General features: G+C 39.9%; 1 pseudogene; it reads right to left on the bottom strand.

Annotated features, from left to right (window-relative positions):
• Positions 1–39413: 39413 nt before the first annotated feature.
• LOC148017264 (casein kinase 1-like protein HD16 pseudogene) lies at positions 39414–40095 on the bottom strand (annotated as a pseudogene).
• Between the last annotated feature and the right edge of the window lie 31994 nt (positions 40096–72089).

The following is a 72089-nucleotide window of genomic DNA, read 5'->3' as shown; positions in this document are numbered from 1 at the left end:
TCCTGGACCAATGCAATTTTTAGAAGTATGTAGAGAAGGTTGGAAAGGCTATCAATTATAGCAAGTGCGTAGAATTTCCAAGGAGCTTCAATACTGAAAGAAACTGTGCCATGGTGACAGTAAGAAGGGGAGAAGAAGCTCATTAAGTAGAGGTGGAGTTGAGCCATGCGATGGTGGAGAAGGCCCTAGGTCTGTTAGCCACTAGCACGACTGATAAACACCCAAGGAGGGATGTGCATAATACACTGGGGGTGAGTCATCACCAATCCAAGAACAAGAGGGAGACCAAGTCCACAAGGAATAATAGGACAACATTGAGAGAGTTACTAATAAAAAGGAGAATGACCAACCATCTCAACAGCAAGAGAGCAAGAGGACAATCCATGAGCAGCAAGGCTAAAAAATTGTCAAGACACACTGAAAGTAAATATCACACTCTTAAAATCCCCATAAGAAGAACTCCATCTACCTCCAAACAAAATAGAGAATTACAAAGGGTAGAGGAGGAATCAAAGAGATTAGAAGAAGAGTACAAGCAAATGCCAGAAGAGGAGGAAGAACAACTAAGGAAAAAAGGGAGGAGACGATTACTTTAATGAAGAGGGAATCAAAGATTTAGCCTATAAGTTGGCACGTCATTGCAACATGGACTCCATGCCCTGACACCTAAGCCTAACAATGGCTTAGGAGTATAGGAGCAATGTGCTCCCTTAATCTCAACTAGCTGGAACCTCACATGAACTCTCCTTGCAAGGGGCTTGGGGAGCCAAAACAACAAATACAACTGCCTCAACAAGAGACACTGGAGACGGTCCACGAAGAAGAGTGTGACTCTAAATCACATCAACAAAAGAAAGAACCAATGTAGGAACCAAGTCCCCCTCTCTGGCCACAACAAGTACAGCTAGAAGAGAAAAGGGCTCCATGCCAATCCATGCATTCCTTGGTAAATCTCTTAGTCCCCCTCAGAATGTAACTACTATAGAGCATCAAGATGATGTCTAGCGTGCCCCCTCCCAATGCATCTCCAAAAAAAAAAAGGACTCAAGAAAAGAAAGAGGAAAGAAACAATAAGATTTTCCATGTATATTAAAGTGCCACACACACTACACCTAGAGGTCCTCAAGTTAGGCATCCCCCATGGCCTTGGTCATCCGGCTCCATGCCTAATCCCCTAGCTCTTCTATGCCCCCACTTCACACTTAGGGCACATCAAGGATAGGATACACCTAGGAATTTTGTACTCTCCTATTGTTAGATTTGTCTCCCTAAGTGACACCCACAGCACCTCCCCTGTACACAAACTAGGTCCTCAAGTGTGGGACAACACCACAGGCTTCCTTGAGGTACCCAACTCCTACTTTTACTAGCACGGACACCATGCAACACTACATAGTGAGGTAGATGCACCCTCAGGTAGTGCACTTCCTTTTTCTTTTTTCAGGTATACTCAACAATAGTGATCAACCACCACCAAAATTGAAGGCCCCCACTACCCGATCAAATCTAATCTTGGCCTCCGTAGTCTAATCTCGGCATCAATGAGCTCAATTGTGCTACATCATGTTTTCAAAAGTATAAATAATGTCTCAAGAAGCCTTCGAGGGTACTCCTCCTCAATGTTGACAATTTTTTTCACCCCATTGAACCATCGCTTCATCCACACATTGTTACAAAGAACTTGACCAATGATCTTCTAACTACGTACTATCTAAGTATACAGGTGCACTCACATAATATCTGCACCACAATAAAAACATAGTTTAGGTCCTCAATTGTAGGAAAATACTCTCATCTTGCTTAGAGTTCAACCTGTCTCCAAAACTAACCAAACTACATCTTGTGCACGATAAGAAGACTAGCACTACCCCCAAGGAGAGACCACATATGAGAGGTTTCCAATTGTAGGTATTGAAGACTCCAATGAAAGTTTTGTCATCTCTTCATCAACACTCAACTCTGAATTCTTATCCTTTATTATCTTGCAAGCCCACCAAAGAATCGCCCGCAGAACCCCTAGAACATCAATACTTGTGCCAGCCATGAGTGCAACTCCCAACAAAAATCAACCCTATCATAACCTTCAACAACCCTATCACTAGCCAATTAGGCCAACAACATGCTCCCAATGACCTTCATCTACACCATCACCAAAACTCCTCCACAACAAACTATAGCAGTCCCTTTAACCACGTCTTTGGTGCATGCCAAAGCCTCCTACCTATAATGGAGAGTGCCATGGGACTGGTACTCGTCTAGGAGGAGGGTAATGTACACCCTCAGACAAACAAGATGGAAAATCTAGATTTATCTAAAAATTAAGACAAGGTTAAGGTAAAGTGAAATGAAAGACGAAGGCGCGCCAAGAAGAATCTAGAAATACAAGAAGGGCAAAATAGTCCTAAATCAAGGAGAAAGGTGCACAAGAAAAAGCACAAGTCAATACTTTTATAAAAAAGCACAAGGCATGTCATGATTTATTTTAAGAGCGTCAGTGAAAAATTGCAAAGGTAGATGGGCGGTGGGAAAGAAGCTAGGAAGATAGGAGGACAATGGGAAAAAGGACCTAGGCCACGGCCAGCCATGTAAAAAAGGGGATAAGGGGATGACCGCCCAAAAGGAATTTAGGGTTTTGTATATAAAGTTGAAAAGTGAATGAAAAGCTCATTCTTGTGTGTAGCCAAAAGTAGCTCTCCTCTTCTTCTTCTTTTTCCTTTCTTGCTTCCTTGAGCTAGTGCTTGAGAGAGGGAGTGTGAGAGTGTGAGGGAGTGAGTGTGTGAGGGTGAGGGACCGTGGTGGAGAAGCTCTCCACCTTCTCTTCTCTTCTCTTCTCGCAGAAATGGAGCTTGGAGCGTGGAGCTTGAGGATGGAGCTTGCTTGAAGCTTGCACTTGGATCGTGGAGCTACGAGAGTGCTCGGGAGAGGAGGAAAATCGATTGGGCATGGAGGTAAGCTCACTACACTCGTAGGGATGGATAGCGCATCGGCTATGTGAGAGATAGCCATTAGTGCTCGGCTTGGAACACTTGAAACAATAAGCAGTTTGTGGTCATGTGTGCCATCTCCAAGGACATGCTCAGAAATTGGTTGGAGGTGTTCATCGATGACTTGTGTGTCTACACAAATTGAGAAGAACACTTATGAAAGCTATGAATAGTCTTTGAATGATGGAGGCAATACAGTCTCTCACTGAACCCCTTAAAGTGCCAGTTTTGGGTGAAGCACAGTTGTATTTTAGGACACGTTTTGTCAAGTAATGGGATAGCTATAGACTTGTCGAACGTTAGGGTAATTGTAGACCTTTCCCCTCCGACCATGTTGAGGGTTGATATGATTGTATTTTTGGTTTTTTAAATTGGATTTTTGGGTGATTTTTGTATAATTTCAATGATGATTGATTTATTTGAAAGTGTTTTAGAAAGTTTGGGATAAGGTTTAATAGGTTTGAGAAGCTCATAATTTTTTTCAGTGGAGATATGATCTGATAAAATGTTCTATTGTGTCTAATAGGTTTTGATTTCTTTCTCTATGAGAGATTGCAATGATGGTTGATGGAGTTTAAGAGTTTTTGGAAGCTTATTGGATGATTCTTGATGGTTTTGAATGGTTTTCATGGAGCTAACTACTTTCTGATGACCTTGTATAGTGTGGTACTATAGACCCTCTATAGAGTCTCTGTCTCTGTTTTGTTCAATGGAAATGTTTGTGCTTGCTACAGATTTTAGAGCACTGTTTGGCTTTGTTTAACCAATGAATTAAAAAGATAAATGAATATCTATACTTCAGGTTGAAGGCCTAAAGGGAGAGGCAGCTTTAGTTACCCCCGACTGCCTGCCTAACCCTAACCAAGGGGGTTGTTGACCGCGCCAGGAAAGTGGACCGAACCCACTACGAGAGGTCACTCCGTTGAGTGCTACTTGGAGCAGGAGGACGCTTGGGTGCCAGGGGAGCTCTGGCCGTAAATCCCTCGCCTTCTGGGTCCTGCACAAGAGGCTAACGTGACTCGGGATTGGATCTCGAGGCCCGCATACTAGTCTACAAGCGGAAACTTGAAATAGTGATCCCTCTGGATTGCTGGATAGCCTTCGGGCAGATTGTGGATAAGCCTACGAGTTGGACTCTTTGTATTTCAAAGATAAATATGATAACCTGTTAATAAGGAACTTGTCTGATATTGGTTTTCTATGTCAAGTGATAAAATTACGTGAAGTAACCAGTGCCTAACGGGTTAATTAAAGAAGCTAGTTGTTACATGTCCAACTAATGTGTTAGGTAATTAAATAACTAAAACAACCCGAGGAAAGTGTGGAGGATGGGCCATAGGTCCGTCCTACGGATGGGTGGTCCCGGTTGGCCAGGAACTTTTCTCAAATCCCGATGGACAGCAGGAGGATCGTCAAAGAATATGAACAACAAAAGCGTTGACCTAGAGTTATGATTAAACCCGATTTACGTTGTTTTAGGGGAACGGAATAGGACTATGCCTTATGGCAGAGAGGTTGAGCTTGCCTCCCTCTCGTTTCCCATTCTCTTTGAACCAAGTGCAGCGTGAATTTGCTTCAAATCTAGTGTTTCTGCGTAAAGTAGTTTGCTTGGGTCCGACGCTAGTTGCTGTTAGGAAATGACCAATTCACGAAAACCCTAATTGAGGTCGATCCTAAGTGGGAACAGCCGGAATACTTCTACTACGTGGCAGACGCGGAAAGCCCTAGATCGCAAACCCCGTAGCATTCCAAGGGAGTGCCAGGTGGAGCTTTCTAGACTTCCTTTCCGATGGACGGCTAAGACATGTCCTGGATGACACTAGTGGACACGTTATACTAACCATGGTTTACCAAAAGGTATTATTTCTGATCGTGATTCTAGATTCTGCAATAATTTTTGGATTACCCTGTTTGCTTAGATCTTTTGCGTGCTTACACCATTTCAAAACCATATAGATGGGATACATATCTACATTTACTTCAGTTTACATATAATAACACACCACATACAGCTACAAAGAAAGCACCATTTGAAGTTATTTATGGATATTGATTGCCTACACCTGTTGCATCATTGTCAAACAAAATTCAAACTGCTGATGATATTACTAACATGCATGCTACTATTTTTGATGAATTTAAAGATATGATTGCCAAAGCTCAACAATCATACACAAAACAAGCAAATAAGAAAATACAGGCTATGACATTTAAAGTTGATGATTATGTTTGGTTACGAATTGAAAAACACAGATTACAAAGTGTAGATAAGCACCCTGTTGTCAAATTAGCACCTAGATTTTATGGACCATTCAAGATCATACACAAAATCAATGACAATGCATTTAAACTAGAATTACCACAACATTGGAAAATCCACAACACCTTCCATATCAGTTTATTACGATCTTTTAGAGGCCAATTACATGTACACCCTGTCTATGAAAACCCTCCTTTGCTAGATGATGAAACGGAAATCCTTGAGCCTGAAACTATTATTGATACTAACTTTATGACCACTAGAACTGGCCGTAGATATTCTAGATATTTGGTCAAGTTTAAAAATCATCCTGTTGAAGAGGCCCAATGGATGCACGCTAGAGACCTAAGTGCTTTCCCTACACTGCTAGCTCCACATTGAGCTAATAGCAATTGAGGACAATTGCTATCCCACCCCGAGGGTATGATGCCAGAGGCAACATTCCATGGTGGATTCCGTGAGGTTTTACGGTGGATTGCGTAAAATTTTATTATTACCGGGGCTCATACACAAAGTGGATTCTTTGTGCGAAAAGTCGATGGGGACGCCTATCCTTTTCAGCCATTTTGTTAATTTAATGTGTAAGTGGGTGATTCCATAGCGGGTGATTCCGTAAAATACATATTTAAATTAATAAACATTTATGAGTTTAGAGTGCGCACTCGTAATAAATTAAGGTTAGGATTGATTTCTAACCAATTTATTTTTATAGCTGAAGATTGCTAGGTATTCACTTTTGTCGGTTTAATTGTATTTTTTTTTAAAACAATTGTGAATGCTTCAGTTGATGTATAGAGCGAGCAGTGGTGGTAGTGGGAAGCATTGGAGGATAGCGTGTATTCAAATTATCATCAATTTTTTATGGGCGCGTATCTTAGGCATGGCGTCCATATTTTGTCACGCTTATTTACTAAAGCACTTGATATTGATTTATTATTTTTGTATGCACATGGACGCACGATTTAAATATTTGTATTGGATATTGTATTTGGGTACCGGTTGACTTCTTGGGCGCCCAATCGCTTTAATTCTTTAGTGGCACAAAAGCAAACACAAAAGCTAAAGCGTGCTATACGAATGAAAGAACAGAGAATATTGCAAGACCTCCCTAAAAGATTTGCGAAATTCAAGAAAGGGGATAGGGTAGTGATCCTGTTGGGTGCTAAACGTTAAGGGAAAACGAGTGAACCGATCGAGGGACCATCCAAGGTCAAGGAGGTGAACCTAGCCCAAGAAGGGGAGACACCCCAACAAATCTTCATTGCCGATGACTTGACTGAGGAAGAGGAAACGAGTCTTTTCGCTCTCTTATGAGAGTACATAGACGTATTCGCTTGGTCCTTAGAAGAGCTTAAGAGGGTAGATCCGAGTGTAGTAACTCATAACATACCCATGACGCTAGATGCTATGCCGATCAAGCAACAACCATACCCTATGAATCCAAAACATGCTCATGCAGGAAAGGAAGAGATTGACAAGCTGATGAGAGCACGATTCATTTACGAAATTGAGCACACGGACTGGGTATTTCCCATAGTCATAATCATGAAGAAGAATGGAAAAATCAGAGTGTGCATCAATTACAAGAATGTGAATGCTGCTACTAAGAGGAACAACTATCCATTGCCATACACCGAGCACATGCTTGAAAGAGTGGCTGGCAAGGAAGCCTACATTTTTTTGAACGGCTTCTTGGGATACAATCAGGTGTAAGTGCATCTTGCCGATAGGCATAAGACTGCCTTCTCCATTGAGTGGGGTGTCTTTGCTTACATAGTCATACTCTTCGGTTGACTAATGCCCCCGCCACCTTCCAACGCCTCATGTGCACTATATTTAAAGGCATGCTTCGCAAAGAGTTGAAGTCTTCATAGATGACTTGTGTGTTCACTCGACTTGGAGAGAACACTTAGACAAACTTCGAGCAGTCTTTGAGCAGGGTCGCGTATATCGTCTCTCCTTGAACCCCTTAAAGTGCAATTTTTGGGTGAAGCGTGGATGCATCCTTAGGCATGTGGTATTAAAGAACGACATTTCCACTAACTTCTTGAAAGTCAAGGTTATTGTTAATATTCTGCCCCCAATCAAGTATAAGGGAGTTCAATGCTTCTTAGGCCATACAGGACACTATCCATGGTTTCTGTTGAATTACGCGTTGATTGTCAGACCTTTATACAAGCTATTGATTGTCTTTGAATGGACTGAAGCATGCCAACGAGCATATGAAGAGTTGAAGAAGGCTCTAACCACAGCACCAATTCTATGAGCCCCAGATTGGACCATTACCTTCCACGTGTATATCAATGCCTCAAAATTTGCTGTGGGGGCAATGTTGTTCCAACTCACTGAGACGGAAATGAATTACTCGACGATAGAGAGAGAGGGCTTGGCCATGGTGTTTGCTATGAATAAATTCCAGCATTATCTATTGGCTACAACCTTTACCTTCTTTGGACCATCAAGCCTTGCTATATCTAGTAAATAAACCTTGCACTACAGGACGCATAGCTCAGGTGTTCAACTTCTCCGTGGTTGTACGGAAAGGAAAATAGCACTACATGGCTGACCATATGTCATGCATCCCCACGAGAGAGGTGATTGGAGAAGGCATTGTTGATGATTTTCCAGATGCCCATCTCTTTAACCTTTCCAGCGAGAGATATTTATTTAAGGCTGATCTAATGCCATATTGGGTAGATGACATAGTCCAAGTGCTTGAGCACGGACTGCCTGAGCGACCGATAGGAAAGGCAAGACTTAGGCGACTCATCCTCAAGATCCAACCCTATGAGTTGATAGCAAGCCAGCTATATTGACTAGGGCAAGATGGACTGCTACGTAGATGCATGTGCGACCATGAGATGCACGATGTGCTCTTAGAGGTGCATAGTGGAATCACTAGTGGTCACTTTAGTGGAGACACGACAGCCCGCAAGGTGCTGAAGTCTCAACTATGGTGGCCAATGTTGTTTCATGATGCAGAACAATTTGTTAAGCATTGTGACGAGTGTCAGTGGGGACAAAGGTCCGGATTCGCAAGGATCAAATGGAGTTAATCCCAATCATTGCATGATAACCCTTCAAAAAATGGAGAATCGACTTCATAGGACCCACTAGCTCATAGCTGCATAGTATTCACAGGCCAAATACATCATTGTGGCCACAGACTACCTAACAAAATGGGCAAAAGCGAGAGTGACACGAAAGAACGATGCTAGAACGATTGCCAAGTTCTTGTGGGAGTAGGTGATCTCACGATTTGGCTGCCCCATCAAACTAGTCAGTGACCAGGGCACCCACTTCATCAATGAAGTGATAGCGCATCTTCTATCCACCTTTCTAATTATCCATCAAAAATCCTCTCCATACTACCCCAAGAAAACGGTCAGGCGAAATCCATGAATAAGATTCTTGTAAACGTCTTGACCAAAGTAGTATTTCCTTCACGCAGCGAGACTAGGATAACAAGCTGATGGTAGCCTTGTGGGCTTACCATACAGCTTATAAAACGGTTGTTGGCCAAACTCCCTTTAGGTTGACCTATGAAACTAAAGCGATTCTTCCTGCAGAGTTCTTTGTTCCTAGCCTGAGAATAGCACTTCAGAAACGATGGGAAAGAAAGGAGGCATGGATGCAATGCCTAGTTGAGCTCAAATGCCTCTCAGAAACTCGTCTTCTAGCCACTCACGCACTCATATATGAGAAGGCATGACGTAAGCGCTGGTTTGACAAGCAAGTCAAACAATGCGATTTTGAACAGGGAGACTTAGTACTCATGTACTCAGTTAAGGGGCATAAGAAGAAAATGAAGTTTAGAGGTCTTGGACCTTTCAAAGTTCGTGCAATCAGCCGAACTGGAAACGTTGAGCTCGAGACTCTAGACGGCAAGGGCATAGGCTTCTTCAATGGCAGTCATGTCAAGAAGTACTACCCTCCAACCCATCCTGTGCATGAGCCACCAATGTTAGAACCCCCTGTCAAAGTACAAGTAGCCACGATCACTGAAATGGATGATGAGGATGAGGAAGCCGTAGAATCTGCATACCACCTACATACCTACACATCACGGTCACTGCCAAGCGAACATGCACTTTCAATGCGCTGATCGACGAGGAAGAAGACTTCAATGTCATAACTTATGATCATTGGACCCAATTGGGCAAACCACTACTACAGCCCACCAATGCCAAATTAAGCCCATATGGGGCCCGCTCATATGCACTTATCGGCAAGTGCAGGGCCACCATTTCTATCAAGTCTGAGACTGTACTAATGATATTCTACGTGTTGCCAAATGCTGAAGACGCAAGCACAGAATCGTTGCTAGGGCGAATCTTCAAGAAGCAAACTCACTGCAATGTTGATTACGAATCGCAGCGTATCCACCTCGCCATAGGCAACGTTCTATTGTTACAGCCTTTAGTAAGGGCTGCGTGACCTCATCAAAGTCCACAAGGCCAGCGGCAGAAATGTTAGCAGCCAAGTCTAAGGAGGGGGTAGTGCTCGGCCCACCACCCACCAAATCACTAGAATCACCGCTCACAACAACAAAGACTAAGGTCCAACAGCCTAGGCTTCAATGGAGGCCCAAGCAATCGCAACCGCCACCTAGGAATCGACGCTCACATCCTCATAACACCAAAAACTCTAAATCTAGGAGGCCAAGGCATAGTTACAGAAATTGACACATGATCAAGCCAAGATGGATCCCTAAAGCCCTCTTGCAAGCGCAAGGCTACTATGAGGGAAATGTCTAGATATGGATCCCTAAGGCCCGCACGGTCGGAGGTACTACTCGCATGCCGCCCTCAAGTTTGATCACACTAAGCCCCATAAAACCTCAAATACAGAAGGTGCAGCATTTTCAAGACCCATATCCATCAAGCTCATCCGCATATACGCCCAAGAAAGTCGAACAAGCCTATCAGCCCAAACGACAAACACTGTCACATGAATCGATACCCGATAGAGCCGCTCAGACTTCCCTGATCCATATCGAAGGCAGCAATCCATCAGACGTCATTGCTACTACCCTAGCCCTAATTCAATAGGTCCAACCAAAATCTCAAGAACACCCACAACTGCAACTATTTGTTGTCAAAGGCTCTAGTTCTATCAAACCCCAACTGCCAACAGGCCTTCGACCCCCTTATGAGCAAAAATCATTCTTAACACTGGCTGCCAATCTGGCTGAGGACACAGAGGAGGATGTGGTTGATTGCATTAGATGACTCGATGCCACTTTCATGTCGTTAGCTCTAAGCTATGATCACTTGGATTTAGGCCTACTGCAAGAACCCTTTGCAAATGAAGTTTGAACAATGCCTTGTTCTTGGGAGACGTTTGAATTTGCATTCGCAAAAGCCTCTAACTCTGCTCTGCTGAATTGCTCACCAATGAGATATCCAAAGAGCAGGCCATTAAACAGTGCCTCATCACGTCCCATGATAAAGGAACCACTTCTGCCATTACTGACCAAGAAATCGCAGAATTATCAAAACTTGCTGATACTGAATCCCCGTCCTTAAGGCACTGGTACACTCTTCGATTGCAATGGGAAGTTAAAGGAGGATGCCAAATAATGCAACGCTGAGCAACGCCGTGCAATCAAAATAGTAGAGTACGACCCCACTTACGTCATGCCAACCTCATATAGAGTGTTAACCACTCTTCGTGGCTGACCCATGGAAGAGCACATCAAAGGACACCCCTGTCTAGATCGCCTACTAACTAAGGAAGAGTTACATATTGCTAGCCGTGTTGATTCCGGTGACTTCCTAACAGATGTTCTCACATACATCACACACGTAGGCATTTGACCTTTTGATCTAGACCACGAAGCTCAGTTAGAGTACAATCCCAATTTCTATACTTGGCTCCTACGTAGGTAAATCCTAGACCACATTGAAGAATCCCCTTGACCTCCTAACTTTCAATCCTAGGAAGGATTCTTCTCAAGCTGGAAGGGTAGTGGGGTAAGGTGAATTAAACCAAAACCAAGGAAAATCAAGAAAATGCATAAACACATAAAAAACGAGTGAGGTAGGAAAAATGGCACGAGAACTTTGAAATAAAGGAGGAAAAAATTCAGATCTGAAGGAAAGAATCTACATTGGATTTTAATGCTTTCATTCAATAAACACATAGAGTCTTTCTTTTCCAGCAAATTATTATTTTGAAAGAGCACTAATGCAAACTTGGGTTCATGATAGGAACGAAAGATGTCGCAACAAGACCGTGCCCACCAACTCCCCTTCACAGAGGAGGAAAGGGCGCAATATCGCATCACCCTAGAAAACCGCATCTACAACTAGCTTAAATTTCGAACCATCCATAACATAGAGGGTGTGGTAGTCAAGGAGGAAACAACCAAGAGAGCTATCAAGCAGTGCAACCTCACAAAGTACCTTGAGAAGTTTGCACAAGAGCCTGACCACACGAAGTGTGTGGAGTTCCTCAGGACGTACAACTCAGACCAGGAGTGCAGCACTATGATGGTGAGAAGGGGAGAAAAGGCCAAGCAGGTGTAGGTACACTTAAACCTAGCCTTGGTGGAGAAGGTGTTGGGGTTGGAGCCGAAGCTAGAGAAAAAGCATAAGAGAGATGTTTATGCCATGCTTAAGATGAAGAGGAAAGAAGTGCTGACCAATGACGGCATCAGCATATCCAGGACATTCCTGATGCGGAAGCCTGTCTACAAGCAAAGCTAGTGCATGCGCTCTTCTCTAGCCAGCGCTGCAACTCCTTGATGCATCGAATCAGTGTGCCAGTGCTAAAGAATACGACGTCAATTGGAATGGCTATGTACGTAGACCATTGACCAGGCAGCAAAAGCGCTAGCTTTGAGTAGTAAACCAGTAGGTGGGGATTCCCCAGCATCCAAGACCACAGAAAGAAAGAAGGCCTCATCCAAAGCCTCATTCATTGGCTATGGAAGAATTTTGACTGCCTCATTTATGAGGTGGTAAAACAAGCTCAAGATGCAGAGGAAGGAGAAGGAGAAACACCCGAGAGATCGCCCCCTCACCAGGACAAAGAGGTATCTAGTGACAGAACTGAGAGTGAAGAAGAAGGGGAAGAACAGAAGGAACAGATGAGTAAGAAGACAGCAAAGAAACTTGTTAAAAAGACGACACAAAAGAAGAAGCAGGACGAAGGTCGGAAAAAAGAGAAAAGGATTTAGAGAGGGCAAAGAGGGAATCCCTCAAGGAGGCCGAAGAGAGGGAGAAGAAAAAATTGGAAGTAGATAGATTGGAAGAAGAGTCTAGGAAAACAGAGAAAGAGAGGGAGAGAAGAGCTGCTGAAGAATAGGAGGAGCTAAAAAGGAAGGAGGAGGAAGACTTGGCCGAAGCTACACGCCGGTCAATCGAACAACAAAGAAGGGTAGATGACCTAGGGGCTATGAATCCGCCCAGAGAGGAGGGCCTGATTCTAGCATGCAGGTGCCAAAAATCGTACCGTCAGCCGTCATTGAGGGCAAAGGCAATGCTCCCATCCACCCTATTCCGACCCTCTTGGTGCCTCCCACCGAAGCAACAACTCTCACCTTGAGCATCCCCACCAGTGCAAATGTCTCAAACTTCGTGGCATGGATGCAGTACTTTATTAACAAAGAACTGGCCCAAGGGAAGAGCACTGAGGCCACAGCCACAAGGCAAAAAAGGCCGGCCACAAATGTTGAGTCAAGGCAGGATCCAAAGCGCCAGAAAGTGGAGGCCTTGACCACTCCCATCCACACAAAAATGACACCACCACCTAAGTGCAATGAGTATGTCGCGGAGCTGCTCTCACAATTAGAGAAGGATAAGGAGGAAAGGAAGATAGTTGTGGCTGAGTTGGCGGCAGAAAAAGAGTCGGCGGTGGTTGCATTTCAGCTTGAAAAGACCCGAGTAATAGCCATGCAACAAAGGGAGATCTCTGATCTCAAATAGGAGCTGAAGGCTAAGGATGATGGGGAAGAGGGCTGGAGGCAGCAGCTGGAGGATGAAACATAGGAACTCGTGAAGATGCAAAGAGAATACAAGCTCTTGATCGTGCAACATGAAGAGTTGATTGCAAAAATCGATCAGATCGAAAAGCTTATGGCTGATTTTACTGCCAGGGACGAGAAAAGAAAGAAAGAGTTAGAGCAGTAGCAAAAAGAGATCGAAACCATGACCGACAAGCTGGACCAAGGAAAGAAAGAAAAAGAAACTATGAGCAAAGAGCTAAAGGACCAGGAGCAAAAACTGGTGTCCCTAGTCCAAAGCAATAGCTTTGCAAGGGCGAGGTTCTAATAACCTTAGCTTAGCACATAGTCCATTAGGGGGAGCAAGCTCTAGTTCTTTCCCCCCTCTAATAAGTCCCTCCACTTCGAGTGGACCTCTAGTTCTAGTTATTCAAACCGCTTTAGTAGTAGTGAATCCAGTTGTTACCATGGTGGCACAACCTATTGCAATACCTACTGGAACGATGAATTTGGCAGCTCTAGGTTTCCCCTGACCCATCTTCAATGTGTTAGTGGAGGAGGATGCGGAACTACACATTAATGAGTTTCAAAAGTTAATGTTCAATTGTCACATCCAGGATAAAGGACATCTAATGATGTTCTTTAATATGACTCTCAAAGGAAGAATTGACATATGGTATCACCGCCTAGAGGTGGGAACCATAACCACCATTGATCTATTTTTTGAAGCTTTTTGAAGAGAGTTTGCCCTTGAAAGGGGTGGTAAATATTGGCTGCGTGTATTAAATGTGACACGTCAAGAACCACATGAGGATATCCAAGCATATGCCAAGAAGTTAAAAGAGGTCTTTCCCAAATTGCAAGCCTCTATCCCTATCCCAACTGCAATATTTCTTGCATGGTCTAGATTTCAATATCCAGGTGCACTTGAGTAGTGTCACTTTGCCGAATGTAGACACTACTATTAAACGAGCATAAGAAGTAGAATCTCAACTACAAGTGGCTTATGCCATTCTGTGAAATAATTTGGCATTGCAAAATGGCAATGGAAAATGGCAATGGAAATCAAGGGATAGCTATGACTAACTTAATATGGGTTTGGTTCTATGAAATAATTTGGCATTGGAAAATGGCAATGGAAATCAAGGGATAGCTACGACTAACCTGAATATGAGAGGAAGCATGGTTCAAAGTGTGCGTTTGTTGCCAGCTCCTCCTAGTGTGGAGGCCAAAGTATCGAACCCTAACGTTGTTCCTATGAGTCAGCAACAGCCCTCAATGCCAATCTACATGATGGCTAGGAGCTTGCAGAGAAGACCCAATCCTATCATATTCCAAGTACCGAACAAGTGAGAGCTCCATGAGATCTTAGAGCACCTGACCGACAAGTTAGTTGGTAACGCATCAGCAAACCTTAAACCACTTGAATATTTGTTAAACAAACCTAAGTGGGATGGACCAAAGTGCATGACTTAAACTTGATGTAAGATTGGGCCTTAGTCACTGATGAGAATGTTGAGACATATCAAGACTTAGGAGATGATGAGCAGTCAGACAAAGATAGCTCTAACGATGAATATGAGGACTCTTGCTCCTTCAGTGATAAGAGTGAAGGGAAAATTGACACGATAGGATACGACACTGAGGGATGGGTAATAGAGAAAATATGAGCAAACTCCAAACCACACAAGGGAAATGCCTTTACAATTGAAAGAGAAGTTATACCCATGGATTTCGATTGCACTTGGTTGGAGCACATAAGTGCAACATACTTTGAGCAAGAAAACCTAGCCCAACCAAGTGCCAGGCCATTGCTTAGGACTAATTCACCATTGAAGCTACGACCATCGGGAGGGACTCCCTCTTCTAGCAAAGATGGAGGGTTTGATTTCGAATCGGAAGTAAGCTTTGATAGTGATCTTGAAATACCTCAACCTTCTAAGATGAGATGCACCAAAGGGGACTTACCCATTCACCTAATGCGTTGAAGGTTAAAGAAGAAAAGAAGGAAACAGCTTAGGGATGTGCAAGTAGAGGAGCAAAGAACACCATAAGACCTACCAAGGAGATTCACTGAGTTCAAGAAAGGCGATGCAATAGTGATCTTGTTGGGAGCCAAACGTCAAGGGCAAGCAAGTAAACCAATAAAAGGACCCGCCAAGGTCAAGGAGGTCAATTTAACCAAGGAGGGGGAGACACCTCGACCTATCTTTATAGCCGATGACCTGACTGAGAAAGAGGAAGCAAGTCTCATTGCTCTCTTGCGAGAGTATATAGATGTCTTTGCTTGGTCCCTAGAGGAACTCAAAGGGATAGATTTGAGTGTAGTGACTCACAATATACCCATGACACCTAACACAATCCATGCTCATGCTATTGACAAGGAAGAAATTGATAAGCTAATGAGAGCAAGATTCATCTATGATATTGAGCACACGGACTGGGTTTCACCCATAGTCATTGTACTAAAGAAGAACAAGAAGATCAAAGTGTGCGCATCAACTACAAAAAGATAAATGTTGCTACGAGAAGAGATACTTTTCCATTTTCATACACCAATCACATACTCAAGAGAGTGGCTAGTAAAGAGGCCTACAGTTTCATCGACAACTTCTCGGGGTACAATCAGGTGCAAGTGCACCCTGACGATAGGCACAAGAGGAGTCTTTGCCTACATAGTCATGCCCTTCGGGTTAACTAACGTGCCAACTACCTTCTAGAGGCTCATGTGTGCTATATTCAAGGATATGCTTAGGAAGGAGTTCGAGGTTTTCGTTGACAATTTGTGTGTTCACTCCACTTGGAAGAACACTTAGACAAACTCCGAGCTGTCTTTGAATGGTGTCAATTATATCATCTCTCGTTGAGCCCCTTAAAGTGATAGTTATGGGTGAAGCACATAAGCATCCTAGGGCACATGGTGTCAAGGAATGGCATTGCCATCGACTTCTCAAAAGTTAAGGCTATAGTTGATCTTCCACCACTAACTAATTACAAGGGAGTTCAGTGCTTCCTAGGCCATACAGGGTATTATTGCGGTTTGTGTTGAACTATGCATTGATTTCTAGACCTCTATACAAGTTTTTGATTATATTCGAGTGGACTGAGGAATGTCAATATGCATATGAGGAGTTGAAAAAGGCTCTAACCACTATACCAATTCTACAAGCCCCTGACTGGACAATCACCTTTCATGTTCACATTGATGCTTCTAAATTTATTGTAGGAGATGTGATGTGCCAGCATGGTGAACATAACTTAGACTATCATGTGAGCTTTGCTAGCATACAAATCATAGATACGGAAATGAATTACTCGACAACAGAGAGGGAGGGTTTAGCCATGGTGTTTGCTATAAAGAAGTTTCGGCATTATCTTTTGACTATGCTCTTTACCTTCTTTGTTGACCATCAAGCCTTGCTTTACCTTGTTAATAAACCGTGCACTACAGGATGCAAAGCTTGATGGTTACTTCTGCTTTTAGAATTCAATTTCTTCATGGTTGTACATAAAGGAAAGCAACATTACATGGCTGACCATATGTCTTGTATCCCCATGGAAGAAGCCACTAGAAAAGGCATTGCAGAAGAACTACATGAGGCCCATCTATTCAGCCTATCCTCTAGCAAAAGAGATTTCTCAAAATCCAACCTTATCTGTTGATAGCAGGCTAACTCTATCAGCTAGGGCAACATGGATTGCTGTGTAGATGCATGTGTGAGCATGAAATGCATGACGTACTTGTAGAGGCACATGGCGGAATTGTAGGAGGGCATTTCAGCGGAGACACAACACTTCACAAGGTGATGCAGTCTCAGTTATGGTAGCCTATTCTTTTTCAAGATGCAACACAATTGATAAAGCACTGTGATGAGTGCCAAAGGATCAAGGTACTAGTCTACAAGGACAAAATGGAGTTGAGTCTAATCATTGCAAGGAAACCATTCAAGAAATGGGGAATCGACTTCATTTGGGCCAATCAGTCCCACATCACAATACTCACAAGTGAAATATATCAGCGTTGCTATAAACTATCTCATGAAGTGGGCAGGAGCACAAGCTACAAGAAAGAATGATGCTATGACCACCTCTAAGTTCCTTTGGAAGCATGTAATCTCAAGATTTGGTTGTCCCATCAAACTCGTTAACGACCAAGGCACACACTTCATCAATGAGTGATCGCTCATCTCTTGTCCACCTTTCTAATCATCCATCAGAAATCCTCACCATACTATCCTCAGGCTAATGGTCAAGCTGAGTCTACGAATAAAATTCTAGTAAACGTCCTAACCAGGTAGTCTCTGCTTCGTGCAGTGATTAGGATAACAAACTCATGGAAGCCTTATGGGCATACTGCACAGCTTATAAAATGGCTGTGGAACATATCTCCTTCAAGTTGATCTATGTGACTGAAGAAATTCTACTTGTAGAGTTCTTTGTTCCTAGCCTGAGAATTGCTCATCAAGAGAGATGGGATGGAAAGGAGGCATGGATAGAGTTTCTAATTTAGCTAGAGTGCCTATCGAAAACTCGACTTCTAGCCACCCACGCGCTAATATGCTAGAAGGAAAGACACAAAAGCTGGGTTGATAAGCACTTCAAGCAGCACAATTTCGAATAGGGAGTCTTGGTAGTGCTATACTCAGTTAAGAGACATAAGCAAAAGATGAAGTTTAGAGGGCTAGGGCCTTTCAGAGTTTGCACCATCATTAGTCAAACTAGCAATGTAGAACTCAAAACCCTAGAGGGTGAGGTCATAGGCTTCTTCAATGGCAGCTGCATAATGAAGTACTACCCTCCCGCGCACCCACTACATGAGCCACCAATGCTGAAATCCCCTATCAATGTGCGAGTAGCCACTATCACAGAGATTGAGGATGATGATGAGGAAGAAGTAGAACCAGCCTACCTAAGCATAACGGTCATTGCCAAGCAAACACACACCTTCAATGCATTGATTGATAAGGGAGCTAACTTTAATGTCTTAACTCACGATCATTGAACTCACATTGGTAGACCGCAGTTGCAGCCCACTAACGGCCAACTTAGCCCATATGGGGGACCGATCATATGCACTCTTGGAAAAGTGCAAGGCTACAGTCTCTATCGAGTCTGAAAGCATACCAATGATCTTCTATGTGTTGTGAAACACCAAAGATACAAGTATGGAATCGTTGTTAGGATGCACATTTAAAAAGCAAGCTCATTGCAATGTCGACTACGAGTCCCATCATATTCACCTTGCCATAGGCAACGTACATATAGTTACCTCTTTTAGTAAGGGCTGTCTGACTCCTTCAAAGTCCACAAAGCCATCGGTAGAGAAACCCACCGCCAAGTCTAAGGGGGGGGGGTCATGACTAGCCACCACCCGCCAAACCTAAAGACGTCCAAACTGTTGAAGCCAAAACTAAGTCCCCTAAACTAAAGCTTCAATGGATACCTAAACATTAAGGCCCACCACCTAGGAGCACACATCCTTGGCCCTGCAAGGCTAAGGACCCACACTCAAAACCTAGGAGGCCAAGATGAAACTATAGACATCAATGTAGGCGGTCCTCAAGTCCTTCATTATTATTTTGCCTTGATGCTTGTGTGGTCTTACATTCTTTGGTAGAAGCACCACCTGGAAATAGTGCTCTATTGCTAAGGGTTTGATACTTTAGTGGCTTACCCAATTTGCCACCATGATCTCTCTCACCACCTTTCTTAACTTTGCTACCCTTCTATTGTCATAGTAGTGGAGGGAGGAGAATCATATGGACCGAAGGTATCCTCTTTGAATCTTAGAGTGTACTCACGTGTCTTCTTGGACTTCTTCCTACTCTCTTTTTGAGTCCTATCCATGACAAAAATGAAAAAAAGAGAAAGAAGGTGATATACAACATGAAGTTAGTGAAACATTGTGTTTAAGGTTTGAGTTAATGGCTAAAACTCAATAACAAGATGTAAGAATTATTACATAAGACATATTAAAAATGATGCATTCAATAGAAACTTGAAGAAATATATAACAAACTTTATGCACTACATCGAGTACCTCACTAACACAAAGTAAAATATAAAGTCATGGGAAAGAAGATCAATTGTAGATGAAAATAGGAGCATACAAGTCATCTATTTGATTCAATGCATGAATTATTAGTGAAAATTTCCATAATATCAAATGTCAATTTATTTATGCTATGAAGGTCAAGCTATGTACTTTCATTTACTCTAGTAACTCAATGCACTATATAAAAGTGAAAAAAAAAAAGTTTACTCAAAATATATACCAATTTGATGCAATGCTTCAAGTGGATAATGAAAGTGTCAGAAATTTCCATAGAGCTTAGTGTACTCTATGCAATCAACACAACATTTGTTACAACTCTTTGAATTATATCAAATGAAGAATAAAATTGTAAAAAAATAGAACTTGATGCGATACATCAAGATAATACAATATTTACTCAAAAATGAAACCAATTTGATAAAATGTATCAATTAAAGAATAAAACTATCACTAAATACAAAATAGTTTATATGCCAAATAGGTATGAAAATAATAGTAAAAAGTTTAACAAATTGATGCATTATATCGTATGAATAAGAAATTTAGTAAAAAGTAAAATATACTTTTTTTCCAAATAATATAGACTTGATGGAATTATTTAAGTAGAAATAGACAACTCTAGAATAATTAGCCATGTGATGCACTACATCACGTTGTTTTACTATAATGTGGCCTATTGTTATATGGAGCAAAGGTCATAGACAACCTAGGACATGGCTAATTATTCTAGAGTTCAATAGTATTCAATAACTTGAAAGTCATTACGATATATTGAGGGTAGCATCGATCACGAACAAAGTGAGAAACTCCATGGATAGTCCACAAGCAAGGTGATAGCTCTTCTAGCTTAGAATGAAATGATTATGTGTGGATTGATGTAATGTATTTAAGAATTTCCATGGTTATTGAGAGTAACTATGTGCGTTCCAAAGCTATTATGGTAATTGAAACAATGGTATTAATACCTACAAAGTGGTGCTAATCATGACTATGGCTAGACATGATCATTCTGATGAATCTTAGCACATGGCCATCTCAATAATGATATAAAGCAATGTGAAACCATACTCCTCATGTAGCAAATAATCAAACACACAAGGAAGAGAACTTGATGCACTGCATGAACTCACTTGAAAAAACTTGTGAGTTTGGAGAGTTTTTCAAAAATCTTGCCTCAACAGTGATCCAAACTTGATGCACTGCATCAAGTTTATAAAAAAACCAAAAAAAAAAAAAGAATTTGCCATTTTTCGAACCTAGTGAGAAAAGCATAAGAAAACACAACGAAAAAGTAAGAAAGAAACGAAAAAAAATTGCTCTATTTTCAAAAAATTTACATCAAAATATCATCCTTAAATTTGGTCTATTTTCAAGAAAAAAACCCCTCCCTTAGACCCCCATGTTGGTGATAGTTATAAAAAGGTTAAAAAAACTTGATGAACTAATTTTAGGCTTCACTACTAGACATTTGATGCATTATAGCAAGATTGAGAGAACATAATTATTAGACTATATCATGATAATTTTGTGTATTATAATTAAGCTATTAAAACTTTAAAAATTTTCTTAAAAACTTGACTTATTATAGTAAGCTTATTATAAACTTGATACATTTCATTAAGTGAGGTGTATTAAAATGATCCAAAACTAAAGTGAACTTGATGTATTACATCAAGACTTGATGGATTACATCAATCTAGTTGAAAAGATAATAAGATTTCAAGAAGACTTGATGCATTGCATTAAGCAAATGCAAATAATTGTATTGAAATCTAGGTGGACTTACTGTGACAAAATATTAGCTAAAATGTAAGAAAACTTGATGCATTGCATCAATTTGGTAAAAAATTTAGCAAAGTTTATAAGAAACTTGATGCATTGCATAAACTTAGTTGAAAAATTAGAAAAAATTCTAAGAAAGTTGATATATAGTATCAGCTTGGCTAGAAAATTAGCAAACTCTCTAAGAAACTTGATGCAATGTATCAATAAAGATTAAAAATGATATAAATATCAAGTGAAATTGATGCGCTACATAAACTCATCCAAAATATTAACTACAACTCCAAGAAAGTTAATGCATTGCATCAACTTAGTCAAAACTATAACTAACATTCTAATAAAATTGATGTAGTATATGACATAAAAAATAATTCAATAAAGTTTTTTTGAAACTCGATGCATTGTATCAATTAAGACCTAGAACTAATACAAAGAGTGGACAAAATTAATGCACTGCATCAAATAAAATGAAAATTTGAAAAAAAATCTACGGAGATCAATGCATTATATCAAGTTAGCTATAATATTCAAAAAAACTTCAAGGAAACTTGATATAATGCATCAAGTAGGAACAAAACTTTGTACAAAATCTATGTCAAATTGTGCATTGTATCAAGTATACCAACCTATTAATATAATTTCTAAGAAATTTGTTACAATAAATCAAGTGAAACTAGATATTATAACATATCTCTACTCAAACTTGATGGATTGTATCATATTGGAGGAGATATTGAAAAAAATCCAATATAATCCATCAACTTGTCTTTATGAAGTTAGAAGTTTCTTAAAACATTGATGTTGTACATCAAGTTCTCTATAGTCTTAGGAAAATTTCTTTCTTGAGGGATCAAACATGTTTATTATATTAATTATAACTTGATTCATATCAGCAAGTTGACCTAATTTTATCAATCATTATTCTTAATCAACTCACTTTCTAAATAGAAGGCCCATAAAGCCCAACTACCTATACCTCTTACAACTCAATCTCTTACTTGTCATTTTTTAATAATATATCATTTCAATAAAAGGAATACTTTTAGAATCTTTTAACACTAGCTAAAAATCACTTACATTGGCATTTTTCATTGTTCTTATAAGATTATTGTGCTAGATTTGTGTGGGTAGGTCTTACACCTTCTACAATGCTCCTTCGATCTAGCTTGCTGATATCTTGCATGCAAATGACAGGAATGAGGTATGCATCCCTTCTCATAAATATTAATTTCACAACTTAGCAAGTCCTTTATCCTAGGGCACTTCTTTACACTCAACCCTATGCATGACCTAAACTATACCCTAACCCTAACTTAACCCTAAACATGACCCTTATCTCAACTAATCTCCTCATAAAAGACCATCGAGCCTATTATTCCACTTTCCTATTGTAAGCGAGTTATAGTATTATTCTCAAGAATTTCCTCTCATTCTCTTACTAGAATCTACATTGAATCTTTTCTCTTTTATAAATGGATACTTTGTTTTTTGATTCCTATGATGGATTTAATGCTCTATCTTTTGAATCCTTTGACATGGAAATCCTATCAATTACATGCAGCCCAACCTAGATTACAAAGAAAAATGAAGTGAATATTGTCAAAGAACAAAATTTATCATCCTTTGATTCAATATGATCCCAACACTTTGAAGGACATCAGAGGTTCCCTGAATGATACAAAGATGCAATCATCAAAGCATGTAGATCACTCATATTATCAAGACCACAAATCATTGGAAGATGTTTCATGCATGCAAGGAGGATGTGGTGGAAAAATAATTATGCATTTTCAAAAGAATAGAAGAAATTATGGTATGGAGCATGCCAGGTTACTTGTAAGTGGTGCATAAATCAAGCATGCATTACAATCTGATTTTTGCCAAAAGAATTGTCTTGCTATCTATGGTTATCAAAAATTAAGGGCACTCTAGCAAGATTATTTTTCTTTGATGTATAATCAGTAGGATGATTTTCTTTCATCAATGTTGATACCATGGGTATATGGAAAGTTTGAGTATTGTGTGTATAACATAATGATTTGCACGACATCATTTAAAAAAGGCTTGAGAATAAGCAATACTTATCTTGAAAGTGTCAAATATAAACTTTCTAAGTATGAAGGATATAGGCTTGAGTCAAATGTTACCACTGGTTCTCTAGGCAAGCTTGCAATTTCTTGGATCGAAACATACTTTAAGGCACATTATGAATTTATGCCAACAATTGGAAGGTTGCATCTCGAAGATAACTTTACTAGGACTAAAGTATCTTCCATCTATAAGAAAGCTATGCTTCAAAAATTTGCAAACAAGTTTGTTAGCTATCCACATTTCACTAGATCATGGAAGTCGTTCTTTAGCAATGTATCAATCCTAAGGAAAGTTAGATTGGGATTCTATAGCATCTATGTAAATTTAAAAGCTCAACAAAAGAATACAAGAGATGACAAGGAGCTTGTGATGGCAAAGAAAGCACTACAAATTCATCAAGAAGAGCAATCAAATAGAGAGAAAAAGTGTCATCTACATAGGCATAAGTGTTTTGCTATACCAGAAGGATATATTGGACTTGTTATTTATTGTATGGATTGGAAGAAGTCATGCTTATCTCAAATTTCTTGTCTTCCAAAGGATGTTAGGCAAAGAAACTCTTGTATAAATGCATTTAGTGGGATGCCTTATCTACCATGGAGGCATTCATCCTAGAGTATTCTATACTTATCCAAATGTTCGTAATGATCCTAACATTTTGATCAAAATTTTGAACATTGTACTCTCTATGTGGGAGGGTGCTTTACCACCTATTCTTTATTTGCAGTTGGATAACATAGAAATAGAGAATAAAATTCAAATAGTTTTGGACTACCTCAATATGCTTGTACACATGGGGGTATTTCAAAAGGTAAAAGTGATCGTCTTGATGGTTGGTCATACACATGATCATATTGATCAAATGTTCAGCACATTTGCTAAGAGACTATCTTGACACAATGCTTTTAGCTTGCCTAAAATGATGTGTATTATACAGGATGCTTATACACCAAAACCAATTGTCATGCACCTAAGGGAAACATATGACTTTGAGCTTTTTATATATGGCTCAAAGGAAAAAAATATAAAATCTTTGCACAAGCTAAATGCTCTTAGCTTCCAACATGCATTTCTAATAAAGAGGAAAAAGAAAGGTGGTAGAGTACATCTATATGGAAATCAACTATCTTTCAGTAAAGGAGTGGTTGCCTTCAAGGGGACTTAAGTTCTTGAGATATATCCTAAATACTATAATGCATGCAACAAAACAAGAACCCTTTTATTCCATCAAAGAAGGAAAAGAAGCATTTAGGAAGGGATGAGAGATCAACCATACCAAATGTATGCAAGAATGAATGCAATTAATTGACAAAGCATAAAAGTATGCAGGCACATAGGATGTGACTTGATGAAAAAAAAAATTCTAGGACCAAGAGAAAATACTTACAAAAATAAAAAATGTGATTGGCATTTTTTTTTCATGGCCTAAAAGTTTGAGTATTGCAAATCCTCTTGCAAGGAGTAATGTACAAATGTCAGAGGAGACAAAATATCTTACATCCTAAGGAGTGACAAATGTATATTGGTAGTAGAAGATAAAAAACAATAATTGAGAAGCTACAAGAAATATACTAGTGTGATATTAATGATATTAAGGTAGGCTCACTTGTGGCAACACTAGTTGAGGATGATGAGATGCATCTTGTTGATAGTAGAGAAGAGGATACATCATCTAGTTCAAAGGGTCCATGGACAGAAGCTATTGATACTGATGGTGCAACATAAGAGGAAGATGAAGAAGAGTGAATGCATTACAACAATGAAATTTATCCATATTTTTTAACCTCTTCTTATTGAAATATCTATCTTTTTTTAATTAGTACAAATTTAGCAAATGATTTTAAAATCTCACCAGCATGTGTATATCAAGTTTTAGTGAATAGTAAGTTTTACATGATGGTTCAAATTTGTGTACTTCTCTTATGGTTCCCTTTTAATTTTTCTTTCAAAATCTAAGTACTTCTCAAGATGACAAATATAATACTATTTAAATGTTTTAGTCATTTTTGTATCATTTTTTCAAAAGATAGACTCAAAAAATTATGAGCTTAAATAATAATATAAAAATGGTAGTTTTTAAGGGAATCTTTGAAAAGATTTCAAATGTTTCTCCTAAGACAAAATATTACATAAAAGGTTTGCAAGTGTCTCGAAAAACAATATGCTAAGACCCTTTCATATCAAGCCTCTCCACATTTATAGAAATATGAAGTGACATACGAATGTCTTTTACTACCCAAACATATCTAATTATACATTGAATCTATTAGAGTAAATAATGATGCTCAATGATGGTACTTGTAGATCCAACTACCAACTTTTAGAGTCATGAAAATGTGTACATTAAATGAGATACTTTTTTTGTAGCAACATAGGTAAAAGATACAAAAGATGTTAATATTCTTATTTGGAGTGCTTGACCTAAGGCTCAAGAGTAATCTAGTAGTTTTCTCTTTAACAAAAGATATAACACTCTTTTTGGGGTTGAATAATCTAGGAGTGACCTAATATTTCTTTCTTTACACCTATGTGCAATAAATAAATAGGACTACATGGAGTATAAATGTAAAATGTCATTTGGTATGGATACACATTTAAGTAAAAGAAGAGTGAGATGGACCCACAAAATCTAGTACACCACTTCTTCAAGACAATGTACAATTTGTTCTCAAATTCCCATATAAGTATGTACATGAAACGGATGAAAGAAAGGAAAATGAGCTAGCTTTAAGTGTTAGGAAATTGGAATAACAACAACTAATATAAGGTCAAAACCTTAAACCTTGAAAACAAAGAGATTCAAAATTCTAGATTTTAATTCAAGATAGAATAGATTCTAGTTTTTAATGCACATTTATGCTTCTTATAGTACCATTGGGACATAAACATGTTACTTTTGCTATATCTTTGGAACTATGAGCCCTTGGATGGAAGGGTATATAAGTATGACAACCACCAAAGGTTTATGAGAATAGCTATGAGATAAGCTACACATAGGATACATTATTGCTAGAGCTAAAGCAATTGATTGATGAAACAATATTGCAAGAGAAAAATAATATCAATTTTCAAATTGATTACTTCAAGAAAGGGAAGAAGTAGAATCTTGAACAATGACTACATCATGTCTTCTTTTCTAGTTCCACTAAAGATTGTAAATGTTACTATTGATCTTTGCAAGACATTAGGTGAAGTTCATATATATTGCAATACATTAGATAAATATAAATCTTCCATATAAAGAGGACATAGATTCTTAAAAAATGAGTGTATAATGTCTTTCTTGAGTTCCATTAATGAGTATATTACGATTTTTCTAGTTCCACTAAAGCTTGTGAATAGAAATGTTCCTATTAATCTTACAACCCATTACATGAAGTTTGCATATATTGTAGGCATAAAAAGTCCTATTGAGATAAAAAATCATCAAATGTATTGTTGATTCTCAAGGATTTATCAAGGCACTAACTTTTTTTGTGAGTTGCTTTAGAGCTTTCAATGGATTTGTTGTGCCAACAAGGAAGAAATGTAAGAAAATGATGAGTAAGTGAAGATATTGAATGTAGCAAGAGAGCATTATGAAAAGGGTGACCTTATGGAGATAATGATGGATAGTTTGTGCAATGGAAGATGGTGAAACGGATGACTTGGTGGAAATATCCATCTTTATTAGTTTAGTCTCCAATTTTTTTTAATCTCTTTTTAGTTTTAAGAAAATTGTATAGATGGATTTCTTGGTCTTGTCATGTCTTCTTCTCTCATAGCTACCATTAATGTGCTTGTAAATATTATTAGACAAATAAAAAATTCAAGTTTTGGCTTATTTTATTCCTAGGACCACAATATAAGTTGGGGGTATATAGTTGTAGCTTAGCTTTATTGCAAATAGTGCTCTACCTAAGGTGCACTATATAAGAACTATTATGTTTTTTTAGTAATCTATTGGATCGATTTGATGTATGAACACATGGTCTTATAATAGGCCTCAATGATTGAAGCCTAAGGTAAAAAAGGTATCAAAATAGATATCTTCAACTTGTCATGTCTCTTTATATCATAACTACTACCATTACTGTGCTTGTAAGGACTATTATCCAAATAAAATAGACATACTTTGACTTATTTTACTCCTCTTTAAAAAATATGAATTGGAGGTTGGGATATGTATTTCTTACCTTTATTGCAAGTAGTACTCAAAATAAGGTGTGTGGTATGAGAATCATATTGTTTTTCTAGTGACATATGGGATTGATTTGGGTGTATGAGCGCATGGTTTGCTTAGAGTAGAGCTCAAACGTTGAGGCTTGGGATCAAGAAATACATTCTCTTTATGGATGAGGAATAAGATATGCATTGAACAAATGAATATTCATAAAATCAACAATTGGTGTGTTCTTTAATCTAAATGTCTATTCATAAATACTCAAATGCATATGACAAGGATTCATAATGAACGTAGCATCACTAAGGAGGCTATATATTAAAAAAGGATTTTCAACACACCATGATGTCTTCTCTCTACAAGGAGGTTTTGATCTAAATGTGTAGCTTTAAGAGAACTTTGGGATATGATATATGTTGGATCTTAGGATCCTCGCATGGATCTTAGACTTAGATCGGCATGGCAAGGGATGAAATGTGTGTCTGATCATTCAAGAAAATTGAGGGTAGATCACAAACAAAAATATTTTGACATTAAAAGATCGCCCTATAGTGTGATTCATATTATCATTTTATCATGGTTCAACTTTTGGATAAAAGAACGGAGTCTAGAGAACTTCTTTAAGTTTCTCATAACATGTATGGTGTCATTAGTGTGGAAAGGGGAGAATATATTAAATGACGTGGAGGAGGATAATCATAAAAGGATAAAGGTAGATTCTAAGTGTTATAAAAAATGTTATTGATTACATTTTTTCAATGTGATCACACAAATAGTTTCTAGCTCAATGAAAGTTTCAATGGAGATTAGGGACTAAAGAAGATAACAATATAATATTATCTCATTGTTATCACTTAAGTGGGTTGATTCGTAGCAAGGTGTTAATGGTGTTCTTTTGATAAATTTTCGCCTCATATACATTAGGTTAAGGTAGGTCTACTCATGTCACACCTTGGCTAACATGTGCATTTTATTTTAATAAAATCTTTCTTAGATGTTGTAGGGTACTAAAGTGGCTCTAAACTATTATAGATAATACCTCTCCTCTTCTAAACTCACATGATGCACATTCTTTTTCAAAGGTGTGCTCCCAAGATACTAGGTCATATAAAGTACATAGAAAATGTTGAAATTATCCTAGTTCAAGTAGCATAGGATATATCTCTATTATGATGGTGGTAAGGGGAGCCAAGTTTGGTCAAACTAGTTAGGTGGCTAGTAAATGGTAGTCTTGTAGGGAGCTGGTTCTCACCACTTCTAGATTGACTTATATTTTCAATTTTCGGGATCAAGGTGTTTGCTTGAGCTTAGGCCCCCAGCTTGAGCAAGAGGTCTACTTGTGAATAAAAAGAATAGGGGGGATTTCTGGAACCACCTAGCTTGCTTGTTAAAGAAGCAAGTGGCTAAGTTGTCAGAGATAAAGTAGAGAGGTTCAAGATTGTATGTGGCCCCAACACTAGAGCTTGAGGCTCTAGATCAAATCGAGTGGTAGAAGAGGATGTGTTTCTTCAAAATGGCCCCATTGAGTACATATTGAAGACCTCATGTGTTCAAAATAGTAGTAGCAAATTTTTCGCCCCACTCATGATCATTTCTTTTTTCTATAAGGCTTATTAAGCCTTAAGACTTAATACTATTATCTCATTTCACATTGTAAAGAGTGAGCTGGTCAATTGATGAGCTTTCACACAGACAACAAGTTGAATTAGTTATATTTAAATATATGAGTTTACACTATCAAAGGATTGAACTAGTTTTATTGTGAAACTAGTTCATAGGTAGACTATTGACATTGTAGAGAGTGAATTAGCTTGGTTTAAGGCTTAAAGGCTAGTTTAATGCCATTTTTACGTGCCAATTCAAAAGGGAAAAACTATTAGAAATTTTCCACAAAAATTTCTATGGGTTGAACTTATTTGAGACTTCATGCTTAGCATGAAAAACTCTAGAAAAAGTAGTAGGAAAATTGGTCAATTTTAGACCTATATATTGATACTTTTTGGGTCATACGGGTATCGTGTGTGCCCCACTTTCACTAATTCTTGCTAAAAAACAATTTTTGACATATTTTCATGATGTATGGGTACTTGTGATAACATTTGGACACATTTATGATAACTATTGTAGTGGAACTCAATTTATATGCCATTTCTTGGGGATTTTGAATGTTTTTTGATGGGTTGATGCTCCCATTTTGTTCAAATGCATGGGTACTTATTTGGCACATTACATACATTTAGTTTTATTGAGTTTACAATTGTTGTAATGTTAAAAATGAATAGATTATGCAAATTGTAGGTAACAATTGGACTAAGGACAACTACAATGATGGAGAATTTCTTAATTGGGAAGAGGTCTTTGGGACCTTATTATAGGTGAATATGTATGCCTAGAACTACATGATAAGTCCACTAAAGATCAAAAAAGGCATACAAGGATTGGACTAGCGAAATTGAAAAAGTATTGCATTGGATATCTATATGCATATCGCAAACACAAATTAGACACATTAAAAAGACAAATACTTGCAAAGATGCTTGGGAAATCATTGAAAAGATGTATAGCACATGTAGAGAGGCTAAGAAAATACAAATAAAGTAGAGGTTTCGTGGTGCATAGTGAGAAAATAGAACCATTATTGACAATGTGGAAGAAATAAAACAAATTGCAAAAGATGGTGCTTCAATAAATGTACCAATTGATGATGATGATTTGGTATCTATCACTCTAAATGAACTCGGCCTAGCATACAAATCCCTTTATACCTCCATTTCTATGAGGGGACAATCTATACTTGATTTTAAAGAGTTAATTGCTTTACTTCGTACGAAAGAGATAAAGTTCGATCTTAATACATTTAGTAGTGGAGAGAATGCAAAATCAGAATAGTGTATTTTATCATAAGTGAGGATTTGGTATCTCATCTAGAGCCAGAGGATCATCTTATGGTCATGGAGTTTGCATGAGGCCATAGTACCTTTATATGTGGTGATTTTATGCTTAGAGGGAGGAGGAAACCTACTCTACAGGCAGAGAACACTTTAGTCCAAAGAGAGATTGTGCATGTCATTTTTGTGGGTGGTTTAGTCACTTTGGGAGTGTGGGATTTCATTGGAAAAATGCTATGTTTAGGGGTCTAGGAAGGACCTTGTTTGGTCACTATGCAGGTAGATACAGTGGTGGTGACCATGGTTCTATAGGTGGTTTATCGCTTAGAGGTCATCTCTTCCCTATAGAGTATGTACTTTAGTTTATTGATTCAAATACTACAAACCATATGATTCACCAATGCAAAATGGTTTCATAGAAAGTAACAAGTACAAAGTGAAGAGTATGTGGCTATAGAAGATAACACATTGCATAAGGTAACTCATATTGGGAGTGACATGCTTTTGGTGAGTAGAGATGGGACTAAAAATAATCTTGGGGATATCTTATATCTACCCACTGTATTACTAAAAATTTGGCATTTATTGGTCAAATGGTTGATCAAGGATTTCAAGTGAGGTTTAACAAGCATGGTTGTTTTATCGAGGAGTTCAAGAATGGAATACTTGGAAGGCTTACTACTCACAATCAAAATAAAGGAAAATTCTTAGCTTTGGATGTAGGAACTTCCATCATTCAAATCTATATGTATGTTGAGACAAGGCATGGACAGGATAGAGATATAGAACTATAGCGTAGAAGGATTGGATATGTAAATTTGTAAAGATTTAAGTAGATGTAGTCTAGACAAGTGGTTCATGAGGTTTCACAATTTGGATATGTAAATTATGATCACGTATGTGTGTAGCTATCCTTCAGGAATTATGATCATGTATGCTTATTATGTATGACAGTAGTGATGATGATGGGTATTTTAAGAAAATTGTAGAAAATAATGTTCAATTAAATCAACATGTTGAGGATATATCTAGACCTCAAATCCATAAAGAAAGAAATGGCAATTATATTCCATGGATTGGAAGGTTGAGGAGTGCACAAAAGAGAGAAGAGATTGCACAATGGAAGAAGCCTTTATGGGTGAAAGTCCAGAGGATGTGTCTATGGATGATGAGTTTGGCATACCACATGTGAGAACTCCAAGGATAAATAGTGTAGGAAATTATATTCCACCACATGCAAAAATAGTTGAGATTCCATCTAGTGCACTATAGTTGCAAATAATGATTTCATGAATATACTGATACCAAGAGGCATATTCCACAGTGGATTCCGTGAGGTTTTGCGGTGGATTCCGTAAAATTATATTTGTTGTCGGGGTTCATACACAAGGTGGATTCCTTGTGCGAAAAGTCAATGGGGACGCCTATCCTTTTTGGGCGTCTCGTTAATTTAATGTGCAAGTGGGTGATTCCTAGCGAGTGATTTCGCAAAATACATATTTAAATTAATGGACGTTTATGAGTTTAGAGTGTGCACTTGTAATAAATTAAGGTTAGGATTGAGTTCTAACAAATTTATTTATTTTGTAGCTAAAAACTACTAGGTATTCACTTTTGTCAGTTTAAATTTATTATTTTTCTAACAATTGTGAATGCTTTTATTGATGTGTAGAGCAGGCAATAGTGGTGTTGGGAAGCAATGGGCGATAGCGTGTATTCAAGCTATTAAGAAGAAATTGTCATTTTTAATGGGCGTGCATCTTAGGGGTGGTGCTAATATTTATTTTGACACACTTATTTATTAAAGTGCTCGACATATATTTATTATTTTGTATGCGCATGGGTGCATGATTTAGATATTTGTTATTGGACATTGTATTTGGGCATAGCCGGACTCTTTGGGCACCCAACTGCTTTATTCTTTATTTGGACAAAAGCAAACACAAAAGCTAAAGTGTGCTAATTGTACATTTGGGCTATTTTTACAAGGCATGGGGGGAGATTGTACCCAATTAGTCTTTTTGCTTCATGTCGTACAAGTCTTCTTTCTTGTTTTTTGTGCAAAAGTAGAGTTCTTTTGTTCTTGGGGACCTTCTGACGCTCGCTATGTACGCATACAACATCCGATCTACACAGTAGTGGTATCATAGTGAAGCTGAGATCGAGGGCTTCCAATCGCTTACCATCTCGTGCGAAGGCGAAGCTCCTAGAACGATCGAGCTCTATAGTCAGTATCACAAAAATCTGTCAATACCAGCGTGTTTCTGACAGTGAAAAACCCCTTGCTACGCACTTGGATCACGAAGGACCAGCCTCTACAGGCGGAGGACCACCTCCCAAGCCTCTTTGCAAACTAGTCTTATTGACAAAGAGCAATTGATTAAGCTTGGAGATTATAAAGCTTAATAAGCTTTATAATAAAGATTAACCACTTGAATTTCAGCGGCTCTGGCGGTAGGATGTACTCGATGGCACTGATTCGAATGACGACGTCTTGATGTCCTATCGCAGTTAAAAGTTTAGATAAGCTTTTTCTTCTAAAGCTTTAAAATTTCAAGTCTTACTGAGGCTTTTTTTTAAAAAAACTCAATCCTAAGTCTTATCCATAGTAGCAATTCACAAACAACTCTTCCCGAATCGGTTTTGCAACTCCAACAAGCCCCTCTTCACACCTGCGTTGTGATAGAGACAAATTCCAACAAACAGATTGCTATATGCAATCTACACAGACAAAGTATCCTCTTGAAAGAAGACCGTGATGTCAACTTCAGCATCTGCAAAGAAGAAATATTGCAAAAATCTATTTTTTTTAAAAAGAAATAAGCCTTGTAATCCTGACTTTGAGCTACACTCATCCCACTATAACAAGATTTCGAGTGTGTGAGGTTGTTTGAAATTTTGCAGGATATCCGATCAAACCGTGGAAGATTTTATGGCCGAAGGTGATTTACCGGAACCAACAATGGAGCAAAAATTGAACCTAATTATGATGCAGCTTCAAGAGGAACGAAAAGCACATCAAACTTTGCAAGATCAATTGGCCAATCTGCAACGATCTACCCCTGACCAAGATGGACCGCAATCTGAAGATATTATACGACGTACGATCGATGTGACACTTAAAGCGCAATCTATTCATAAAGAAACAAAGATAAGTAAAAGAAATTTCAAATTTCGTACTTTCAATGGGTCACGCGATGGAAAGACTTCACTTGCTTTTATCAGTCAATTTGATGATTATTTCCATGAAGAACAATATGTTGAGAAAGACAAAATTAAGTGTATCACTAACCATTTAGTGGACAGAGTGGAGCCCCAAGAGGAAGCAAGAAAAAGGGGATTTTACTGCAAGAAAATCTATCTTGTAACATCATCAAGCTTTTATTTCATTCTTCTGATGACCAAAAACAAAAGAACAACAAATCTTCACGTAGCATCACAGTAAATATCTCCCACGGATTTGATAGAATCAACCATAATCTTCAACATCTTCATAGAATTCTTCAATGTAACAAAGAAAATAGAAGAGTACACCATCTTTGAATGGAAATCAATCACATATTATTCATCTTCAATGTCTTCATAGTTTTCTCTCTCAATCTTTCATATACAATTACACTGTTTTGATAGAATTGTTATCTCTGGCTCTCTTTCTCTCTCTCTCTCTCTATCAATAGTACATCATCTCCTCACTACAATACTCTCATAATAACTCTCAATAATCCTTCTTAGGTCATGGATGCACCTCCCAAGAGGTATGTCTGATATGAAGAGTCACCAGAGCCACTACAGTGTCTCTTCACAGCTCACTATTGTCACTGTCACTCACTCTTCTCTTCAGTCTTTAGCAGCTGCTTATTCCACTTGTTTTAACTCTTTTGAACTTAGATTCATCCTTTCCAAAAGTTAGAAAACTTTTTCAAATTCACACATACATTCTACAGAACACTTACAGAAAGTCTACAGACCAGTACAGTACAGTACCAGAGCAGCTACACTACAGTTACAGTACACAGACAGAGGCTCTACAAAATGTTTACAGAGGGTTACAGAAGGTCATCAGAACCTCATTACTCATACTCAAACCATTCCATACTATCAAAAACTATTCAATAAGCTTCCAAAAGATCTCAATCTTCATCAATCATCAATCCATGCTTCATAAGAAGAAAATCAAAACAAAACAGAAGCTATACAGAACCTATCAGAACATCATAGAGCTTCATATCTCCACTAAGAATCATCATGAACTTCCAAAACATAATCAATATCATCCAAAACACTCTCAAATACTTCCATTAACAACCATACATCACTCTAAATCCATCAAAAATCAATCATTCAGACCTCAAAATCAACAAAAACCAGTAAAAAATTCAGTCTTTTTCCACTTTTAACATATCCCCACACTTAGAAAGGAAGCGTCCTCGTGACCTAAGGAAAAGAAGAATATAAGTTCATTAAAGAGCTCAATTTTGATCTTCTTCAGTATCTTCAATAGTCTCACCAAACCACGACCCCAACTTATCACCTGTATCTAATAGAAAAAACTACTAAAGGAAAACTTCATTATTCATTAACTCATTTGATTAATCATTTAAAAAGTCATAAAAATTTTGTAAAGGATATAAGAGGTTCGTCTTCAGCTTTGCACCATAGGCGTTCATCCACCATCAATAGTTTGAAAAGAGCTCTTGAACAAATTATTCTCAATCAGCACGATCTCATCACATAAAATTATTACAACACACACACAAAACACTAACACAACCATCTGAATGACACCTCCAAAAAGAGATATATATTTATCATTAAGAATCATCCAAAATACATTGCAAAGGCATCAATGAAGATGATCCCTTTTGAAGGCTTGGTGGTTTCAAAAACGATCCATGGAGAAGGATTCATTTACAAATGTCTTTGGAGGATTTTGAAAGAACTACAGGCAGCACATCCTTTCTTCCAAAACAAGATATCTACTAGGTAGACATAGAGCATGAAAATAGAGGGCATCCAATTGTTGGGAATCAATGTTCACATTAACATTCATACAAAGCTTTGGAATGGCCTTTTGATCATTATGGGAATGCCTATGCATGTATGCTAGATACCAAGAAAAATGAGCTGTCAATCTCACTGAAGGATCTAGAGATTGTAAATATTGGTGAGCAAAATGAAGGTAGTTCTGGTATGCTTGACTGGCAGTTGTCCAATCCCCTGGATTTATTGTCCAATTTATCTAAGGTCCTGTAAGAGAATCAGTCGAGCTCCATCCTCTTCTTCTTGAAATCTGTTGATCAAACCCTTCATACTCACTAACCAAATGAGGGGGTTGAGAAATAGAAGTGGCAGGAGATGGAAGTGGAATAACTAAAAGAGGATGAAGAGATGGGTAGGAAAAATCATAAAAGGAGGAATAAGTTAAAGAAGGAGTGGCTGAAAATTTAAGGGAATCAGTTAGGAAAGATGTTAATTGATAAACAGGAAAAGTATAAGGTATATGGATGGATGGAGAAGGGCCTGGTGGAGAAGGAGAAAATACTCTATCTTCGATAAAAGAACAATAGGTAAATATAGGAATTCGAGGAAAAGATAAAGAAGAGATAAGATTGCTACTAAATTGGTTTGATAAAGGGAAAGATAGGTATCATAGCAATGAGCCATTTGTTGGTAGTACAGTAAGGTACAAATAGAGGGACCTAAGACAGATCTTCTCTCATAGGCATAAAAAAAAAGCTGAATCAAATGGATGGTTTTTGGAAAGATGAGCTAAGAGATCCACCCTCATTTGGTTAGTGCTCTGTACATAGGTAGAAGCTGTATTTTGACGTTGATTCAAGACCACAGAATCAATCATTGAGTGCTAGGAATTATCAGGGCAAGTAGAAACTTTTGAAGAAGATTGTAATCTTTCCACTTTATCTTGGAACAAAGGACACAATGTGGCCTGTCTCTGGAGAACTACCAGGTCTTGCTTAGAGATAGAAGAAATCATAAGAACATTGGGGCTTGGAGGAACAGACCGTGACTGCGTCAGTTGGTCTTGCAACTGCTTGATTTGGGAAGCTTGTGATTCCACTGTGGTATGAGTAGTCTATAAGGCTGATAGTTTTGCATCTAAAAGAGTCCGAAACTCTTGAACTTCTTTGGACATCCCCTCTTTCTCCTCTGAGACTTTAGTGACCTCTGACTGAGCTTCTGTTAATTGAATCTTCAAAGAAGATATCTCTTCTCTTTGGGCCTCAATCATTTGGGTTTGATGCTCCATCTGCTTAAATAGATCTACAAGTGTGTCTTTAGCAGAGGCTAACTCTGATACTACCTTATGCAATCGGTCTTTGGACTGCATCAATTCTTCATAAAAAGAAGCATACGGCTGTTGAGCACAGGCTGTCACTGAAAGTTTAATCGAACTGTGGATGTCTTTACAGAGGAATGGAATGGCATCTCTCGACACTAAACTGTTTAGTGAAGGGACTGATATGTCCAAGGAACCCTCTCTATGTGCCCTGAACAAATTGTTACACGTGAGGTAAGCAGTGAGGTCACTGCCAAATGTAGCGGGAATTGTGACTGAAGGAAGAACTGAAGGAGTTTTATCTGCCACACGCTTCAAGCGCTTTTGCTGAATGACCAGTGGAGGAGGAGAATCAAGATCCTCTATATCAATAGGTTCTGACTCTTCTGAAGGTGGAGGGGGAGGTACTGGATCAGATGGAGAAGGTAGTAGCACACCCTTCTTTAGGCCTGAGTATGTCAAGAAAGCATACAAGTAGAAACCATATGTGACATTTGTGACATTTCCTCTAGTTACTTTGACAAAATGTTGGTCCATCTTTGTAAGCAGGTAAGTACTCCAATCAATGGCCACCCCTTTTAACACCATCCTTGAAGCTGTAAAGAGCTCTTTGGACAAGTAATGGGATGGTGTTTTGGCAGGTATAAACCTGTCTTGGAGGAACTGGAAGACTAACTTCCAAAGAGGATCAATGATCATGGAAAAAGATACTCCTGAAGTGTTGATCACTTTCTTAACATCCAGAATTTCCTTGGTCTGCTTCTATAACGGCTTGAAAATATCATCGTTGGAGAATAATTGTCTAGCTATAACAACGGGCTCTCCTTTGTAGGGAAGAGACAAAGCCTTCCCTAACCCTCAGGGTGTCAATATCATGGAAGCACCATGAACCAGGCCCAACTTCTTACTGTATGAGGCAAGTAACTCATCACAGAGGGATGGATCATCTGGAATCAATGGGAATGAAGCAGCCATGAAAGTCGCAAGTCCTTCTTTCGTTATAGGCTCAAGAGCCAGTAGGGAAGAATAATCCCTACTAACTAGTGGGACATACTAGATAGGAGGAGGAGCGTGAGGCGCCATTCAGATGGAAAACACACACACCACAACACAGACAATCACAAAGAATGCCTGCAAAACAACCAAAGGGCTATAAAAAAGGAATCAATCCAAATAAGGACACACACATACAGATGTAACTAACCAATTTACCACCCCAAACAACCCACATCCTAGAAAAAATTCGACATGACCTTTACACATATGCGATCGAAAACTTCATGGGATGCAACAAACATGCACCCAAAACCCCATATCAGGAAAAAAAGAAAGGAAAAACTACAAACCGTTCCCGTAATCGTAGCACATAAACAAACCATAATACCATAAAAATGTACATCAGGGCTGACCATAACCTTGACCATCAATTTCAACTAAGAGGACTTGACGCGCTATCAAAGGGTTTCCGAAAGCAAAGTCGCGACCACGGAGGACCTTGTCTAATTTCAGGATAGAAGATCAATCTAGCGAGATCAGATTCAATTTGAAAGCTCAATTTTAGATAATATGAGACATATAATCAGCTACATTTGATTGGGAGCATCTCCAATAAATGTCTTGACAAAAACTCATGTCATATAAACAGCCTGTCTCTCCCAAAGGAACAAAGTAATCTGAAGTAAGATCTAAGAGGTTGGAATAGGATCAAGAAGACATCTTTGTATTCAGGTACAGAAGAGTAATTTAATGGAAAATCTGACCAGATCCATCAATGGTTTCTCAGGGGTTTTGGAAGTAATGAGTGGTACACATGCAGGTAAATGTCAATTTCGCACAATTCCAAAGGTTTGACCCAATTGACATTTACCTGCATAAAGAGGACTTCTTTCAACAGTGAGCATAAAGAGGATTTTGAACAATTTCGGGCCATTTGCCACGCCATGTCAAAGTTTCCTTCTCTAGTGTAGAATTTCACAGCAAAACCATGTCTCAGGACTGCCCGCTCATGAATCACAGTTGAAAACCTGACAAGTAATGGTCTCTGCACACCAGGAGCACGTAGGAAATCTGCACATGTAAGGTGTGAAATATCATGAGTGACTTTAAAGAAGTCATTTGCGCTTGCACCTCTGGCATGGACAACACGTTCAGGAATCCTCTACCAATCGGTAGGCCGCATCAGTCTACTTGACAGCACCAAAAAAAAACTCCCACAAACTTGGCGTCCTCCTCCTTCTTAGCAATTCCTGATCCATCCTGAATCTCCAGATGTTTACATGCAATTGTGTCCGATAAATTGATTGCTTCCTTCTCCAAAAGCTTCTCGATCGTCTCTAAGTTTCTTCCCCAATGCTTTTTCCCCAATCCTCTGTTTTTCAAAAAGCGGCCCCCCTCACTCCTTTCGTTCCTTGCTTTTTCTTCAGGCTCGATATACTGCACTCAGAAAAAGCACAAACACTGGCCAAATAAGAAGCTCGCTGTGCATAATGCGAAAGTTTGATGCACAGTCAATGAAGTTTATTCTCATGCTTCCAGCCACTCTAACATTAGAGCCTCGACAGAAGACTCCTGAGTTACACCCACTATAGCATTTTCACTTTCATAATGTCACAATAGCTTTAAGTCTCATTCAATTGATCTTCCTTTCTCTGGACAATTTGGCAACGGATCAATATTGTGAGTATAAACAGGAGGGGACACAAAGCCAACAATATTCAAACCATCCGTGTGGAACTGCGAGGGCTCTTGATTGACAACAAGCTTCTCATGAACTGAAGCCTCAATAAAAGAATCGCCATGTCTAGTATGGGAAACATCATTCCTGATGATCCATCTAAGGCACGATCCTCAGCAGAGATTGCACGCATTTGTTATTATATCTTTAATGACCATATCAGTTCCTTGAGTACTTTGCTCCTCAACCTGTACCGACGAGGTTGAATGAATCATGCCCTCATGTGTAACAATTTTGTTTGCAGCCTCAAGACTTCCCACCTGCTTCCAGCAGTAGCCATTGATGTCACGTGAAATCCTTCCCTCCACTTTTTGCTGATCCCCTTGAAAGGGAATGAATCCCTCACTTTGTAAGACTGTTGAGTAAATGATGTCCCTTTGGACATGACAACAAAGGCATTTCCATTGTCAGCACCAGCCACTGCTGTGATGTAGTATTTCTGTTTCCAGTTATCCATGATCCATTCCTTGTGGAAAAATAAATGTGAAAGTTCATATATTTGTCCTGAAACCCCCCGTTTCCGCATCCATTATAAGGGCCCAGAGGTTTGAACAGGAAGCAACATTGCTAATAAAAAAGCCATCTTGAAATCCCTTTTTCACATATTGAAAAATTCGAGCATCTGAAACATTGAAGTGGTACTGTTGTTTCATTGTTTTGTGAAATTTGTACACTGTAACCCATTATGTGGCTGGCATACCCAATCGAACCTTCTTTCGAGGTTGATCATCCTCAGACTCTGAGCTCAATCTAGATCGCTTCTATCCAGCTTTACACATCTTCATAGCACCATCAGTAAGTAATGATCTAATGGCAGGATTTGGACTCAGAACTCCATCAAATATACCAATCAACTTTGTATAACTAGGTCTGGGCTCCTCATCGAACTTCATATTGACCACAGTTTCCAAAAACTCTTTGAAGGGTGCTGGTCAGCATACACAGGGAGAGAGCACTGCTTGCTTCAAGCTGTAAGAAATCAATGGTTCCTCTTGCTTCAACCCCCTCTCCACTATACAACCCACGCAGAACAAAAATGCAAACACAACAATTAAGCATGTACAAAGTAACAAATTTCACACACACAACTTTTTGGTGGATTCCACACCTCGGATGCGCAGCAGTATAACAACGCCCATCCCATGAACTGTGTTTATTAAAAAGGAAAAAAAAGTGTAGTGAGGGGGAAATTATTTTAATAAAGGGTTCATTTTAAGAAATTATTAACAATGGGTGACATTTTATTAGGTTATAAACCTTAATAAGAAAACAGCAATTCCTTCTTAAAATTTTAATTACAAGTTATTAAGGTGAAACGATGCTTTATCAAAACCCGAACTACGATTCCTAGACTAAGACTCTAAATGCAAATTCATTAATTAAAAATTAATGGTGATGTGGAGTGCTTTTTTTGCCAGCGTGTGCTTTTTTTGTGACGGCTGGTTCATTTTTATTAAAAAATAAGGTACCTCTTAAGTGCACATAACACGTGCAAAGTGAACAGCTAGTTGATTTTTATTATTAGAAACTGTGTATTTAGTGTGAATGCGCGTGAAAAAGGTGGGTGAATATAGTTCATTTTAGCAATTAATTATGGTTCAGGGATAATCAAAATAAATAAAGCTTTTAAAAAAAACCTGGTAGGGGTGTGTATGCAATAAACTGAAGGTGTGATTTTTATTTTTTTAAATTTAGGTTTTATTTGTTGATGGTTTTTTTTTAAATTTGTATTTTAGGTGTGTTTGTATTGTGTATATAGTTTGGTTTGGTTTATTTGTTTTGTTATTTTGTTTTCTTCTGTTTTTTTTAAAATAATGAAATCAGGATATATGACACATGAATATGTTATGAAGTGTAAGAGTGAAATTTTCAGTCATCTAGCAAGTGTCAACAATGTATGTTAATTCATCTATGATTTTCAACTGATTTTTTAAGGATTTAAAAAGATTTTTTATGAAGTGTAGTATTAAAATTAGGGGATTTTGGCCTCAAATAATATTTATGCCTTTTATGGAAGAATTTTTACTTGAGAAATTAGTGGCAAAAGGGACAGGGGGTTTGTGGAATTTTTTGGATTTTTTTGGATTTTTTTTTTGAATTTTTACTAATTTTTAATGAATTTTACTCATTTTTCATGTAATTTTGAAGTAATTTTCAGATTTTAAATTTTCTGTACTTTTTTTAAAATTTCCACTTTAAAAATATTCCAAATAATTTCAACAATATTGGTAAATTTTTAGATTTTTTGCAATTTTTTTAATTTTAAATGAAATTTTGAAATTTTTATGTGTTTTCCATTTATTTTTATGTATTTGCGGATTGGAAAAATAAAAGGCGGTACCCGGACTGTGTGTGAACAACGAAGGATGACTGCGTGTGAACGGTTGATTACAATACTCTACCACACGGACAAGTCACAAGCGCGTCCGCACGCGTGAACGCCTGCTAGCACACCCGTACACAGCGGGAAATTAACGGAAGAGAAAGGGTAGGAACGGGGGCTAACTAAGTAGAGTAAGTAAATTAAGTGAGCTTAGCCTGAGAAAGTTGATTGAGTTGATTCAGTTGAGTAAATCAATTAAGTTAGTGATGTTAGTTAGGTTAGTCAGGTTAAGTCTAGTAAATTAGGTTAGTCTAGTTAGTCAAGTTAACTATGTTAGTCTAGTTAGTCAGGTTAACTAGGTTAGTCTAGTTGGGAAGGCTAAGTCTGGTTAGGTCTGGTTAGGTTCAGTAAGTCTAACTAGGGTTAGGGGTCTAACTAAAGGTAAGTTAATCTAGCTAACACTACAAGGAATTGGGCAATTAGCTACGCCGATTAGCGACGGCGGATATCGGCGTCGCTATTGGCATCACAATTGGCGTCGCTCGCGACGCCGCAGGAAAAAAAACGCGGCCGAAACCCGAGCGTCGTTTTCATTTCTTTTGTTTCGCCTTTTGAGAGCGAGAGCGAGGGAGAGAGCGAAGGCTTTGTGAGAGAAGAAGAGGAAGAGACTTGCTGCCGCCGCCACCGCCGCCACCGCCGTTGTTCGCGAAGGAGAGGAGGAGCCCTCGTTACAAAGAGAAGCCGCCCACGCTCGCCATATCTCATTGGTGAGTCTCCCTCTCTCTTCCTTTTGCTTGTTTAGGAGAGGAAATGAAAGAGAAGGAGAGGGAGAGGGAGAGAGAGAAAGAGAAAGAGAGGGAGAGGGAGAGGGAGAGAAAGAGAAAGAGAGGGAGAGTGCATTCTCTCTCTCTCTCTCCCTTTTGCTTGTTTAATATTTAAATTACTTTCTTTTTTGCTTGTTTAGGAGAGGAAATGAGAGAGTAAGAGAGAAAGAGAGGGAGAGAAAGAGAAAGAGAAAGAGAAAGAGAAATAGAGGGACAGGGAGAGGGAGGGGGAGGAAATGAGAGAGGGAGAGAAAGAGAAAGAGAGGGAGAAGGAGGGAGAGTGTATTCTCTCTCTCCCTCTCCCTTTTGCTTGTTTAATGTTTAAATCACTTTATTTTTTGCTTGTTTAGGAGAGGAAATGAGAGAGAAAGAGAGCGAGAGGGAGAGGGAGGGGAAGAAAATGAGAGAGGGATAGAAAGAGAAAGAGAGGGAGAGTGCATTGTATCTCTCCCTCTCCCTTTTTCTTGGAGGATGTTTAAATCACTTTATTTTTTGCTTGTTTAGGAAATGAGAGAGAAAGAGAGATAGAGAGGGAGAGGGAGAAAAAGAGAAAGAGAGGGAGAGGGAGGGGAAGGAAATGAGAGAGGGAGAGAAAGAGAACGAGAGGGAGAGAGAGAGTGTGCATTCTCTCTCTCACGACGGGTTTGGTTGTTTGTTGTTTGAATCACTTTCTTTTTTGCTTGTTTAGGAGAGAGGGAGAGGGAGGGGAAGGAAATGAGAGAGTAAGAGAGAAAGAGAGGGAGAGGGAGAGGGAGAGGGAGAGGGAGAGGAAGAGAAAGAGAAAGAGAGGGAGAAGGAGGGAGAGTGCATTCTCTCTCTCCCTCTCCCTTTTGCTTGTTTAATGTTTAAATCACTTTATTTTTTGCTTGTTTAGGAGAGGAAATGAGAGAGAAAGAGAGTGAGAGGGAGAGGGAGGGGAAGGAAATGAGAGAGGGATAGAAAGAGAAAGAGAGGGAGAGTGCATTGTATCTCTCCCTCTCCCTTTTGCTTGGAGGATGTTTAAATCACTTTATTTGTTGCTTGTTTAGGAAATGAGAGAGAAAGAGATACAGAGGGAGAGGGAGAAAAAGAGAAAGAGAGGGAGAGGGAGAGGGAGGGGAAGGAAATGAGAGAGGGAGAGAAAGAGAACGAGAGGGAGAGGGAGAGGGTGAGAGAAAGAGAGAAAGAGAGGGAGAGGGAGAGAGAGGGAGAGAGAGGGAGAGAAAGAGAGGGAGAGGGAGGGGAAGGAAATTTAAGATAATAGACTTATTGATAATGGTATGCAATGTGCTTTGCCATGGGCCACGTACATTGGTAACTCTTTAAGATGGCTTAAAAATGGTCAATTCCTTCATGAAGTCCAAGTAGGGGATCTAATTGTGATATGCATAATTCATTGTTTTTGTATTAACTTTATAGGCATGCCAAATTAGAAATCATGCCAACTAGTCAACGGAAGGACTAAAAGAAAATGATACCCTAGCTAATAGTCATTAAGGTACTTCATCAAAATGAACCCAAAAGTATTGTTATAGAAGAAGAAACCCTTAAATTGAGTATAGGATAATTTCTCTCAGGTCTTATGACTATGAGTAGAATTGATTGAAATAAATTTTATTACTATAGTTATAAAATTTCATAGATGGCGCGCATTAATTTTAAAATGGATTACTTATACTCAAAGCCGAGATATAACAAATAATTATCTACCGGGACAAACAAATCCTTGAGCATGATACAAGGCCAAGATATAACATCGAAAAATCTCTCAACTACTATATACAATGCAAGATTTATGGTCAACTTGCAACTTGACGTACATCTCCATAAAGCTATCCATTTAAGCCTCGTTTGCATGCTCTCAATGCAAGTTGGCAATTAGACGAAAATGCCGATTGTCTATAGAACACGTATGACGATTTGGCGAGTTTCAATCTGAGATGATTGATCAGGCGATTGCAAATTTTCAGCAAACGGTAATTTGAAGTTAGAATTTTTCATGCATTGTACTCTCAAGCTAATTGAAAACCATACACAATAAGATTGGGTCTTGTTGGCAAATTTTCTATCCAGGGGGGTGATGTCTCGACCCAAGGGGGAGTGCACCCTTTGCGGCCAATTAGAAGAGTTCATGGACGTGCGATGGATGGATTGCAGGAGCCAATCGACCACTCGCAAGGCCTATCTATACCGTCAATGCCAGAGGAGACAGACAACCTTCCCGATCTGCCTACAATCTTGGAGCCTAAGATGGAGGCAATGATCAATGCATTGATTCCCATGGATGTTGAGACATCTAACCCGCTTAGAGAGGAAGCATCCATACCATTATATGATGGGTGCCGAGTATCTCGGTTGAAGACATTGCTTGCACTCTTAAGTGTGCAAGCAAAATACGGTTGGAGCGATACGAGTGTGACTGAGTTATTCAGGTACCTTGCACATAGGCTTCATTGATTTTTTTTTGTGGAATATTACTGCAAACATTTGTGTTTTTTCAAGGTATTTTATGATTTATTTTGAAATATCATATATTGCCACCTGCAAATACCATGCCTGAGTCTCGTAATGATGCACGACATGTTTTACGGAAGCTTGGCATGGACTACAATAACATCCATGCATGTATCAACGACTGCATATTGTTTCGAGATGAATACGAGACTATGGAGACATGTCCAAAGTGTGGTGCTCACAGGTATCGACAGGACTTGCAAGGGCAAACCATCCCTCAAAAAGTTCTCAGACACTTTCCGCTCATCCCCCGCATAAACCACATGTTTTGCACGTCTGCCATGGCAAGCTTGACAACGTGGCATGTGCAGAATAGGTCCACAGATGGAGTTCAACGAATATCAGCAGATTCGCGCGCATGGAGCCACATTGACTCTATCTTCCCAGGCTTTGCGCGAGAGCCAAGGAATCTTCGGCTCGGTCTCGCCATAGATGGTGTGAACCCATTCGGTCTGCGCTCGACTTCTTATAGTGTGTGGCCTATAGTGCTTGTCAACTACAACATCCCTCCATGGCTTTCTACAAAGAAAGGATATCTCATCCTTAGCTTGCTCGTCCCGGGCCGCTACAAAGTAAAAAATATGGACGTGTATCTTCGTCCATTAGTCGACGAGCTTAAGATTTTGTGGGAGGAGGGGGTCACGGTGCAAGATATGAGCAGGCGCGATGGTCGGCGGTCAGCCAACATTCGAGCCATTCTCATCTGGACGATGCATGACTTTCTGGGATTGGGAGAGTGCTCAGGTGAGCAGACCTTTGTTCTCGCTGGTAATATCTATATTTTATTTCATTCAATCAAGTATTCACTAGGTCATGGATCGCCTTGCAGGTCTGGTTACCTCAAGTTATCATGCATGTCCATTGTGTGGGCCACAGTTAGACTCCCGAAGGTCACGAACCATGAAGAAGATGGTATATCAAGGACACGCCGCTTTCTTGCCGGAGGATCATGAACTCAGGAAAGGTTTTCTTGGACGACCTCCAACACGTATGAACGCTGCAAGCTGGTACGAGTTGAAAATGGTAAACCCGAAATCACATCCAAATGGAATGCGACGGTTCTCAGTTTTCTACGAGTTGCCATATTGGACCCACTTACAGGTCAACCACTTGTTGGATCCCATGCATATTTTCAAGAATGTGGGCAGCTTGCTATGGGACCACATCACAGGAAAGAGAGACACTATAGGGTCACGAATGGATTTAAAGGAGGTAGGTAAGATGGAGGCGCTTTGGCCGCAGTCGAGTGCTGAAGGGGGAGTGCAGCTTCCTCGCGCTCCCTGGGTTTTGTCTACCAAAGAAGAGCGCATTGTGAAGCAAGTAATCAAGTCTATCCGCACTCCGACGGGTATGATGCATTCTCTCAGGTCCGCATTTTCTAAAGATGACCAAATGTCTGGGCTAAAATCCCATGATTGGCATAAGATATGTCAGGTTTGTGAACAGAATGGATTTTAATTAGCGTGGACATTTTGAAATTTGAAAAGTGACTATTATTCTTAATGCTTTCTCATTTGTGGCAGTTTGTTCTGCCGATCGCGATCGCGGGATGCCTAACTCCAGAAATTCGCGGGGCCATTTACAAGTTGTCTTTGGTGCAATGGATCTCACAGAAAGAGATTAAGACGTCCTCTATTGAATCCGCAAGGCGGGGAGAAGTTGAGACGGTCTGTCTCTTTGAGAAATACCTGCCCACTAGCATGCTCACGATACAAGTTCACCTTCTTGTGCATCTTATGGACAAAGTGGAGATTGCTGGACCTGTCCATACGCGATGGATGTTCTTCCTGGAGCGCTTCATGAAAACCCTGAAAGGCTTTGTGCGACAACGAGCTCGTCCAAAAGGTAGCATGGCGAAAGGTTGGTTGGTGTCAGAGGCATTAGTGCATATCTCACAATGGCTACCAACGGTGGAACCAGACAATGAAATGCTATGGACGCTGAAGGACGATGATAGGCTGACTCGAGATGTGGTGGTTGGAAATGGGGTAGAAAAAAGAATGGATGCCTCAATGGAAGAGAATGTGAATCGCTTTTGTATGTTGCACCATGCCTCCATGGAGATGTGGCTCGCCAAGTACCAGATTGCAAGGCAAGATCGAGAGGAAGCGCGAGCTGAATTCCGACGCAGTACGCGTCACCGACCGATTCGATATCCCGAAGGCATGGAGGAGATGCCATGGTTTATGTCAACACGATGGTTGCATGGAGCCTTGACCGCAGCATCCAGTGAAGGGATAGAGGTCTCAATGGAGGAGTGCGAGTTCTCGAGGGGATGTAGTCCAAAGGTAATGAGGGGTTTAGAATGTGTCATATCTAAATTTGCTTGCTACATCTAATTTGAGTGTTTCAATATGCAGTACAAAATATATAGTGCAGCGTGGTCATGCGAACGGCATTTTCGGGTGGAGCGTATTGACAAAATGCGCTCCACAATGGACTGTGGTGTCATGACAAGGTTTGAGCAAGAGAGCCGACGACGAGCAATGGATCCGAACATGGTTGTGGTTGAGATGGAGTATTTTGGGAACTTGCAAAGTATTATTACGGTGGATTACCGTAGCTTCTCCATGATACTATTCGATGTGCAGTGGTTCAAAGTGGTACTTGGAGGAGCTGGAGCAATAGTTCAACGAGGTCCATCTGGATTTCTCGAAATAGATTCTGAAAAAAAATGGACGGATTTGCACGACACCTTTGTGTTGCCGGCCCATTGTGAACAGGTGCAAATAGTCATTTGCTTGCTAATTGTAATACGGCATGGTTTATGTCACAATGGTTTGAACTCGCTTTGTAAGTGTTTGTGAACAGGTAATCTTCCATCCAAACCCCCGACAACCTCGATGGTGGTATGTTATACATTCAACTCCTCGAGGTGCGAGAGTATATGATCAAAGCGATGTTCCAGGCATAGATGAAGAAAATATGCAAATAGAGGGGTCGATATTACAAGGAGTGGAGGCCACCGCAAGCTTAGAGCCTGCATCGGCTAACAATGATGGAAATACAGAAGTTGTAGAATTTTTTGAGAACGAGGCAGACTCGTTCTTTTGTGGTGACATGTCTATCGACCTTCCAGTGTATGCAGAGTTGTGTCAGGAGATTAACATGGGACCATAGAATACTTCATTCTTGGAGAATTGTATTACTCAATTTGTTGTTTAGATCTTCCATAAAGGTAGACAAGATATGCATTTTAAGAGAGATTTTTCAAAAATGATTTATATTAATGTGCTTTGTATAGTTTAAATTGATTATTCTAACATCATTTTTTATCTGTGCAGGTGTCGACATTTTCAGGATGAGTCGAGGGATGAGCGATGAGGAGTTTCAGGACATGATGGCATGCATGTCTCTAGATCAGCTCACGAGATTCAGAGAGATGGCAGACCAGGAGCTGTCTCATTCTTTGTCAGGGCGCTCTGCTAGATCAGCTTCAGCGTGATCAGATGCTTCAGCTTCGAGCAGACTTGGGCCAGAGGGAGGGACTGCGACTGCAGGAGGATCAGGAGGGTGCTGCTGTGGAGACACGGACGTGGTGTCTCCGTCTCATCGTTCAACTGGAGCTGCGTCACCTCCAGGATTTGTCACACCTGTGGGACGTCCACTCCAGTTACTCCGGCTTTTGCGTAGCCGTCGGTAGATGGCACGCCTTTTGGTGGCACTCCTTTTGGTGGCACGCCTTTGAGTGGCACTCCGGGAGAGGGTACCCCCGTCAGTACATCGGATGTACAGGGGTCTCCTGGATATGCCCAGGAGCGTGGATGGAGATGGGAGAGGGCCCAACTTAGGCAGACTCCTAGGGGTTATGGATACCTAATGGATAGTAGGTCAGGAGCCATCATCATGAATGATGAGGGGAGGAGGGTGATGGCTCGCTTGAGGGAGTTGTGCCAACAAGTTTTTCGGCACAACATCCTGGATCATTGGAGGAACATACCGGAGGGGAGCAAGGACTAGATAGTAGCATCCTTGCACGAGGAGTTCCCGGTGCCAGCCACAATAGATAGATTCTCTACGGGCTGGATGATGGATTGCATGCGTGCATACATGTCACATAGACGATCCAACGCACGCAAGGCAATCAAGAGTGGGGCTCCAAAGCCCGAGTGGTTAGATGCAGACGATTGGTGCCGACTGAGGGAGGAGGCTACAAATTCACCAAGACGTTGGAGTCAGCAGCGGGAGGCGGCGAGGGCACGAATCGAGGCCGGATCGGTGCATCATCTTGGGAGTGGCGGCCACAGGACATATTTGGAGGACTTTGTAAGTTTCTCTTTTGTTTTGCTTATTTGTTTTTTTGAGATATTCTTTGTACTGACAATCATGTTTCTAACAGTTACCATTTTGTTTTCTTTGCAGCACTCCATTACAAATCGCGATCCGCAAGGCCTTGAGACTCGATATGCAGAGAGGCATGATTTCAGGGCATTGATCGACCGATTGTATAGACGCGGCGGCCCTGTAAGTCACTCATCTTTCTTGTCCGTAGTTACCATGAGATATTTGAATGCATTATTGTATGGTGGATTGATATGTTGTTTCTTTTTCTGCAGAATCCGTTTGATGCTCCTTTGCAGCGGGACGAGCTTTCGGGGGACGAGGATTTGTAGCTCGCCCTTGGATCCTTAGAGCTCACACACCTTTAGTTTTTAGTCGCCTGATCTATGTAGACATTTTCTATGTATTAGTGATATCGTTTCATGATTGTACCAATCGCATTTTATGCGATCATGTATTTATTTCATGTATCAGTTTTATGATTTCAGTATACATTCTTTTTGTTTGCAAACACTTTGTATGCAGCAGTGCAGAAACTATTTTGTATGGCTCTCATACAGCAATTTTTTTTTCTCTGTTACCATCGCTATTTGCGTCGCAAATTTACTGCTCGCGTCGCTATTGGCGTCGCTATGAGCGTCGCAAATTCCTTGCAACCGTCACTATATGCGTCGCTATATGCGTCACAAATAGCGACGATTCTATGGCGTCGTCAATAACGACGCTTTTTGCGACGACGGGGGCAAATTTTGTTGTTTGTATTTTCATCGCTTTAAACGTCGCTAATAAGGTCTATATCTTGTAGTGTAAGGTTAGGGAGGCTAACTGTGGTTAGGTTAGACTAACTAGTGTGAAGTTAGGCTAACTGTGGGTAGGTTAATTAACTGTGGATTAACTGTGGGTTAGGGTGAATTAACTGTAGGTGAGTTAAGTTAACTACAGTAAGGTTAATTAACTGGGGGTAAGTTAAGTTAACTAGGGGTGAGGGTAGGCTAACTAGAGGTGAGTTAGGCTAACTAGGGGTTAGTTTAGACTAACTAACGGTTAGTCAATCTAACTAGGGTTAGTTACTCTAACTAAGGGTTTGTTAGTGGAACTAGGGGTTAGTTTAGACTAATTAGGGTTTGTTAGTGGAACTAGGGGTTAGTTTAGACTGACAAGGGGTTAGTTTAGACTAATTAGGGTTAGGGTCAATTAATTAGGGTTAGTGGAAAACTAACTAGGGTTAGTGGGGAACTAACTAGGGTTAGTTAGCTTAACTAATGGTTAGTTTAACCTAACTAATGTTAGTTTAACTATTAACTAAGGTTAGGTTAGTGGTTACCAGTGGATGGGAGGAGGAGGAGAAGGAGGGAGGAGGAAAAAAGAAGAGGAAGGAGAAGAAGAGGAAGAAGAGGTGGTAGGGAGGAGGGGAGGAGGAAGAAGAAGGGAGAAGGGGAGGAGGAAGAAAGAAGGGAGAAGGGGAGGAGGAAGAAAGAAGGGAACGAGGCAGGACGAGACACGGGGACAACGAGAAAGCAGGTATGGTTGTTGTTTTTTTTTTAATTGTCTTAATTTGTGTAATTTGTTTTGTGTTTTCTATTTTTTCTCTTTGTCTTCTGCTCTTGTGGTTTTTGTTTTTGTCTTCTTTTTTAAATTTTTTTTTTACTGTTTTTAAAAAAATAAAAATAAAATTAGTATTATTATTATTATGTTTGAATGGTGATTATTAGGTAATGCAAAGACGAATGGACAATTTGTTATTGTGACTGGTATGACAGCGATCTGTAACCATGTCCTTCTCTATCTTCTCATTGATAAATCCCTTTTCTTCTTAGTTTTCGAAAAACCCATCTCTCTCCTTCTTAAGGATGCTTCCAAGAATGAAGCTGGACAATTTGTTATTCTGATGGGTATGATTGCAATCTGTAACAATCTCCTTCTCCATCTTCTCATTGATAAATCCCTTTTCTTCTTAGTTTTAGAAAAACCCATCTCTCTCCTTCTTGAGGATGCAGCCAATAATGAAGCTTTCCATGACCCAAACCTGATCGGGAACCCTTCAAAGATCTTGCAAATTCCATAGCCAGCTCTTTCCTGGCCAGTGCACCAAATGAGCAGCGCCCTGCCACAGCACAAAGAGAACCTCTAATTGGTTAAGTAGAGGCTGCAAATGGCTTGCTAGCCACAAAAACCTACAAGAAACCTTTCTTCCTCACCAAGAACCATGCCTTCAAAACACACAACTGAATGGCACACAAGAAATTGAGAGAAATTCTTCCATCCTCACCCTCTTCCGCTTCCTCACTCTCCATAAAAATGAGCATGAAACACAAGAGAGGAAAGCAAGAACAAGAAGGCGTGTTGTGCCAAAATGGGAGAGAGGGAAATGAATTATGACAAGAAAAGATAAATGAAGAGAGAGGGTGTAACCACCTCAACCTCCCATCTCCCCAAATCCCACGACTGCAACCACCCTTTTCCTTTTCTTGCATTATAAAATTCAAATTTGCATACATGGACTAAGGTCTAAATACCTTTCATTTTTACCATGAGACAAAAGGGTTTGACCTTTTCTTTTCCTAGCAATATTTTATAGTGTGTCTCTTTTGGACTACACATTTTACATTACTTCATATACTGATTTTTTACAAGATGGTACAAAAGTAAACTGCCATTTTTACAAAAGATGTTTCCATGTTTAGCACATCTATGTGCCTATTTTTGCACGGATTTGGGGATCATCATTCCTCCCACGGTTAAGTGTGAAGCGTCTCCGCAAACAAATTTGAAAAAGAACCACGATCAGCTTGGACAAATCTTCATTTTCTTTTCTTCTTCATCTTTGCATTGCCAATGGATAAGGATGGGACTAGCACACAAAAGAAAAATACACAAACTAGGACGTTGAGCCTAGGTTTACAAGCACACCGAATTAAACCACAAACAAAACGCGAAAAATAGGGCTCTTCAACAAATTGAACAAAAGAGCAACATCACACTCAATATAGAATTAAAGATAACCGCTTATGAAGCACAAATAGAAACCCACAAAAGATATGGAATCAAAGTACACACCCTTACTAAGGATGTTACGGTAGAAATGTGTTTCAGAAAAGCAAAGTGAAGTGAACTTTATTAAAACCAAAAAAAAGTCTTGCATGTTTTAGGGAAGGGTAATCTTGATGAGAGAAGTGAATTGAGGGTAATTAGAAAAATTTCATATGAAACACTATGAAGAAGGTATTTATCAAAAAGCTTATTGGTTAAGGTTTTTTTTCGATTGAAGGATTTTCTTGGTTGCTCGATGCTAAAGGATGTCGTGTGTATGGATAATATCAGAGAAACCATAACTGCTACGAGGAAAAAACGAGCATGTGAAGGAGGATGAGACTGATCTTGCTAGTTAACATGAGAGAAAGAGAGGCAGTGGGGAAGTCAAAGTGGTGGGGATATATTTGAGTATGAGCGCGATGATAAAAGACACACGTTGATCTTTGATGCCATGACCATCTGCCTCAAGGAAGCAATTTTGGCGCACTCCTAGATCGAGATGATTGAAGATGAGTAGTAAAAGGTTGTGGGAGCACTTGTCATGGCATGGAGGAGAGAAAAAATTGAGATGGTGGATAAGACAAAACCAGTGTGGAGATTGTGTTCCTGGTTGTTATCATATCAGAAGGGTGTGTTGACAAGTAGATAGCTTCACGTCTGGTATGTGAGGTAGTTCTTCATCTTGCTTCACAAATTATACAACAGTTTGTGTATCACTGGCAGTAGGCCTGCTACCAGATAGAGTCATTGAGGCTCGTGCAATTGTGCAAAGACGAATGGACAATTTGTTATTGTGATGGGTATGACACCAATCTTTATCCATCTCCTTCTCCATCTTCTCATTGATAAATCCCTTTTCTTCTTAGTTTTAGAAAAACCCATCTCTCTCCCTCTTGAGGATGCAGCCAAGAATGAAGCTTTCCATGACCCAAATCTAACCACAAACCCCTTGAAGCTCTTGCAAATTTCATAGCCATCTCTTTCCTAGCCCGTGCACCAAATGAACAATGCCATGCCACGGGACAAAGAGAGCCACAAACTGGCTAGGTAGAGGCTGCAAATGGATTGCTGGCCATAAAAACTTGCAAGAAACCTTTCTTCCTCACCAAGAACCATGCCTCCAAAACACACAAGTGAATGGCACACAAGAAATTGAGAGAAATTCTTCCATCCTCACCCTCACCCTCTTCCTCTTACTCACTCTCCATAAAAATGAGCATGAAGCACAAGAGAGGAAAGCAAGAACAAGAAGGCAAGTGTTGTGCCAAAATGGGAGAGAGGGAAATGAACTGTGACAAGAGAAGATAAATGAAGAGAGAGGGTGTAACCACCTCAAGCTCCCACCTCCTGAAATCCCATGGTTGCAACCACCCTTTTCCCTTTCTTGCATTATAAAATTCAAATTTTCATACATGGACTAAGTTCTAAAGACCTTTCATGTTTAGCATGAGACAAAAGGGTTTGACCTTTCCTTTTCCTAGAAATATTTTATAGTGTGTCTGTTTTGGACTACACATTTTACATTGCTTCATATAATGATTTTTTACAAGATGGTACAAAAGCAAACTACCATTTTTACAAAAATATATTTCCATGTCTAGCACATTTATGTGCCTATTTTTGCACTGATTTGGGGGTCATCATTCCTCCCACGCTTAAGTGTGAAGCGTCCCCGCAAACAAATTTGAAGAAGAACCACAATCTTCTTAGAAAAATCTTCATCTTCATCTTTGTCTTCAATCTTCATTTTCTTTTCTTCATCATCTTTGAATTGCCGTTGGTTAAGGATGGGAATAACACACAAAAGAGAAATACACAACTAGGATGTTGAGCCTAGGTTTACAAGCACACCAAACTAAACCACAAACAAAACCAAAAAAATAGGGCTCTTCAACAAATTCAACACAAGAGCAACATCACACTCAATATAGAATTAAAGATAACCACCAAAAAAGGACAAATGGAAACCCACAAAACATATGGAATCAAAGTACACACCCTTACTAAGGATTTTACAGTAGAGTTCTCCAACCCTATAAATGTGTTTTAGAAAAGGAAAGTAAAGTAAACTTTATTAAAACAAAAAAAAAGTCTTATATGTTTTAGGGAAGGGTAATCCCTATGAGAGAAGTGAATTGAGGGTAATTTTAAAAAAATCATATGAACCACTATGAATAAGGTATTTATCAAAAATCTTATTGTTTAAGTTTTTTTTCGATGAAAGGTTTTTGTTGGTTGGTCGATGCCAAAGGATGTCATGTGTATGGATAAGATCAGGGAGGTCATATCTGCTGCAAGGAAGAAAACAAGCATGTGAAGAAGGATGAGACTGATCTCTCTAGTTAACATGAGAGAAGGAGAGGCAGTGGGGTGTTGAGATATCGAGCTCCACTCGTGATATGCCAGGGTGACTGTTGTGCATTTATGTCACCGACGTGTTAGTTGCAGATGCGGTTGGTACACCGCCCATGAATAATAGCTACATGATAGCTATCCTTATCTACTCTAGTTCGTGGCTCAGTTAGTATGCCACCTTAGTTAGTTGAGTTTGGTTTGAGACCCATATATAGGGTTCTTCTATTTCTTTGTATGAGAGTTCTTTTGGCTTACACAACTAAGAAGAGGAAAACTGTTTTCAGCCTCCACCCTTGTGTGTATTCCCCCATTGTGCAAGCAAGAAAGCTTCAAGTGAGACTCCTTCCTTCTCTCCCACAATCTTGACATGGTATCAGAGCCTTGTTCGTGGTAAAGAGCTCAAGAAAGCAAGCCAAGCTCACGGTGTTCTGGTAAGAGGAGCAGTGTTGCTTTCATTTTCTGTTTTGGGAGCAGATCTCTGCAAGTAGCACAGCCGGAAAGTGCAGGAGTGCATTGTCTCAGGTTGCGACCTTGTTTTTTTTATTTGAGGCCATTTCGGGGCCTGTTTTGGAGGCGGAAGTTTTCTGCACGCACTCAGGAAAAGGCTCAGTTTTATGCTATGCAGCCCACTGTTCTACAGGTCGGTGAAAAGTTACTGTAGAAATTGCATCGTATGCTTGTGCGCAGAGACATTGGGAGTTTCAGAATCATCCTTGGTTCCTGTTTATGCAAAATCGTCACTAGGAAGTGACTGTGTGGTCAAATACCACTTTCGCCAGTTTTGCAGATTTGCCCTTGTGAGGGTGAAGCTGTGGTTTTTGCAATGACAGAATTTTTTGCAGTCTTCTGTAATGGCATCTGATTCTCTTTCACAGATTGTCACTGAAAAGCTTGACAAGAACAACTTCCAAGCATGGAAGTTTAGAATGACGAATTTCCTTATGGGAAAAGGATATTGGGAATTTGTTGCAGGAAATGAAGAAGAACCAGTTCTTCCTGATGTTCCCAATCAACAGCAAATGCACGCATTTAAAGCATGGCATGAGAGAGCCAGGAAAGTTATGTATTGGCTGTCTATCAGCATTTCAGACTCTATGATTGTGCATATTCAGGATGCAAGTACGCCAAAGGAGGCATGGGATACTTTGTCAAAAATGTATAGCACAAATACGCAAGCCAGGAAAATGCAGCTCAAGCAAGAGTTGCACAATGTGCAAAGAGAAAATATGAGCATCAACGACTACCACATGAAGGTGAAGAAGATTGCAGATGCACTTGCTTCCATTGGGTCACCAGTGGAAGATGATGATTTAGTTTCTGTGACCTTGAATGGTCTAGGAAAGGATTATGCACAGTTTCGGACATCCATTTCAGTTCGTGAAAGATTTCCTGATTTTGAGGAGTTGATTGCTCTTCTAATTTCTGAGGAACAGAGAAATGGTGGTGCATCTTCTTCAGGAGGAACTTCAAAAGAAGCTGTCTTCTACTCAAATCCTGGAAGAGGTAGAGGCAGAGGTAGAGGAGGCCGATTTGGAGGCCGTGGTAGAAATCAAAATATGCAGCAAACTCAAGAAAACCAGTCCTATGGAGGAGGACGTGGTAACTCTAGAGGCAGGGGGAGCCAAAGAGGTCGTGGTGGATGGCAAAGAGGCCAAAATGCAAACAGTAATGTTGAATGCTACTACTGTGGTAAAATGGGTCATATGGCTAAAGACTGCTATAAAAAGCAGAATGACATAATGAATGGAAAACTGCAACAAGGGAATTATGCATCTTCTAGTAGACAGGGTGATGATAGAAATGAGCATTTGTTTATGGTGCAGCACATGAACAATTCTGTGACAAGTGCAGAAGAAAGCAACGATGTATGGTATGTTGACTCAGGTGCATCAAACCACATGACAGGTCATGCAGAATGGATGGAGGATGCAAGGAAAATGGAAAAACCAGGATTTGTGGAGACTGGTGATGATACTGCACATCCGATTGTGCAGATTGGAAAAATTCCTTTGTCTATGCAGGATGGGAAAAAGAAATACCTGTCCGATGTATTTCATATCCCGAATATCACCAAGAATCTGGTTTCTGTTGGTCAAATGGTTGAGCAGGGCTTGCAGGTCAGATTCAATCCTCATGGATGCTTTGTTGAGGATATGAAAAATGAAGGTCGCTTGATAGCAAAAGGAAAGAAGAAGGGAAGAATGTTTACATTGGATGCAGACATGCCTGAATTGAGTGCAGCAATGTTTGCACATGGGACCGGTGTAGTTGCAGATATTGATATCTGGCATAAACGCATTGGTCATGTTAATGTACAGCGACTTAAATCAATGCAGGCCCAAAATATTGTTGCAGGTTTGCCTAAATTCAAGGTTGCAGAAATGCATAAGGTATGTGAAGCCTGTCAGTTTGGAAAACAGGCAAGGAAACCATTTCCTAGACATGTTCAAGAGAGCAAGAAGCCATTGGAATTAATCCACTCTGATGTGTGGACTACTAAAGCTGCATCTCTTGGAGGCTGTCATTATTTTGTCACTTTTATTGATGACTATAGCAAAAAAGTTTGGGTGTATTTTATGAAAAAGAAAAGTGAAGTTTTTGGGCATTTCAAAACTCTTAAAGCTATGGTTGAAAAAGAAACAGGTCTGCAAATAAAATGCCTAAGGTCAGATGGAGGGGGAGAGTACCTCTCAAATGAGTTTGCAAGGTTCTTGCAGGAGCATGGCATAAAGCAGCAATATTCATGCAGTCATACCCCACAGCAAAATGGAATTGCAGAAAGAAAAAACAGACATATTGGAGAGGTATCTCGTGCCATGCTCAATGAAAAAGACCTGCCAGATTTTTATTGGGCTGAAGCAGTTGCTACAGCAGTCTACATAATGAACAGGACTCCCACTGCAGCAATACATGGAATGACTCCAGAGGAGAGGTATACTGGTAGGAAACCAGATATTTCTCATTTGAAAATTTTTGGTTGCATTGCCTATGTACATGTGCCAGATGAGTTGAGATCCAAGTTGGATCCAAAAGCTGAGAAGTGCATCTTTATTGGTTACTCTCTGCAGCAAAAATGGTATAGATGCTATAACCCTTCTACTCGTAAGTTTACAGTGAGCAGAGATGTTGTTTTTGATGAGATGAGTAGCTGGTATAAATCAGTAAATGTGATTGATGATGTACATGCACAAAATGGTAATGCTGCACAGAATTCACAGCAGCAGTCACAAAATATTAGTGGACCTAGAGCGTCCTCTAGCAGTGGTTCACATTCTTCGCCATGGAAAGGCAGATTGAGATCAGGAGAATCTTCTCAAAGTAATGCAGATAGTGGTATGCAGGTATCACGAAAAGGAAAAGAGAAGGTTGATCAGCCCATGTTTGATGTGAATGCAGGTCACTCTTATGTAGATGGTGAATCCAGTGGCTCAGAACAGAGCATTGATGATGAGTTGGGTATTCCTTCTATTGTTACACCTGGTGTAAGGAAGACCAGGGATGTTTTGAGAGCACCTGGGAGTGAACCCACTTTGCGCAGGTCTACCAGAGTTAGATATCCTGTGGATAGGTTGAAATATGATGGATTTACAGCCATTCACTATGCATATATGGTCAAAGTGATACAGGAACCAGAACCCACTTCTTTTGAACAAGCCATGGGAAAAGAAAAATGGGAGAAAGCCATGGATGAAGAAATGGATGCCTTGGAAGCAAATGCTACATGGGAATTGGTACCTTTGCCTAAAGGTAAAATGCAATTGGCTGTAAGTGGGTTTATAAGGTGAAGCACAATGCAGATGGTTCTGTGAACAGATACAAGGCAAGATTAGTAGTCAAGGGGTATGCACAAACATATGGCATTGACTATGAAGAAACATTCAGTCCGGTTGCAAGGATGGCAACCGTAAGAGCAGTCATTGCTATGGCTGCATCAAAGGGATGGTCTTTACATCAGATGGATGTAAAGAATGCCTTCTTGCATGGTGATTTGTAAGAAGAGGTCTATATGGAGCAACCACCAGGTTATGTGCATGATGTTCATCCTAAGTTTGTTTGCAGGTTGAAGAAAGCCTTGTATTGCTTGAAGCAAGCACCTAGAGCATGGTCTAACAAGATAGGACAGTATCTTGTCACTATTGGCTTTCTGATTTCAAAGGCAGATTTCTCACTTTATGTGAGAAAAACAGAGAAAGGTATTATGCCACTTGTCATTTATGTTGATGATTTGATTATGATAGGTGACAGTGATGAAGATATCCTTCATGTGAAAATGCTATTGAAGCAGAAGTTTGAGATGAAGGATTTGGGAGAACTGCATTATTTCTTGGGCATTGAGGTGATTAGATCACCAAGTGGGATACAGCTCTTGCAGAGGCAGTATGGATTGGACATGCTGTCCAAATATGGGATGACAGGCTGTAAGCCTATTTCAGTTCCTTTGGAGCAGAATGTGAAGCTGAGCGCAGATGCAGGTGAGCTTCTGGAAGACCCTACTATGTACAGACGCATAGTAGGAAGCTTGATTTATATGACTATTACCAGGCCAAATTTGAGCTATGCTGTTGGATTGGTAAGTCAGTTTATGCAGGCTCCAAGGAAACCGCATTTGGATGCGGCTAGACGCATACTCAGGTATGTGAAGTCCACATTGCAGTATGGACTATTTTATGAGACTGGGGTTCAGATACAGTTGCATGGATACACTGATGCTGATTGGGCTAGTAGTATTTCTGATAGACGATCTACCAGTGGATATGTGTTCTCTTTTGGGAGTGCTGCAGTCACATGGAGCAGCAAGAAACAGCCTACAGTTGCCTTGTCGAGCACAGAGGCCGAGTACAGGGGTGCAGCAATGGCTGCATGTGAGGTAGCTTGGTTGCATAAGCTACTTTATGATATGCATCAGCCTACAGATGGGCCAGTTGTCATTTATTGTGACAACATGAGTAGTATACACTTGGCAAATAACCCAGTCTATCATGCTAGAACAAAGCACATTGAGGTGCATTATCACTATGTGCGGGAGAGGGTTTTACTAGGTCTTATTGATCTAGTTTATGTCAGCACAGAGGATCAGGTAGCTGACATATTTACGAAGGCATTGGGCACAGAGAAGCTGCGCAAGTTCAGAGACCTGCTTGGTATGCAGGAATTGGGATTGAGCTCGAGGGGGAGTGTTGAGATATCGAGCTCCACTCGTGATATGCCAGGGTGACTGTTGTGCATTTATGTCACCGACGTGTTAGTTGCAGATGCGGTTGGTACACCGCCCATGAATAATAGCTACATGATAGCTATCCTTATCTACTCTAGTTCGTGGCTCAGTTAGTATGCCACCTTAGTTAGTTGAGTTTGGTTTGAGACCCATATATAGGGTTCTTCTATTTCTTTGTATGAGAGTTCTTTTGGCTTACATAACTAAGAAGAGGAAAATTGTTTTCAGCCTCCACCCTTGTGTGTATTCCCCCATTGTGCAAGCAAGAAAGCTTCAAGTGAGACTCCTTCCTTCTCTCCCACAATCTTGACATGGGGAAGTCGAAGTGCTACGGATGTAGTTGAGTGGGAGCGTGACGATAAAAGACACACGTTGATCTTTGATGGCATGAGCATCCGCCTCAAGGAAGCAATTTTTGGCCCACTCCTAGATCGAGACCATTGAAGATAAGTAGTAAAAGGCTATGGGAGCGCTGGTATGGCATGGAGGAGAGAGGAAGTTGAGACGGTGGAAAAGACGAAATGAGTGTAGCGATTTTGTTCCTGGTTGTTATCATATCAGAAGGGCGTGTTGAGAGGTTGAGAGCTTCATGTTTGGTATGTGAGGTAGTTCTTCTTCTTGCTCTGCAAATTATAACAACATCTTGTGTATCACTGGCGATAGGCCTACTACCATATAGACGCATTGAGGCTCGTGCAATTGTGCAAATACGAATGGAAAATTTGTTGTTGTGATGGGTATGACAACGATCTACAACTATCTCCTTCTCCATCTTCTCATTGATAAATCCCTTTTCTTCTCAGTTTTAGAAAAACCCATCTCTCGCATTATTGAGGATACAACCAAGAATGAATCTTTCCATGACCCAAATCTGACCGTGAACCCTTTGAAGCTCTTACAAATTTCATAGCCACCTCTTTCCTAGCAAGTGCACAAATGAAAAGCACCCTGCCATGGCACCAAGAGAACCACAAACTGGCTAGGTAGAGGCTGCAAATGGCTTGCTGGCCACAAAAACTTGCAAGAGACCTTTCTTCCTTACCAAGAACCATGCCCCCAAAACACACAAGTGAATGGCACACAAGAAATGGAGAGAAATTCTTCCATCCTCACCCTCTTCCTCTTGCTCAATCTCCATAAAAATGGGCATGAAGCACAAGAGAGGAAAGCAAGAACAAGAAGGCAAGTGTTGTTCCAAAATGGGAGAGAGGGAAATGAACCGTGATAAGAGAAGATAAAGGAAGAGAGAGGGTGTAACCACTTCAACCTCCCACCTTCCCAAATCCCATAGCTACAACCACCCTTTTCCCTTTCTTGCATTATAAAATTCAAATTTTCATACATGGACTAAGTTCTAAAGACCTTTCATGTTTAGCATGAGACAAAAGGGTTTGACATTTCCTTTTCCGAGAAATATTTTATAGTGTGTCTATTTTGGACTACACATTTTACATTGCTTCATATAATGATTTTTTACAAGATGGTACAAAAGCAAACTGCCATTTTTACAAAAATATGTTTCCATGTCTAGCACATTTATGTGCCTATTTTTGCACTGATTTGGGGGTCATCAGGGATGATAACTTTGAGATTGGTCATTGCATTGATTTCTATCTATGGGTGGAAATTATATCAAATGGATGTGAAGAATTTTTTCTTGAATGGTATAGTGGAGAAAGAGGTATACATGGATTATCCAGAAGATTTGTTCACTATAAAGATCCACATTATGTGTGCAAATTGAGGAAGGCATTGTATAGATTGAAACAACCACCAAGAGCTTGGTGTGAGAGGATCGGTAACTTCTTATGTAGCATAGGATTTTATAAAATCATGACTGATTATTCACTTCATACCAAATATATAGGAGATGAAATGGTTATTGTAGTAATCTATATCGATGATCTCATCATTAGAGATACATAGAGAGAGAAATATTGAAGTAAAGCATGGGCTACACAAAGAGTTTGACATTAAGGACCTTGGCTTATTCACATACTTTCTTGGCATTGAGATGATTGATATTCCACATGGATTTTGGTTAGTGCATAGACAATACTTATTGGAGATGCTAGAGAAGTACGGAATGACAAGATATAAGTGAGTGGATACACTAGTGGATCAAAACATTAAGATGGTGGATGATGGAGAGTATGTGGAAGATGTTACTATGTTTAGGATAATAGTTGGTACATAATCTACCTAACCATTATTAGGCTTGACTTGAGTTATTCAATGGACCTCATTAGTTAGTTTATGCAAAAATCATGAAAGTCACATTTGGATGTAGTGAGGAGATTCTTGAGATATGCAAAGAAGATAATTAGCTTTGGCTTATTCTACAAGAAAGGAATCAAGCCTACATTCTTTGGCTACACAAATGTAGACTAGGTAGGAAATATCATAGATAGGAGATCCACTACTGGTTATGTATTCTCATTTGCTTCAGCCATGATAAGTTGGAGTAGCAACAAGCAGTCTACAATTTCTCTATGTATCACAGAAGTGGAGTATATAGGTTTTTCATTGGTAGCATGTGAGTAGACATGGCTGAGATTATTACTATGTGATATGGGGATAGAGATAGATGGTGGAGTTATCATGTATTGTGATAACATTAGTAGCATTATGTTGGTAATAAACCCAATCTACTATGCAAGGACGAAGCATATCAAAAACAATGGCTAGGTCACTGAAATCTTTACCAAAGCATTAGGCAAGGATAAGTTTGAGTGTTTTAGGAGTGCACTTGGGGTATTGCATTTTCAAGCTCATCTTGAGCTTGAGGGGGACTCTTGAGAAATAAAGCATAGGATAAGTCATATCCTATGCATGCATAAATATAGTAGAGATTGTATGTAAATAGTCCTAAAAGGTCACAAACTATATTTATCACTTTGGAGGTTACTTGTGTGGTGTATAAGTTGAGAATGAATGAAGAAGATGAAGAAGAAAAATTCTTGAGCCTCCATATCCCTTGCCATTTTCCCTTCTATTGCACATTCCTCTTTATTCTTTTCAGGTTCCAGATGGATATACTAAGGTCAAAGTGATTCTTGGTTTTAGTTACAAGTAAATGCTTTATGTGAAAACAATATCATACATATTGCTTTAATATTTATTCTCATGATACATGGGTAATGTACTAGGGTGCTTTGGTATTTTTATTTCTCATGTTGGGTAACATTATTGGAAATTACGTGGTATGTTTATTGAATTCAAGTTGTATGAGGAGATGCATGTAGTTCTTAATTAATTCACTACTTTTATGTGATTATATTACTTGGTGAGAGTCTATCTACTACTACATGTGCAATGGAGTATAAAGCTTTTCTTGGGTGACTGGATTGTAGTAGTTATCCTATCTTTTTCATTATTCAAGATTGCAAGAAGATTTCCTCAAGCCAATATCTAAGTTATTTGAAGCCTTGCACCATGCCCCTAACCCTTTCAATGCTCCTTGTATCTTTTTATCAAGTTGTATTTGGGGTTTTTCTTGTCCACTTCTTCCATGACAAGGTTTCCAACTATACAACATCCACTCCTTCTAATCTTGAATATACTCCAACATGTGCCATCTCGTTTACTCTTCATTATACTCAAGTTCTTTGTCTTCATTGTCTTCTTTATCTTCTAGGTTGTCATGAACATGCTCAAGGTTTTTGTTTCTTCTTTATAGGTACTTTTATATCTTTTTTTAGTATCTTGATTCTCTTCTTAGCTATAGGAACTCCTAGCTCCATACTATCAAGATCACAAAGAGAATACCCCTGTGGGGTATGCCTAAGATGTGTCCTCTCCCACCTCCAACCACGCTCCTCGGCATATTCAAGAGACCCCTGTATATTTGATGTACCTACAAGGGTAGTATCTCTCAGAGTAGCACCCATAGGGGTCCCACCTGCAGACAACTCAACAATAGTTGGAGTGATTGGAGTAGACATTGCCACAAGTGTGACAAATCCCATAGGTGATGCAACTCCAATAGAATGACAAGACAAAGACACTACGTCGGTACCTCCACAACAACCACCTGAGCCACGCTCTCTCAAACCTACACGAGAGCGAGGAGTAGCATGTGTATCATCCTGAGCCAACCGGGGGCTCACTACATCCATGTCTCCACCAGCATCCCTCTGAACCAGTCCCTCCATCCTTGAAGCATTGACCTCGTCAATAGAGAACTAAAGCATTAGATCGCACCGAAGTAGATCTAACAAAACGCCCTAATGGTGTCCGAGATAGCTCTTGGTCTGCTATATCTCTGAATCGAGCCATTTGATCTAGAGACATATGTGTGAATATCTCCTCTAGCTCCTCATCGCTCATCCCTCGACTCATCGTGTGGATCCAAATATCCACAAAGGTCATCTGCACATACAAAAAATGATATTAGCATAATCAATATAAATCAAGCAAAGCACAATAATATAAATCTTTAAAAAATGATCTTACTTAAAACACATATCTTATGTATCCTTATAAGTGATTTGTCAACGAATTGAGTAGGTGGATGCTCCAAGTATGAAGTTTCTATGGTCCCATATCAATCTCCTGAGACAACTCAGCATACACTAGAAGGTCGATAGATAGGTCACCACAAAAGGATGAGTCCACCTCGTTCTCAAAGAATTCTTGGACTCTTGTATTTCCATCATTGTTACCCGATTTTGGCTCCTCTACATGCTCCAAGCTTTCGGCAGCCTCCACCCCTTGCAATATCGACCCCTCTATTTGCCTACTATCCTCATCTACACTGGGAACATTGCTTTGATTATATACTCTTGCACTTCGAGGAGCTGAAGGTACAACATACCACCATCAAGGTTGTCGAGGGTTTGGATAGAAAATTACATGTTCAAAATCACATACAAGAGAGATTTAACTTTTGTGACATGTACCATGTCGTAATAAAATTTAAAAATATGAGTTCATGCATATGTTCACAATAGGTCGGCAATACAAACGTATCATGTAAATCCGTCCATATTTTTTCGAAATCTATTTTTAGAAATCCAGATGGATCTCATCAAACTGTTACCCCAGCTCCTTCAAGTACAACTTTGAACCACTGCACATCGAATAGGATCATGGACTACATATCGAATAGAATCATGGAGAAGCTAGGGTAATCTACTGTGATAATATTTTGCAAGCTTCCAAAATACTCTATCTCATCTATAATCGTGTTTGGATCCGTTGCTCATTGTTGAATCTCTTGCTCAAACTTTGTCATGATATCACAATCTATTGTGGAGCGCATTTTGTCGATATGCTGTCGAAGGGTTTTGAAAGCAATGTCGCAACTTCAGAAGTCCTTGTTAAATTTCAGGATAGAAGATCAATCAAGTGTGACATTTACAACCTTAATCAACATCCAATAGCTTCAGTTTCACAAAGGAATCAATTCTGATTTAATAGCCAACTGGTTATTCAAAAATTGAAGTTCTTCACGTCCCTTCTTGTCTTTTTTTTTTCGAAAAGAAATCTGCTGGTTGATACTGTATAAGAAACACCAAGATAACTTGTATGCAGAAGACTGGACTCTTGATATTTTAGAGAGAAATAACATTCGTAATCGGATAGGGTAGCATTCCAATTCTGTAAACAAATTGTTTTCAAGTTTTCTATATGAACTCCAGAATTTTACAAAAGATTCATGGTTCATATTTCAGCATCAATCCAGACAGGTATTGAGTTACTGATCTTTAGTCAATGGAGAAGTTTACAAAGAAGAGTTCAATGGATTTTTGAAACACAACTTTCTCTGTTTAATTTGAAAGCTCATATTTTTTTAATTCTGCACAGTCTGAATTTTGTACACCAGGATTTCTGTTCAAACCTTTGTCTTCATCAGCAAACACATATCCAAAGTTGAACTGAACTCTAAAGCCTCGGTTAATATGTAGCTCTCCTTTACCATCAACCCAGGGTACTCTCTTGAACAGTTCATGGGAATCCCTTTACATAACTCCTTCAACAACTGATTCTGCACTTTTTGAATAAAAGTGCTGTTCAAAACCTAGGCACTTCACTAGGCCCTGCTAGAATATCCAAAAGAAGAACTCAGTCTTGTATCCTAGATTCCAGTATAGCCAGGGAAAAGCTTCAATGTGTCAAACCATCAATGCAGTATTCAATAAGCTCCACGGCATTCTCATGCTTTATCCTTGAGACTCTGACTTCTCATTTGTTGCAGGATGATTTAGTAAAATTGGAGGCTTTTCCTCCACTAACATCAATGTACTGTTTACTGGAGGATGTCTCGGACCTCAGTATCAAACGAATGAGCCTTTTCGATGATGGTCAGCTGCTCCTTCTCAGTAGTTCAGAGCATTCGCCAAATGGCAGGATTCGTGACTGGTGGTAACGCTGTCAGTGCCGAGGACAGCAAGGGCGTCGATCAGTCCTACAGAACATCGCTGCTTTGTCCTTCTCAAGCTTGATGTTCAGCATAGATCAAGCAATTGGAGAAGCTTCTAGTTTCCTCTTCTTTTGTTTATCTTCCTTTCCTGTTTTTCCATTCACAAGCGTTGCCCAGGAGGCGCCAAAGAAGAGCAATCCATCCCCAACAACGATCCCTCCTCCGTTTTTCAGCGCAGAGTATCGTCCTTTAAATCCAGACGACAATTCTCCCCTTTAGCCTTCTGATTCTCTCCTTTCAAATGTCGTATGCAAGATCAGGATTCCCAAGCTCGATTCAAAAAAAATCAAAAACTCCTCCGTTCCTCCCTGTTCGGCTATAGTTCATCGTTGTTGGCTTCCCTTCTACTACTCGACGCATTCACGATCAGATTCATTCATGATGACAAAAAGCTTCACAAGATATAGTGAAGCCAAGCTCTTTCACACACTCCTGGATATGCGAGGGCTCCCGTGATCCATGTCCTCCTCTCCTTCAATCCAAGCCCACAATTCCACAGTTGCAAAGCTCCTCGACTCCCTCGACTCCAATCAATGCTTTTCCTCTCCAAAAGCCAGTTCTGTCTCCGCTTGAGCCTGATTATCCTCCAGTATGGATTTCCCCAACAGCAACCTTCATCGTTCTTCTTTTCGCCTTCTGATTCCCCTTCAAAAATCGTATGCAAGATCCATAATCATGGAAAATTTCCCCATTTTGTTCCAGCATTGCATTCCTTCTTCTTCAGGCATTCGATCGAGACTCAAAAACCTTCCGAAGAACACCCAGTGGACAACTTTTTCCTCTCCTCTTCCATGCTCTGTTCCTCCTCACTTGTTCTCTGCGCCTTCCTTCCCCAATACTCTGTCCTCTTTTTCCTAGATTAGTCTTTTCCTCTTTTTCTCTCCCGCCCTCTTTAGCTTTTTAAAATTCCCCTCTTTTACCTGCGTCATAAACCAGAAAAAACCCACTTATTTAGCCACACTTTCCTCTCTTACACACACAGGAAAGCAGCATCTTTTCCTCTTCACGTTGCATGTCCCTTCAACTCTAGGTCTTTTGCTTTACTTCAAGCTTGGTAAAAGTACGAACACAAAGCATTTCACAAGAGCATCTGCACTCCCCATTGCAAAGCACCTCCCAGTCGGATCAATGGCAAAACAATAACAACCTGCTGTGTGAGCATCAAGTGTGTGTAATGTAGAAAGAGATGGATAGACAAGATATCCACCGTTCCATTCTCAGTTGTGAGGAAGAACAGTTCACCTCCTAAGGAAACTTGCGCTTGTTTCTTCTGTAAAATTGAACATGAACCAACTAAAAGAAAAATGTTCAAGCAAAGCAAAGCACAACGTCTACGTCAAAGTATGTACAAAGTAACAAATCTCATGCACAACTTTTGGGTGGTTTTCACACCTCGAATGCGCAGCAATACGACATCCACCCCCTCTAATCCTGCGCATCCTCCGGATGGGCCAACTACCCATGATCATTATCATCAAGATCCACAAACAGATCAATGTCTTCATTATGCATTTCCGGTAGATCAACAAGATTATCTGTCATATCATCTGTCTCTTCCATTGGAGTTTCTTGTCGTTGCTCTTCTCTTGAAAGTTCTTCCAAAGCATAATCCTCATCATCTCTTTTCTTGAAAATCTTGATTCTTTTTCCAGCAATAGGCACTCTAAGCACTGTTCCATCCAATTCTATCAGCTCATATGTTGCATTATCAAAGACATGTCTGACTATATACGGCCCAAACCATCTTTTCACCATCTTCCGAAGTGCAGTATGCTGATTTTCAAGACTGCTATCAAACACCAATACCCAATCTCCCTCTTCTATTGCTCTTGGCCGCAAGCGATGCCTGCTATCAAACCTGTCCTTATTCCTTAGTCTAGCAACCTTCAACCTGTTAATAGCTAGCTGAATATCCTCAGGTCTCCTCTCCAATTGTCAAATCTGAAGAGCTAAGAGCTCTTCTCTCGTCAAATCCTCCTGCCAAGGTAAAACTGACCAAGTCAAAGCACAAGTCTCAATCGGCATAACAGGTTTCTGACCATACATCAACTCTGCAGGCATATATCTTGTGGTAACACTATGAGTCGTACGATCAGCCCACAAAGCAAATGGTAGAAGTCTCGGCCATTCTCCAATCCGTCCTCTGCATGCTTTGGCTAATGCTTTCACTATCGGCGGATGCCCTCTTTCACTCTTTCCATTTCCCTCTGGATTATATGCTGTGGTTAGAGCCAATTTGATTCCTAGCTGAGAGAAAAACTCCCTAGCTTCATCTGCATCCAATTCACCACGATCCGCAGTGATCTTACCCACACAACCATACCTGCAGAAAATTTCCTCCAATAAGAACTTACACACTGCACTAGTGGTCTTCGTTCTCAAAGATCTGCCCTCAACATGATTGATAAGATCCTCTCTAGCCAAAACAATGTACCTCATCTGCCATAGACCCATAGGCATGATAACCAAATCAACTACCCACTTATAATGAATGCATAGCGGATAAGTCGGATGAAGCTCATCTCTATGACGCACTATTGAATACATCTGGCAGTCTCTGCAAGTCTCAACAAAGTGAGAAACATCTCTATACATGCATTTCCACCAATATTTCTCCTTGATTTTCTCATAAGTAGCCCATACTCCTCTATGACCAGCCCAAGGACTCTCATGAAACTCCCTCATCACCTGTAACTGTGTCTCTCTATCGCAGACAACCCGCAAAGGTAATCCGCCTCTTTTCTTCGGATGCTTCCAAAGAAATCCATCCTTAAGAAAATATCCATAGGCTTTCCTTCTGATCTTCTTAAACTCTTCATCCGTCCATTCATCTCTTTTGTTTAGTGTACTAAGGTACCTGCCAATCTGCAACCAATCTCCAACATAAAGTTATTCTATGAAAGCCACAATATCATACACATGACAAACATGATCAACCATAGTGGCTGAAATTTCTGCATCATCCTCTTCTGCAAGTAGAGTCTCCTCATCATCATATCTGGCTCTAGACAACATATCTGCCACTGGATTATCCTTCCCTGCTATGTGTTTAAATTCCGAATTTAATGACTTGATGTATGCAATCCATCTCAACATGGCTATATCCGGAGTAGAGCAACTCGTGATCATACCAATCAATGGCAAGCAATCTGTCTCTACCACAACTGAAGCTCCAATAAAGTACTCCTTGTCACATTTGAGAGCCGTGACAATCCCCAATAACTCCCTCTTGATTTGCGGATATCTCCTCTGTCTCTCGTTTAGGACTTTCGCCCCAAACCGAATAGCATACCTATTTCCATCTGCATCATCTTGACCCACAGCCCAACCTATGCCAATTGGACTAGTGTCAACTGTCAATACAATAGGCCTATCACAATTATAATCCGCTTTTCTGAGAGTAGGAGCATTCTGCAATAACTTCTTCAATTTCCGCATGGCTTTAGTGTGGCTCTCATCGCAATAGAATTTCTGCCCCTTTCGAAGCAGCTGATACAAACAATCTGCTATGTGTGCAAAATGAGGTATCCAAATCATATAAAACACACAAGCACCAATGAATCTCCGTACCTCCGAAGTGGTAGAACAATACTCTGCAATCTTGCCTATAGCATTCACCTTATCAGGTGAGGGTTTCCTGCCATAATATCCACACATATGCCCAACAATGATAACCTCATTCACTCCAAAAACAGATTTTTGCCCTGAAAGTGTCAAGTTCACTTCTTCTAGCCTGGCCAAAATCTTCTCACATGCTGAAATATGATCAGCCACAAAGTATCTGCATCCCTGTTCATTTAGGCTCTCATTTTTCTCTTCTTCTGCACACCCCTTAATGGGCACATCATCCAAGAAAGGCATAGTAAGCTGAGGTATATAATCACGAAGGACCTTATGCATAGCATTCATCATATGCGCAACAGAATTAGTGGCACCTTGAGGCAAGGTACACATCCTGACAAGCCCAATAGGAGTTCTCATGGTGGTTATGTTCCTGCTTTCCAAAGCCAGCTGAAATTGATCATATCCTGAATACAAATCACCCAAAGAATAGATGGCACGTCCAGCAAATGCCTCTGCAAACTCATCCACAACTGGACCTATACCAACATTCCTGATAGTAACTCTGTTCACTGGCTGCATGTCCTGAATAAATTGAAGAGTACCATTCTTCTTTGGAACTGTAAACCACCTGTTTGAGTATGGTGCAGATGAAGGCTCAAGGATTCCCATCCTGATTTTCTCATTCAATAAATCAATCAGCTTTGGCAAGTGTGCTTTAGGCACTGGAATAGGTCGGAGATTCCATGGGATATGGGGAATAGTAAAAATGACCATAGGAGCAACAATATCAGGATTCACACAGCCAATCTCATGTGGAAAAAAAGCAAATCCCCTTCCATGACGCTCAAGCATCTCCTGAAAGCATTGCTTCTCCATGGGTAACAAGAAATCACCATTTTCAATTTTCAATTCAGCAAGTGTCTCTGCTGAAAATTTATGACCAATATGCTCCGGATTCCTCAAAATTTGCTGTTTAACAGCCCTCTCTATTTGCTGATCACTGTCAGATGGAAGCGGTACAGCAACCGGCTTCACCTTCTTATCCACAGTTTTGTATTTCGTGTCAACCCTGGCTTCATTATGCTCTTTTGCATTACATAAACCTTGTTGTAAATCAGCAATTCTGCACTCCAATGGTTGAATATTCTCAGCCCTTTGCTCTATGGACTGCATAGGAACAGCCCCAAACTCTGAATGCTGAAATATTTCAGCAGTAAACTCTGTTGGCTGAAAATTTTCAGCCCTCTGTCTCTTTGAAAGTTGATCATAACCAGCTGGAAACTCTGTTTGCTGAATTTCTTCAGCACTCAATACTCTTTGCTGAGTTACCTCAGTCTCTGACTCAATCTGTGACATAAAATCTGCAACTTCATGAAACATGTCCAGGGATTGCACTAATACATTACCATGACAATTCAGCATATCAGTTTTCAGCATATCTCCCATCTCTGTCATCGTATCTGCACAAATCACACTGTCATACATCCCATCTATGTGCTCATCATCCTCCAAAATTCCTGCATTTTTCAAATTTTTCTCCTTCCTGCATATATACTACCTGGCAGCTCTAGGCAACCTAGAAGTCTTCTGATAACTCATTGAACTGTTTCTGAAATCCCAACATAACCGGAGGAGAAAACATCGCTTCCAGGAGGCGAGAACTCCAATCTCCTCTCCTCTGTACCACCGTCGTCTCGCGAAACGGCGGTACCTAATGAAAACCCAAATCCCTCACAGTGGGCAAGGGTGCATCTCTGAGAGTATCTCTGTTTCTAACATGGTTCACACATACAGTCATAAACTGAACTGCTCTCATACCATCTTTACTGCGAATCTGTGCATAAGCAGATCCATCATCCATGACCTTTGTTTCCATGCGTATCTCTGTAATGAATGGCTGACCAAGAATTATGGGATAAGAACATGAATCCTGCACAAAGAAATGAAAATCCTCCTCTACATCACCAATAGATACCCTGACACTAGGACAGGCAGCATACAAATCACCTGCAGTGTTATTGGCGGCTCTCATACGCCACCCATGCTCTACATCCATAGGCCATCTGTTACTCTCATAAACTCCACGAATTATGAGATTAATCTCTGAACCATGATCAACCAATGCAACATAAGGCACCTGTTTCTCTCCAACCTTTACCATCATCTCTGTAGTTGCCCTAGCCCAATGGCTCCGCGAAAAGTAACTACGTGGTATCATGACAGGCTCATCAATTTCAGCATAATGCATAGGCTGAACCCTCTTCTCTACCTGCGGAAAAACAGAAGCATTATCAACCATAACCTCATTCTCATCCTCATCCAACTCTCCAATCAAAACTCCCTGTGTATCAGTGGTAGCCAATGCATGTCTTTTC

Source organism: Lygodium microphyllum, chromosome 22, assembly GCF_053477565.2.
Source record: "Lygodium microphyllum isolate KBCC chromosome 22, Lygodium_microphyllum_v1.1.10, whole genome shotgun sequence".
Lineage (NCBI taxonomy): Eukaryota > Viridiplantae > Streptophyta > Polypodiopsida > Schizaeales > Lygodiaceae > Lygodium > Lygodium microphyllum.
Note: the sequence above shows the minus strand (reverse complement) of the source record. Positions and strands in the feature narration are given on the sequence as shown.